Raw genomic sequence first — 72,089 nt, 5'->3', positions numbered from 1 at the left:
TTTATTGTCTTAGTGCAAAGTAACCAAATTTGTTTGAAAGGATTCATCACTGCATGCCTCACTGTTAATGTTTCTAGTTGTCTGTTGCAGATTTTTTCTTAACTAGTGCCAGTGCATAGCGTTACTGACACCCCCACTCCCTTCTCTCTCTCTCTCTCTCTCTCAAAATTATCTACTACACCCACCATTATGGTATCTGAGAGCAGTATGTATCCCAACTGCTTACACATTCCTGGCTTTTTCTGGTCTCTGTTCTGACAGTTCAGATGATGTCCAGCTCCTCATAGTCTCCAGACAATGCTGGTTTGAAGGGAAAAACTGAGGGCCCCCCATCTTTTTCACAATTCTCAAATGTCTTGAAAGGGCTGTCTCCCTCATCTCATCCATTCAGCATGGTTTGTACAAGTTGGGAGCAAAATAACTAAAGCTGGGATTTTCAAAGGTGCTCAACTCCCATTGGAATTTGATGGTAGCTAGGTGCCCAGCTCCCTTAAATAGCTATGAAAATCCCAGCCTAAAGGAATGAAAACAGGGTCTTGTCTTGCATGCCCCTGAAAAGACTTCTGGGTTGGTGCCTCTGCTCTGACAAGGTCAAGACTTAGGTTAAGACCCTTAATTTAATATAGTTTTCTGTTTGTAATATCAATAAAAAGTATTCTAGCATGGATGCCCCACCCTCCAGCAAAGAGAACCACACTGTTCTTTTTGTGATGACTCTAAAACTCACCATGTGGATTATACACATTTTTTTTTCTTAGCTCTATAAAGGGCAGCGATTCTTTTGTTTTTCAGAAGACATGCGTCACCACTGGGATGGTCAGACTAAACTTCTTAGCTGCGATACTTGGGAATGGAGGGAAGGAGAGGATGACAAAAACCTAGCAACCCCCGCAAAACTCCCACAGTTGTACTTCCAGTACAAACAAACATACCTTGCTCCTTTTCAGCAGATAGAGATTGCATCAGAAAGATGTATGTTTATTCAGACTATTTCTGATGACATTTTGTTTTTTATTCCAATTGGTAGGAAACGAACACTGGTGTGTTTTTACTTCCTGAGTTAATTTAGGGCTTGTTGTTACAAACTGCCAATTATTTATATTTAATTACCTAGGAATTTCCTCCGCCAAGAACACAGGAAATATTCAGTCCAGGATTAGTGACCTGTATCTCAGAACCCACCGGGACCACTATGTACATGGTATATACAGAATACCCTGATGGTGTGGCATAAAAATTTGAGTGGCTTAGATAAAGGCTGGTCACATTACCTGAGTGGCAAAGCCAAGAATGAATTATTCAGGTAATCCCAAATGAGCGTATTCTGCTATGCAAACATATTTTACAGAAAAAGCATTTTTTTAAAATGTTAACGAGAGCTTTAGAAATTTTTATTGATAGTATTTATTTTACCGTATTGCCTCTAAAATCAGGCAACCCTATTACCATGAGATCAGCTGTACAGACCGATGAAGGAGAAATTCCAACTCACTCTATGTACTAAGTATTTAATGCAATATTTCTGACATGAGTGCACACAAGAAGTAACTTTGCTCTATTTACACGGCCCTACAGCCTTTATTTTCTAACTCAGGTAGGAACTTATGACTGTCAAACCAGCACAGAATTCACAAATGGTAATTGATCTTAAAAAGGGCTATCATGAATGGATAACTCTTTAAAGAACGGGGTTTTTTGTTTGTTTTTGTTACAGTATTTTGTGCTTTTGAAGACTTACGGATTGGTGACATATTGTAGTAACAAGCTAAATACACTTCTTAAAGCAATATTATTATATACTTTGTCACCTGCCATATCACTGGCCTCATTTCCTGACTACATATTCCAGTCATGAGGTAAACTTAATTTTTGATGCAAATTCAGTCCAGCCTTAGGGCAGGTCTGCACTTAAAATGCTGCATTGGTGCAGCTGCACCAGTGTAGCTGCACCACTGTAGCATTTTAATGAAGATGCTCTACTCTGACAGGGGAGAGCTCTCCCGTCTGGGTAGTTAATCCACCTCCACGAGCAACAGCAGGTATGTTAGTGGGAGAAGCTCTCCCGCTGACATAGCACTGTCTCCACTGGCTCTTAGGTCGGCATAATTATGTTGCTATGGGGTATGGATTATTCATACCCCTGAGCAACGTAGTTATAGTGAAGTAATTTTGTAGTGTAGACCGGGGCTTGGTTGTTTCAGGAAATGATGATGTGAATTATCCTTCACTGGCAAATTATTTAAATTAAATTTCTCTTTTAAAATAGGATGAAAAGCCCAGATAAAGTAAGACATCCATGTATTGTAAAGCACATTTATCTTATTTTTTGCATACTATTAATAATTCTAAATGGATTAATTGTGCTTTTTGTTTTTCTTTTAATAATGAATCTATTCAATTTATAGTCCTCCATGAATGTAATTGCTCACCCCACCCATGTTTGTATGTCTGCCAACTACTACCTCCAGAACATTGTGAGAGTTCAATATCTTGATCTTGCCTCCACTTACATTTCAATTCATGCATTAGTCACTGCCCATCTTGAATATTTCAGTTGTCTCTTTTAAGGGTCTTCCTGAAGTTGTAATTGCGCTCATGCAGACTCTCACTGAACCCAACCATCTCTCTGAACCACTAAGAGTCAGATTTACAATGGTATTTAGGCACCTTAAGTTGCAGATAGGCACCCTATGAGATTCACAAGTGCCTAAGATTACTGGCAACAGTATGTGATCAGACAGGTAAAGCATATTCAAGTATTGGACAGGTGAGGCATGTTGAGCAGGATATTATTTTCAGTGTCCTAACACATGAACCCAATTGGTACTGGTAATACATCAGAAAAGATTCAATCTCTTCTTTCCTTTGGCTGCCACCTTTCTGACATGTGGTCTGTGGTGAGACAGTGTCCTCCCTCCAAACCTGATGGGGAGGGATGGCCCCATGCCCCCTAGTTGGTGGAGCCAGGCCAGTCCTGCCCCCCACGCTGGAAGAGAGGTGCAGGATAGGAAATAGGGATGGGCCCTCGAGGTCAATTGGACTGGAAACAGGGAAGGAGGCAGACATCTCTCCCTTACTGCAGAACTCCGGACCAGGCACAGAGCTGTGCATCACCCTACCCCGAGAGGAGACCAACTGCGGTAAGGAGTTGCTGGGACTGCAGTCCGCTGTTTACCCTGAGGAGATAGAGGACCCATAGATTATGTAGCCATGCCAAGGAAGGGTGGTAGGAAGTAGCCCAGGGGAACCAGGCATTAGTCTGGTTATAGTGGATCCCTGGTGACCCAGTGGTGGGACTACCTGCCACTGTTAGGGCCCTGGGCAGGACCCAATGTAGTAGGATGGGCCTGGGCCCCCCATCTCCTGCTGTGAACCCCACCCTGGGGTGGCATCCTACTCATCCTAGGCCAGAAGGCCTGTGCCTTATCCGTGGCTTGCCCCAGCCAGAAGTCTGTGAGCCCCAGACTCTCTTGTTTGCTGTCCGCAGTAGACAGGAGGCTTAGGCTATAGACTGCTCCCTGCTCTGCTCCACCCCAAGGGGCAGAGCTCCAGACTGTAGTCCCTAACTGCCCTAGACAGACAAGAGACTAGACTAAAGATGACTTGTTACTCTGCCCTGCCCCAAAGGGCCCAGGTGGTAGACTGTTAATTGTTGTCTGCCTAGCCAAGAGTCTAGGTCAAAGACTGATAATCTCCTGTAAATTCACTGTTTGATGGAGTGAGGCAGAGTGGCCTCCCTCTGAGCCTGATGCTGGCCATGGAACACTGCACAGTCCAAAGCTTAGTCCTGTGTTCAAGGTCACCCCCAGGATATTTCAAGTTCCTCTCAATCATATGGCAATACCTTCTCCATCCAACGTCAGTTTTAGACTGTAGTTGAATGTCCTGTGATTAGTGGTAAAATAGGTGGAATTTATTTTTGCTGGATTCAGCTGGAATTTATGTTCCTTTGCCCATCTAATTACAATTTCCAAGTCCACATTCAATCATTTTCCAATACCTCTATTTCATAACCAGTGATGAAGCACAATAACACCTGCATACATGTACACAGTTTATTTCAAGCCACCTGACAGTCCAGAGGAGTATAGTAGGAAAAGAAGAAAACTTCAAACTGAGTCCTGAGGAACTCCCACCCTGAGTGGCCTAGTCTCCGAAAACGTACCATTTAATCTTTTTTATTTTCCTATATGGTAGGAAATCTCTTATCTAAAGGTACGTTTTTACCACAGATCCCCATCTCACTGAGTTTCACTAAGAGCTTATCATGTCAAACCTATCAAATGCCATACTGAGATCCAAAAAGACTCCTATTGATGACTGGTGGCTTTTGTTGGAATCCATCAATAATAGTCTGACAGAAGGCCAACTATAAGTCCATAGTTGAATGCAAGAGCCTGTATGCCTTTGGGTAGATTCTATTTTCTTTTCTTTTAAAAGCCACCACAGAAGCTTTGTTTGAATCATTCTTTCCATTGTCTTTCAAAGGTGACTTGAAGATTCAGGCTGATAGCTGCCCGGAGAAGTGGCATCCTTGCCAGTCTTAAGAAGTGGGACAATAACTGCTAACTTTCACCATTTAGGTATCTTCCCTTTTAGCCATGATTTGTTTATGATGTTGTGATGGAAGGCACCCCTGTATTCACACCCTACACACTACTGTAATAATCTTTGTACAAGGCATGCCTTGAGACGTATCATTTGAAAATTCATAACTTGCTGATCAGTAATATCGTGGTAAAATGCATGTAGGAACATTATATGTAAAGTTATGATCATGGGCTTAAATCATGACTGGCGTGTGTTTCCCAGATAAGTCTGGGGAATGGCTCAGTTTCTCCAAGACAAAGGGCAAACTGATGCCTCAACCAGGTGTCAACAAAGCTGATGAGCCATTACCTATCAAGTGGCCATTCTTTGGCAAGAAAGGAGGGCAGGGACAAAGAGATCTGCCTCTTAGTAAAGAAACAGCAAGAGATCTCCTTCCTTCGCCAGACCCTGTCTCTTGGTTCTCAGCTGGAAATGCTTTTCAAAGTGGGACTGAAACTATAAAAAGGAGGGGCAAACACCCCAAGGAACTTCTTTCTTTCCCGTTCATCTTATTCTCCGCACCTGAGAAGACAAAGGAAACAGCTGCCAGACACAGAGGGAGGGGTCCTGACCTGAAAGTTTGGTCAGTAATGCTGTTGGAAGCACGTGGTGAGAAACTTTGCTTTGAATCTAATATAGTTTGTTAAGCAAGGCACTAGAAAGCATTTTTAATCTTTATTTTCTTGTAACTATTTCTAACTTTTATGCCGTATTGCTTGCACTCACTTAAAATCTGTCTTAGTAATTAATAAACTTGTTTTATTGTTTTATCTAATCTATTGTGTTTAAATTAAAATGTCTAGGTAACTCCATTTAAGATGGTGTATATTATTCCTTTAAGGAATGACAGATTTAATATATTTGGACTGTCCAGGAGAGGATTGGGCAATATAAAAAATATATTTCTGGGGGGAAATCCAGGACTGGGAGTGTGTTGGGGTCACCCTGCAATATAGCCAACATTAGTGAGAGCTGGAGTGTAATCCAAGTGTGGCTAGCAGACTGAAGTTACGCACAGATACTCAGGGTGTGACTTGCATAGTGGAAGGCTGTTTGTGAGCGGCCCAAGCTGGGAGCTACTACCAGCAAGTAAGGCACCCAAGGTTGTAGGGCAAAGGTGACACAGTTCCTCACTGATCTGGATTGCACCCTGGTATTTCACAGATGTCCAACTACCTGGCTTCAACCTTCCTCCTAAAGTGGAACTATATGGCCAAACTGAAAGCTATTCTCACTGAATAATAAATAAATAGAGCAGAAATGGAGGCAGATGTGATTTTTTTTTGACTTGTCAGTTTCTTTAGAAGAAACCAGAATGCTATCAACAATGCAACTCATAAGGAGGCTTGGAGGATTGAAAACTGAAGCAATAAATTGATTTTTCAATGGATTACATCACACCATGGTAAATACAGTAGTGAATAGCTGATGACCTGGCTAAAAGTAGAAGATCAGAAATTCAGGTTAGAATGAGAACAGTTGAGGATATTGATGCCCTATGAAGGGAAATAAATGGTTCAAAGATGAAAGATCCACTGATTTGATATCAAAGTATCTTGGACAATAACATCCACTGTCATGAGATTGCAGACAGAGCACACTGCAGGAATGAAAATCAAGAGATGTGACCAAGATATAGCCACTCTTCAAGATGTGTTGGGCGTGGACTTTAACATATGCTTTTGAAAGTAGTGTAGTTTTAGCTGTGTTGGTCCCAGGATAGTGGAGATACAAGGTGGGTGAGGTAGTATCTTTTATTGGACCAACTTCTCTTGGTCCAGTAAAAGATATTATCTTGCCCACATTGTCGCTCATGCTTTTGAATGCAATATTGTAAGGAAAGTGAAACTTTTTGGATTGGACACCTTGCAGCAAACCCTTAAAAAGGACCCTGTGCCAGTTGCCAAATTCATTCTTGAACTGCATAGTGTAGGCCAGCTTACCTCTATTATATTCACTGCTTTGCATTATTTTCTGTTTTATTATATTCAGCAGTAATGCAAGGAACATACAGGCGTGTATCCTGTAAGACATTGGCTTCAGCAGTTAGCATGAGTCTTGAGGCCTATGAACTTTGGCATAGATAAACTTAGGTAACTCATAAGTTTTGAGGAACTGGAAGCAGAGTGTAGGGGGGAATTTTGTCCATAATGACATCAGCCAACCACAGAACATGAACGGACATTAGCTTCTGGAAAGTTTTGAACAGAACATCCGACTGCAAAAGTGTCATGGCAACAAATTGACGTATATGGTAATGGGGTGAAATGATAAATAGACTAACCTATAGAAGAAGAACACCTTAACATTGGTAAGGGGAGGAAATGCAAATAAGGAAGAGGGGAGAAACCCCTATTGAATATGTATTAGACATAGTAACATCAGCATAAAGATTATGGAAGTGGCATCCCAGAGCAGTAGGAGAGAGAGATGTAGCCCTTGGGAGGGGCCAGAATGATGGCCACTGGTGAAGATGAGGAAGGGGATGGTGACGAGGAAGATAATGGTTAACATTTCAGGTTGTTCTGCAAGGGATGGTGTGAGTATGGATGTTCAGATGTAATTTCTGTATTATCTCTATCTACCTTATTGAGTTAGAGAGCGTGTGACTTTGCTAAATGAATTAATAAATTATTTATTTGTAAATATAAAGGAGTTCCTATAGTGTGAGTATTGCACCTGTGCACATCGGGGTTCCCAACTATATAATAATTTTAATAATACTGGGCCTGATCTTGGGACAAGAACCTGTCAACCCTCAAAGTGATAACTGGGAATTTTTATTCATAATCTATAGATCAGGCTACAATAGTCTGCTATGATTATTACAGGACACACACCAACCACCACAAGGCTAGGTGCCTTACTCCCATTTTGTTTCAACTTCCTTTATTTTCTCACATAAATACCTTGCTTTTTCACATGAATTTATGATTTACACTGTAAAAGATGATCCTTTATATAAATGACTCTACCTGGGTAACACTAGTTCTCAGGGTATGGGAGAGCCTGGAGAAAGCACTACTATAGAAAAGTTTGGTGACCCGTCATGAAAACAGATACAGTCAGATTCATTCATGGTCTAGGAGACCTCAAGTCTTTTCTGTCTCAAATGTTTACAGGCCAAATTATGTGGTTCTCAATCAAAGAAATTTCAATGAGAGTTTGGTTCAGTTAAGGACTACAATATCTGACCACTGTTAATGTAACCCACACACCACCTGGGTGTGCCGTTCTGTCTCCGTTAGTGGTACTGAGACCAGTTAGAGAGAGGGTAAGCAACTAATGAGTCTGCTCTCCAGCCTTAACTAAGGCCTTGGCTACACTTGCAGATGTATAGCGCTGTGAGTTAAACCTGACTTCCGTGCAGCTGAGTAGGGAAAGCGCTGCAGTCTGTCCACACTGACAGCTGCCCAGCGCACTGTCGTGGCCACATATGCGGCAATTGCAGTGCTACTGGGAGCGGTGCATTATGGGCAGCTATCCCACAGAGCACCTCTTTCCATTCTGGCGCTGTGGGTTGTGGGAAGGGGGCGTAGGTGCGGGGCATTCTGGTTCCTGTCCCAACGCCCTGTGATGCATCGCTTCGCATCCCAGAAATCCCTTTGTTTCCGTCCACCTTTGGCGCCATCTTTCAACGGTTTCTGTGCCATGCGATCTGTCTGCAGGAAATGGAGCCCAGCACGTCACGTTTGGCTGTCGAACTATTCCTTAAGATCCAAAGTGACAGAGTGAGGAGTCCGATGATGCTATCGAGCTGCGTAATGCTTACAACACGAAATTGCTTGTGGCATTCACGGACATGCTCAGCACTGTGGAACGCCGCTTTTGGGCTCGGGAAACAAGCACTGGGTGGTGGGATCACATCGTCATGGAAGTCTGGGATGACGAGCAGTGGCTGCAGAACTTTCGGATGAGAAAAGCCACTTTCATGGGACTGTGTGAGGAGCTCGCCCCCACCCTGCGGCGCAAGGACACGAGATTGAGAGCTACCCTGCCAGTGGAGAAGCAGGTGGCTATTGCAATCTGGAAGCTGGCAACTCCAGACAGCTACCGGTCGGTCGCAAACCAGTTTGGAGTGGGAAAGTCGACCGTTGGATTCGTGTTGATGCAAGTTTGCAAGGCCATTAATCGCATCCTACTCAGAAGAACCGTGACTCTGGGTAACGTGCAGGAAATAGTGGATGGCTTTGCACAAATGGGGTTCCCTAACTGTGGAGGGGTGATAGATGGGACGCACATTCCTATTCTGGCACCACCCCACCTAGGATCAGAGTACGTTAATCGGAAGGGGTATTTCTCCATGGTTCTCCAGGTGCTTGTGGATCACCGTGGGCGTTTCATTGACATTAACACAGGCTGGCCCGGAAACGTGCATGACGCACGCATCTTTCAGAACACTTGGCTGTTCAGGAAGATGCAGGCTGGGACTTTTTTCCCAGAGCGGAAGATCACGGTAGGGGAAGTTGAAATGCCCATTGTGATCCTTGGAGATCCCGCTTACCCGTTAATGCTGTGGCTCATGAAACCCTACACAGGGAGCCTTGACAGCAGCAAGGAATGGTTCAACTACAGGCTGAGCCGGTGCCGAATGACTGTGGAGTGTGCCTTTGGCTGTTTAAAGGGCCGCTGGTGATCTCTGTATGGGAAGCTGGACTTGGCCGAAAACAGCATCCCCGTGGTTATATCCGTGTGCTGTGCCCTCCATAATATTTGTGAAGGGAAGGGTGAAAGCTTCACTCAGGCATGAACCTCTGAGGTTCAACACCTGGAGGATGAATTTGCACAGCCAGAGAGCAGGGCTATTACAGGGGCCCAGTGCAGGGCTGCAAGGATTAGGGATGCCTTGAGGGAGCAATTTGAGGCTGAAAACCAGCAGTGATATCTGGTGCCCTGCATGGGAGTGAAGTGCAGTAGTTCCAATCTTTGGGAATTAGTGTTTGCTAAGCAGACAAGCAGACTTGCAGTGCCTGTTTATTTCCTGGGCTAAGGAGTCTTTTACTTTATGCAATAATAAAGAATGTTTTCAAAGCCAAAAAATCCATTTATTGAAAAGAAAGAAAAATTATTTATTGAAAAGAAACAAGGGGGTGGAGTGGGGAATGGTACAATCACAGATTCGCGTATGTCCTGTCTGGTGTGCTGTGCAGTGAGTGCTGCACTTCCGGATAGCTATACTGCATGGTGATGGGGGTTGAGTGCAGAGGGTAAGGGTTGTGGTTTTCAGGGCTGGGTGGTGAAGATACTGGTGTTGGAGGCAGCAGGTGGCGTGAAGAACACAAGTTGAGGAAAGTGGGTTGGAGGTGACAGTGGGGCACAACGGAAAGAGTTTTGGGATAAGGGCTGTAGGGGGGGTGGCGTTTGCGGTACTGCTCCTCTTTCTGCATGGCTACGAGCTCCTGGATAGTGTCTACTTGGTGCTCCAGGATGCTTATGAGCCGATCTGTGCTTTGCTGCCGGTGCGCTGCATTTTCCTGGCGGATCCTGCTTTCTCTCTCCCACCAGTTCAGTGCTTTCTCATTCTCTTTAATAGACTGCCGCATCACTTCTTGCAGCATGTCTTCTTTGCTTTTTCGCGGTCTCTTCCTGAGTCTTTGCAGGCGATAAGAGGGATGGCTGCGGTCTCAAGGTTGATGCAGCTGTATAGACAAAATGCAACATTTAACAGAGACAGCATTGTTTATACCAGACAGAGTAATGATTCCCCCCGCACTTAAGGAGTAGAAAACACACAGGGTCTACACAATAGCATAATTTTCCCGTCTGAAACAGAGCACACATATCCCACGGGAGCCTCAAAATGGTGAGTAAGGGGGACTGATTGTTTCAGGGCTGCACTGTCCTCTGGGTTTCTGTGCCTTGGGGAGAGCCAACAGCTTCAGGGGACACCTATACTGAATACTGTCCCAACATTTTTCACAGGAGTTCATCCTGGACGATATCTCGCTGCTGAGGGTGACCTGGGAAGCAAGGGAGGGTCTTCTACTGCAATGCGGCTTCCACCCTGGCTCATATGCAGCTTGCCGGTGTGCAGCAATGGTCCCTCCGCCCCCCGCGGCACAGTGGCACGGACACATTATCCTGGCTGGGACAAGGACCACGGTGGCTCTCCCGATAAACCTGCGCAAGCGCATTGCACACGTTCTGGATGAGACATTTGAGGAGATTACCGAGGCCGATTACTGCGATGTGATAAACCACATCAATACACTATTCTGCATCTAGGCATGCATGCCTAACCCTCCTCTCCCAAAGAGCCCGCACCAAAAAAATTCCTTCCCCCCCCCCCCCCCCAAAAAAAAAAACGCTTACCGGGAACCTGCTCTTCTGTTTGTCCTCCACCAAGTACCGGCCGCTGCGACTGGCTACCTTCCTCCTGGCTCGAGAAGAGCTCCTGGTTGCATGGCTCCAGGGATTCTGGGTTGTCTCCATCTGGCCCACCACCATCACTCCCGTTTTCCTCCTCTCCCCCACACCGGCTCTGAAGTGTCCATGGTGGTGCTCGGAGTGGAGGTGGGGTTAACCCCAAGTATCGCATCCAGCTCTTTGTAGAATCGGCAGGTCGCGGGGGAAGCACCCGAGCGGCTGTTTGCGTTGCAGGCTTTGCGGTAGGCACTCCGCAGCTCCTTCACTTTAATCCTGCACTGCAGGGCGTCCCGGTCATGACCCCTTTCCATCATGTCCTTTGATACCTTCCCGAAGGTATCGTAATTCCTACGGCTGGAGCGCAGCTGGGACTGTACAGCTTCCTCCCCGCAAACACTGATGAGGTCCAGCAACTCGCCATTGTTCCATGCTGGGGCTCGCTTGGCGCGTGGAGGCATGGTCACCTGGAAAGATTCGCTGATAGCACTCCATGCCACGCCGGGCTGAGCAAACAGGAAGGGGATTTTTTAAATTCCCGGGGAATGTAAAGGGTCGGTCACATGGTTGGTTACCTGAGGCCAGGGCAGTAGAGTTTGAACTGATGACCAGAGTGGCTAGAACAGGCATTGTGGGTTACTGCCGAATAATTCTGGAGGCCATTCACAGTGCATTGGGCGGCCACACTGGCGCCGCAGCGCTGCAGTGGCAGCGCAATACTTGCTATTCCTCTCGGAGAGGTGGAGTACATGCAGCGCTGCAACCACGGAGATACAGCGCTGCAAATGCCTTGCCAGTGTGGACAGGGAGTGAGTTACAGCACTGGGGGCGGCTTTACAGCGCTGTATCTCGCAAGTGTAGCCAAGGCCTAACAGGCAGTTGGCTTTTAGCTCATGCAGTAGAGGCTCAGGCACTAAGCTCTCAGAGGCCCCAGGTTCGATCCCGCTGCTGACCGGGATCTGTTGGCGTTACATTAAAGAACAACTACATTCAGCTTGACTGTTACATCAGTCTCTTAGAAATAATGAGCAGGCTCAGATTAAAGAAGTATGGGGTCCTGGGCATTATGGACATTGCCCCCCTGCCTTCCTTAAACTAAACCGAGCATCTGATATACAAGGCAATTTCCACCTTAGGCAAACTTCAATGTGCTGCCCTCTTTCTATCCCCTAGAACAGAGGTTCTCAACGGGGGGGGGGGGGGGGGCACAGCAAGTCTTCTGATGGCTTGGTGGTTATTGTAGAAGTTGGCGGGGCTTGCCAAATGCCAGGTCACAGTGCCACTTACTCAGGTTTGGCCCAATTACCCCACCAGCATGATGGGGGGAGGTGGCAGTTGGGCCAAATTTGAGTGAATGGTGTTGCAGCTTGATATGGGGGGTTGCAGTGCTGCTCAGATTTGGCCCAGACAATCCTCTAACATGATGTAGGGGCAGCTGGGCCAAATTTGAGTGGGTTTGTGACCTGGCGCACAAGGATGCAGCACTACTCAGTTTTGGGGGGGGTTGTTTTATTTTTTTTTCTGGTGGTCCAGGCTCCTCCTGATATATTCTAGTATCATCCCATGCAAAAAACAAAAGAGGTGCTTGGAATCTTGCAGAGAGTAAGGTTAAACATGGGAGACAACAAAAATATAATAGTAAACTAACAGACCACACCAGAAATTTAACAGAAGCATTGAAGGTAATTAATATACAAGAAAACATACATCTCGGTCCAGAAACAATCTCTTGTCCTGTCCTTTCACTATCTGGATTTTGGATGCTTTGCTTGGTATTTGGTTAGTTGACTGAAATTATCTGAGTAAGTGGAGATGCAGGCTGTCATTTTATCACTACATATTTCTTATACCAACACCTCTCTATTTTTGTCTTGCCTCCAAGTATTCAAAGACGTTATATCATGCATGAAGCAGGGAACATTTAGCCAAGGTTTCCAGCCTGGACCAGAAACCAGACAACTGCTGTGCACCTTCATCATTCTTGCACTGGCTCACAGCTTCAGGAGGTCAGGGATCTAAAATAAACAAATACAAAACAAACAACTAAGAAACAAACAAAAACAGTCTTTTGGGGCAAATTTTGCTCTCCAATTCACACAGAAATGCTGAAGTCAAGAGGAGTTAATGCATCCAAGGGCAGAATGTAGCATTTCTTTTTCTGGCTTTTACGCAAACCAGAGCATACTGGGACCCCATTAAGCCTCTCCACACAGCTCTTGCACCAAAGGCTTTTCTTTCAGTCCTATATCTGTGACTCTCTTTCAAATACAGGTATATGATGGCTGTTTGTCAAACTGCTTGCTGATAGAATGGAGAGCCATCATCTGGTCCTTGGTGAATAAGAGGTTAATCTTGCCTCATTTTGCCTCTCTTCTTACACAGGTGACCATGGGAGCCTCATTAGATGCAGGGGCGGCTCCAGGCACCAGCGCACCAAGTGCGTGCTTGGGGCGGCAAGCCACGGGGGGCGGCCTGCTGGTCGCTCTGGGGGCGGCAGTTAGGGAGCCTTCGGCGGCAATTTGGCTTCGGCAGCAATTTGGCGGCAGGTACGCTGAAGCCACGGGACCAACTGACCTCCTACAGGCATGCCGCCGAATCTGCATTACCAGCTGGACCTCCCGCAGGCATGCCCCGAAAGCCGCCTGACTGCCGTGCTTGGGGTGGCAAAATACATAGAGCCGCCCCTGATTAGATGATTGCTTGGAAGATTGCCTCTTGGAAGACAAGGCTATAGGTTTACAGTTAAACTGAGAGTGTGAACATGTGCTGTTTCTCCTTGTTTTGTTGTTGAGTGTTTTGATTTCTGGTTGTAAACATAAAATGCCAGCTCCTCCCTCCGTTAGTGTAAATCAATGTAGTTTTGTTGACCTCAATGCCAATTAACACCAGCTGAGGATCTGGCCAACTACATCAGTTTATATGCTCCCTCTCACCCCAAACAATACCACCTTATTTCTTGGACTCTACCACTTCAGTTTTTCCCTAATCTAGCATGATACATCACTTGCAATAGCCTATAAAGGAGGGCTGGGATGTAACTATGTCTTCCCCATTCACCTGTATGTCTCTTTACAAAGCCTACCTATCAGCAGTCCTGAACCATACAAAGCTGCAATGTTGTGGTTTCTGTGGCTCAAGCCCTCAGAGGTACAGCACTTTCTCCAGCTGCTGTCTCCAGGGGATTGCTTCTAGTTGACGTTATTTTGCTTGCTTGCCTTCACTGATCCCATTTCTGTAAGAATTGAAATTTCACCCTTTCTGCCTTTGACTGAACATTGCCCTTTTCTGGATGAGCTCTATAAGCCTATACTTTTTTCCACCCTTGACTGTATTTTTGCAAGCAGTAAATGTCTCTCTCTTAGGGTTTTTCTTCTCCTCTCTTGAGGACTATGAGGGTATGTCTGCACTTCAATCTGGGGGTGCATGTAATTCCCACTTCGAGGAGACATGCTGGTGTCAGCTGTCATGGAGCTGGTGTGCTAAAAGTAGAGTGTAGAGGCAGCAGTGCAAGCAGCGGGAGGAGCTAGCTGCCCCGAATATGTTCCTAGGGTGTTGGACGGGCATACACTCTGGTTGGCGAGCGTCTGGCACTGCCACAGCTACATTCTATTTTCAGTGTGCTACCTGGGAATCACATCCCTAACTCGAAGTGTAGACATATCCTCAAGGGGTTTATCCTCCTTAATAGAAGCCAGATCCTGAGAAATGTTGACTTCACTGGGAACTCTCAGTGCTCAGCACCTAAATTACGATTCTTTACGGCTTATACACTTTAGAAGTATATTATATCCTGCAGTTGGTTGTGAATAAAAAACATGTATCCATGACAGAGGCAAATCAGCAATATATAAAGCCTGTCTTTTGCAATAGCAGCCTTACTACCTGCAGCTACCTTTCTTTTGAATTGTCTTTTCCTTCTTAAACTAGTTCTTTTTACTGGTGTCTTTGTTTTTGTGGGGAACAAGGCTTTAGATTTTAAAAGTGTTGGCAAAATTTGGTCCTGAACTAAATGAGAATGATTTTTTAAAATTTTTCTTTCACAAAGAATGGGGCTATGCAGTGTCATCAACTTTTTTTCTTTTAAAGAGAACTTCCCACTCATTTCAAGGGGCGAGTTTTGCTTAAAAACTAATGACATGATACAGCTAACGGTTTGTAATTTCAGGTCTTCATCTCAGTTTATGACTTTGGAAAATGTTGAATCAACACTTTTTTTCTAAAGTTAATGGATAAAATTGAATATTTTATTATACTTTTAAAAAGAATTTCCAAGAATGTATTGGTCCCAATCAGATCAGAATCAAAATGAAATTATTTCTGTTGTGGTTGCAGTTTAGGTCACTTTAGCCCATCAGGGAGAAAGATGCCAAAATCTGAAAGATATTATAAGGATGAAAAAAACAGACATAGTGCTTTTAACTCTCTATGTATGTGACCAGAGATACAAATGGATTCAGCTGGCTTGCATGACATGGCTGGTGGATCGGGCCACATGGCAAATTTCTTTGCTAGCAGTGAGACTAAAAGCTTGATATTAGGGAAAAATTGCAATGGCTTTGTGAATTAATTTTTAAATAACTTTCTTCCTCTGTCAGGAGCACATATTGAGGTTGTTCCTCCATAAAAATACACAAACAAAAATATTACTGTATTGCCATAAACTGTAGAATTTTAAATTGTGATATTTTGGACCATTTCTGTAGCGAGGGGAAGCTAGACCTCCAAGGTACCCTTCATCCTGTGTTTATACTCCCCTGACATAGTATATGCAAAGTCAAAAGTGATCTAAGGCACCAGTGTCTAGTGGTCAGAGCATGTGATTGGAAGTAAGAAACTCTTGATTCCCAATTCTAGCTCTGTCATCCCATCAACTCATGGTCTGGTTGTGTTCAAGAAACTTATGTTTCAGCTTCACCACCTGTAAAAAAGCATTTATATGGGGGCACTGTGAGGATTACTTATAGTATTTGTTGGCAGGCTCAGATTAACCAATAGGCCTGTGTCTAGTTCGACATGGAGGTTAGCTCCAATAACACATGACAACATCATTGGAAGCTGCTCCTTCCTCTGGGCAGCTGTGGGAGGAGTGGGGACTCCAGTACACTGCCACTACCTCTTCTAGGTGGCTGAGGAAGGAGAAGGTTGATCTAACTGCCACTGCTACCTGTCCTCTGAGCTACCAGATGATGGGGACCTCCATCTGCTGTTGCCACATTTCACTGGGTCACCCCTCATCTTGCCTGGACCAAGCTGCACTTATGAGGGAGACTGTGCTGCGTGGGCCTCTGGATGTGTAGACACCATCCTGCCCAGTGGAGGGCTCTGTGTTGCCACCCCACGCACCTTAGAGACTATGCTGCAGTTTTAAGAGGTGCATCCATTGACAGGACCCTCTTATGAGGTGGCAGGAGGGCAGCCTTTGCCCCTCAGACTCCTCTGTTTGGAGGGGGAGGGCTGAGGCCTCCCTGCTCCTGCAGGAATCCTACCCCCCTCCCCCCAAGCCAAGGAGCACTGGGCTCAGGAAGAGAGGCCCCAGTTCTCCAATAAGAAGTCCCAGCGGTGGGCCAGAGCATCCCCCTGCCTGAAGCCGGCTCTTGGCAGACCCAGCTGAGGGCTCCTGACAGACTCAGCCCGCGCGGATGGGCGACTGAGCGGGGTGGGTGCCCTGGGCGGCTGCAGTCCTGCCCTGTCTATCCGGGGCTGTGAAGATGTCAAGTGCTACATATTGGTCTGTGATCTCATTAAATCAGCTGCCAGCAGAAATAAACAAGCAACATCTTGCTCATTATTAGTGCCAAGCTCCATGGAAACGGACCAGATGTAGCCATGAGACACCCCCCGTCCTTCCCACTATCTCTGCGGGAAAAGGCGGGCGGGGGCTTTTATTTCACACTTCGCCAGGTGCGTGGCCGGCTCCGCCCGCGGAGACGCAACACAGAAGCGGCCCTAAGACCCCCCCCGCGCGAAGGACTGTTTGGGGGGTGCAGACAGCGTGACGTTAGCGCCTGCCCCGAGGGAGGGACCGCGCGCGAGGCTCGGGGTCGGCGGGACAGGCGCCTCCACACCCCGTGCGGTGCGAGAGAGCAGCATGCGGCCAGCGGGGCGGGCTGGGCGCGCCGCGGAGCAACGGGCTGCCGCAGCCCCCACCGCCATGCAGCGGGAGATTGGAGCTGGGGTGGGTGACCGGCGCCGCGTGCCACTGGAGACACTAAAGGTAAATATGCGGCCCGGCTTCGCTTTCCCCACAGCGCCGCTGTTCCGCGTGGCAAACTTTCCCCGGCTAGCGCCGGAGCTTCCCGCCGCCGCTCAGCCCGGGGCGCGAGCGGCTCCGCTGGGAGGGTCGCTGGGAAGCCTGGCCCGCCGCTGACAAGTTGGCGACTTCTCCTTCCGTTCCAGACCAGGCGCTACTGGGCTGCCAGGAATCCCCCAGCAGAACAGCGCTGGGGTGGGAGGGGTAGGAAATGAAACAGAAGCTGCTGCCAGGCAGCTGCACAACCAGGCTCCGCTCCCCGCCAGCAGCGGGAGACGCACGTGTCTGCCGGGCTGTTCTGAAAGCCCTGCATGTAAATCCGACCTCTTTAAACGAGCAGTTGTTGCAACTTCTCTGTCTGCTGAATGCAGCTTCTGCCAGGCTCTCTCCCCAGAGAAGCCCGTCTCCGCCTGCTGCTTGAGCAATGCTCATGGAAAGTTCAGAAAGTTGGAGGGCAGCGCTGTGTGTTGCAAGGAATGCGGGGGAAAGCGTCGAGCACCTGGGCTGAGCAGGAAGAGACGACTAGTCTTGCCCTAAGTGATTTTTCACTCTGGGATAGTCGCTCTCCCCTTGCGAAGGTGGCTGGCCAGGCAAAGGCTGGACTCCCACCATGGGAGTTACATGCCATGGGGATCCCTGTGACTAGGCTTGCCAACCCTCCAGGATTCTCCTGGAGGCTACAGCAATTAAAGCTTAATTTTTAATTAAAGATGATGTCCTAAAGCTCCAGGAATTCGTCCAAACAAAGTTGGCAACCCTACGGTGTGACTCACTCCAGCATGTCCCGCAGTACCGTAAACATCAGTTTAAATATAGATGAAACGAAGCGATAGCTCGACGTGGCGGCGTGTACCCAACCTGAGATGCAGGCTGTTTTTCAGGCGCTGGATGCGGGGCAGTCACTCGTGCACACTTCTGAATAGGAACAACTTTAACAAACTCGAGGGAGCAAAAGGCTGGGCTGGTTACCCGGGAGGCACTCTTTAAAAATGATACTTTGCATTCGCTTTTCCCCTTGGTGTTTTCAAACATTCGGATTCACCGGGATTTAGAACTTATTTCTGCCGCACGTAGCGCTTCATGGACAGAGGGCAGCAGACTCCTGCTCCCGTTGGTTTCTACTGCCTCATCTAGCCCATCTTTAGCTATCGGTGTAGTGTACGGGAGACTTCACAGGGTCGTTGTATTATGTCCAGTTGCTGGCCTGAGCCTGCCTTGCGTGAGTAGTTCCTGCTCACCTGACTTCAACAGGGCTCTTCAGCGTGGGAGGTCAAGTAAGCGCTCAAGGGTTGGCAGGACTGGCCCTGCCTGGCGATAATGCAGAGAGGCGGCGAAGGCTGCAGGGTCTTGCGGCTGAAGGGATCCAGGGCAGAGCGACGCTCCCGCACTTCGGAAGTCAGGCAAAGAGGCGTGAGGACTTGCGGGGTGGGTTGTGCGTGACTCTCCGCCTGGACTGACGGGCGGGCGGGGATGAAGAGGGGGGCGGGCGGTCTCAGTGCGGGGAAGAGGAGGATACCCAGTGGGCTCTGCTCTCGGTAGGCTGCGCTGTGATCAGAGCTGCGGGTGGGCTCGCCCTCTCCCCTGGGGAAGGGCACAGCGGCGGCTGACTCCCCTGTTCATGGGTACCCGACACCGAAGGCAGAGTGGGAAGCCCTGGAGCTGATCCAGCTGGAGTGAGGGTGGCGAGGAGGAGTGGGATGTTGGTCGATCTCTTTGCGGAGCCGGCTGCAGGGAGGAAGGGTCTGGGGAGCGCGTAGAAACTTTCCACCTTTTGCAAACTTGCCGGTATGCGCACAGCCCGAGCTGCTGTTCGCGTGAGAGGCAGAGGAAGGCGCCCAGCCGCTCTATCAGTGCACGATCCCGGGCACTCAGCGCAGGTAGGAGTTGACAAGGTCCCAAACTCATTTAATATCAGGGTCTGTTTCTGTAATGCAACTCCCCCCCCCCCCACTTTAACAAAAGGCAGCGTTTAGGCAAATGTAAATTGCTGCCCCGTCTCTCTCGGTTTGTTTGATCTTTAGCTGTATTTAAATGGCTTTGCGAGACTCGCATTTGCAACGAGGAGAGGGACGTAGACCCCTCAGTTTGCACTGAAAGGCGCACTGAACTCCTGCCGCTGCCAGCGTGTTCTGTCGTGCTTTGCACGGGGTTGCATCGCAATCGGAGCGCGGAGCTCTTCGGAGCGCGGCTGCTGCTGTCGAGCTGCAGTTGATGGATAGTGGCCAGGCCCATCGCGGACGGTGCCTGGCGGAGGCTTGCTGCCTCTTGTAGCGGGACGTTGCAAGCAGGGAAGGGGGTGCGAATTTGCAGGGGGATTTGCTTTACCCAGTCCCGCCTTCTCGCAGGAAGATTACTGTGCTGCGGTTTGCATGGGTCTGCCTGTGGCTAGGGCGCAGAGGGGTTTCCCCTAGAGATGTGAGTTAGCTGCTGCCCCAGCTGGAGTGAGAGAATGGCTCGACTCCTTCCCTGGGTGCTGGCATCGTGGACTCTGCCCACTGCAGGTAGCAAAGGGTGGGAATAGAGAATGCTGCTGGTGGTGGTTGTGAGATAAAGTTGCCTGGTACAATGTTAGGTTTTGAATATGGGTGCCTGATCTTATGGTGGACTTCCACACAAAATAGATTTGGGAGACTGTCTCAGGTGTGACAGAATTTACTAATTTGAGATAATTTCTGCAGGGCTCCAGCACTATTAAACTTAGCACTTATACCTGATGTAAATGCTCAAAGATGTTATGCCACATGATAGGTCAGGGAAATTAGATTTCCATCACAAACTACCTAGAGTATCTGTTTCAAATATCAAATGCGTGATGTGCCTTTTATAATGTTTTTCTTTTAAATTTTACAGTTGCCTTTTGATTGTACAACTGCTGAAATGTATTGAGTGCTCCAGCTACTTTTCCAACAATGAACAGTTCAAAATCACCAGTGCTGGACGGATTAGGAAACACAACCTGCAACGCACACAATAAGATTTCGGTATTCTTTTCAATAATATTCATGACGGTGGGAATTTTATCCAACAGTCTTGCAATAGCAATTCTCATGAAGGCATATCAGAGATTTAGACAGAAATCAAAAGCATCCTTTTTGCTTTTTGCTAGTGGTTTGGTTGTCACAGATCTTTTTGGCCATCTCATCAATGGAACTATTGCCGTGTTTGTGTATGCCTCTGACAAAGACTGGATTCGATTTAATCAATCAAACATTCTCTGCAGTGTTTTTGGCATATGTATGGTATTCTTTGGTCTGTGCCCTCTCTTTCTGGGCAGTGTGATGGCTGTTGAACGTTGCATTGGAGTCACTAAACCAATATTTCATTCTACAAAAATGACTTCTAAACATGTAAAAATGATTTTGACTACGGTATGTCTCTTTGCTGTTTTTATAGCTTTGCTGCCTATTCTTAGCTTTAGAGCATATCAAATTCAAGCATCGAGGACCTGGTGCTTCTATAAAACAGAACATATTGAGGACTGGGAAGACAGATTTTATCTATTACTTTTTTCTTGCCTTGGGTTACTAGCCCTTGCTGTTTCGTTCTTGTGCAATGCTGTCACAGGAATTACTCTCTTAAGAGTCAAATTTAAAAGTCAACAAAGACAAGGCCGATCTCATCATTTTGAAATGATCATTCAGCTATTGGCTATAATGTGTGTCTCTTGCATTTGCTGGAGTCCATTTCTGGTAAGAGCCTAATATGTTTGCCAATTTTTAATGCACATCTGTGTCTGAAGCTTGTCTTTTTTATCTGCAGGTTTTTGACAGTGGCTAGCCGTGGTGAACACCACAGTTCACATTTTTAACATCCATGTGTTATGCTTACAAGCATCTTATTATTTTAATTTCATATTGCATGTGGCAGTCTGACCTATGCATCTGTAACAAAGATGGTATTTGTTTTCATTTCTGACTAGAACTGAAATAGATTTAGCAGTAAGCAGAATATGATGATCATAAAAGCCTGTTTGCAGTATCATGATGCAGTGCTAAAGCACTGGTCTCCAGTCTAAACTAAGGTTAACATGGGTGTTAGTGCAACAATAGGAGATTCCCAAAAATTGTCCATGTAGACCTGTCTGAAAATACTGTGTTATAACACTGTTAGGTCCCAAACTGTGTTTCACAACTCTTTATGTGTAGTTATGTTTGTAGTGAGGATGGTGTGAGTCTTGCATGGGGTACCCAGAATTATGAGCCCCTGTGATATCCATCTCAGCTTCAGCAAGTGAGAGTTGGCTGCTGCTAAGATGTGTGTGAGCTCCCTGACACAGCAGCTTGTCTGCCTTGCCAGCAAACTCTTGAGGACACTACCAATTTAAACTTTGCTGCAGGTAACAATCGATGAACCCGAGTTCCCCAGAGACATCTCTCTGCAGTGTCCAGTCTCTCCCACTGGACACGCCCAGAAATTAAGTTCACTGCCTTCAAAGAGACAGAGCACACACCAATCTGTTGGCTAGTTGCGAATTCACTCTCTATTTTAATACATAGCACTGAGATGGTTTTATAATAAAACAAGAATAAGTTTATTAACAAAGAACAGAGATTTCAGTGATACTAAGTGAGTACAAAAAATAGGTCTGGTTACAAACAAAACAAAACATGCTTCTAAGGCTACCTCTACACTACACAACTTTTATCAACACAGCTGTGTTTGTTGCCACAGCCGTGCTACTAAAAGTCATACCACGTAGCCGCTGTTTGTCGTCTCTCCTGCCGACAAAAAACTTCCACCCCCCAATGAGCGGCGTTTGCGTTGTCAGCAGGAGGGTGCTCCTGCCGACAAAGCACTGTTCACGCTGGCGCTTGTCATCTGCAAAACTTTTCTTTCGGGGAGGGAGGGGAATTAACACCTCTGAAAGACAAAAGTTTTGCTGTTCAATTGCCAGGGTAGACATAGCCCTAGTGATTAAAACTCAATTTCAGCAAGTTGCAATCTTTGTCTAAGCAGGTTTCTCACTTACATTAAGTCTCCAGCAACTCTTGCCTTTCAGTTCAAGAGGATCCAGCTTTCCTAGGCTCAAAGGCAGCTGTATGCTCTCATCCCCTAAGTGAAGGATAATTAAAATGTCTCCTAAGCGCCCTCCCACCTTATATTATCCAAGGTCTATTGTCTCTGTTTCAAGAGCCAGGAAAACTTTTTAGGGATGTGGAGTCTTGTCCCCCTCCCCCAATGTGATTAAGTGTCTTCTCCTCTGTTCATTTAGCTTGATGGCTTTATTTACCTTATATGTAAATATGCTTTCAAGGGGTCAAGCTTTGTAAGCCAGAGGACAAATAGGTGAATCCATAGTCCTTTGTCCAAGCCAAACTTATCAACTTATCAAGTTTGCCCTCAAAATATATTTTAGGAACACGTTTTCAGCACACAGGCACAATTCTTTACACCCCAGCTGTGTGTACATCATGCAATGATACTCATGACCAGCATGTCACCAGTTTACATAAAATACCTTATGTGACACCTTTGAGTTATATCTTATGACAACAATGAGTGTGCCAGGCTTGATGTGAGTTATGTTATGTGGGGGGCGGGGGGCTCTGCCAGTTGTTAGTGGTGGGCACCATGGTCACAGATGGGGCCTATAAAGCCCACTTCATACTCCAAGTTATAAACCATCTTAAGGAAGGTAAAGTTTAGAAATAGTTAATGATGTCATGTCACTTTTATAGAGCAACTTTCCTCATTAGATCTCAAAGCACTTTACAAAGGGAAGTTTTATTATCCCCATTTTACAGATGGGGAAACACGCATAGAGGTGAAGTGATTTGTCCAAGGTATTCCAGGAGATCAATGGTAGAGCTGGAATAGAGTTCAAGTCAGTACTTTGCCCACTTGGCCACACTGCCTAATATGGTGGGGCAACCCATAGGTTTTAAAATCCATTTCAGAAATGTGTTAAAGAACAGTGGTTGAGCTGTACTTGATGTTTTTGGTAATGGCTTAATTTCAAGTGCGGTTTAAATATAAGTAACCTGGTTTAGTTGTAGTCTAAACAGAGCTTTAGCAAAGTTTGTTGCAGATCAGCATTAGGAGTTGGTGCTCCCAGGCAATCCCTCAAAACACAGCACAGAACCTAGTGCCTGCATGTTACTGGCTGCAGTGGTTCTTCCAAACTGTTTAATGCAGGTCAGGTCAGTATAAACCAGTGGTGGGCAACCTGCGGCCCATCAGGGTAATCTGATTGTGGGCCGTGAGACATTTTGCTGATGTTGACCATCAGGCACAGCCCCTCACAGCTGCGGTTCGCCACTCCTGGCCAGTGGGAGTTGTGGGAAGCGGTGGGCTGTAGGGATGTGCTGGCCGCCACTTCCTGCAGCTCCCATTGGCTGCGAATGGCGAACCGTGGCCACTGGGAGCTGCAGGAGGCCGTGCCTGCGGACAGTCAACGTCTGCGGGCCGGGAGACATTTTGCTATCAGATTATCCTGATGGGCTGCATGGTATAAACTGTAAACCACTGGTATAAACTGTGCCAGAAATCAGAGTTGGAATACACTTGATTATCATATAGAAAAGAATCCTAAAGTTTCTTACTCTGTCCTATGATGGCATTATAAAGCACATCTGAACTGGGTCCCAGAGGATAGTGTTCATGTTCACACACTTATGAAAATGGTTTAACATAATCATGTAAACTGTTTTGAAAGAGTTTAACTTTGTACTAGTGTGAGGGAGGTTAAGACATGAGCAACACTGAATCTTAATTCTTCTTTTAGAAAGAGGGCTCTATACCATAGGTGCTGACCCCGTGGATGCTCCAGGGCTGGAGCACCCACAGAGAAAAATTAGTGGGTGCTGAGCACCCACCGCAACCAAGCTCTCACTGCCCCCCAGTGCCTCTCCCCCGCTGATCACTCCCTTCCCCTTCCTCCCAGCGCCTCCCACCTGCCACGAACAGCTGTTTTGCAGCATGCAGGTCGGCTCTGGTGGGGATGGGGCATGGTCAGGAGAGGGGGTGGGAAGAGGTGGGGCAGGGACTTGGGGGAAAGGGTGGAGTGGGGGCGGAGCAGTGGCGGGAAGAGGCAGGGCAGGGTGGGGGCGAGGGCTTGGGGGAAGGGGTGGAGTGGGGTCTGGGCCTGGATGGGGTGGGGGGGTCGAGGGGAAGTCGGCGCCTATGCTCCTCTTACACTGGTGGAAAACGGGTGTGTGTCAGAACAAGAGTATCTGCTATAATAGAGACAGTGAAGACATGGGGTGAAATCCTGGCCCTATTGAAATCAAAGGGAGTTTTGCCATTGACTTCAAAAGGGTCAAAAGAATTTCACCTCTGCTTTTTTATTGATTTCTCTCGACTTGCACTACAATACCGTTTTAACTAAGCTTAGCTTTTTGTAACATTATTGTCAGTCTCATGTCTCTCATACGTACTTTGTGGACGAAGTCTTCAGGATAATAATGTAGGCTTTTTTTAGTGAACTATTACTTCCAGTGACGTCCTGAAATAAACTTGAGGCAAGCACAGATTGACTATCCAGAAAAGTAATTGAAGTGATCAGTTTACTTGTCAAAAAACCCCAATATATTACCCAGTTCCAATATTTATTTTCAGATAAAATATTTGTCCTTAAAGATTGCAGTTGATTTAATTCCAGAAGGACTTTGAATGTCAAAAGAACTATTAACCTGCCTTTTCATTCAAAAGAGATGTTCTGTTTATGCAATATATGATGAAACACTGAATTACAACTACTCTAATTGTTTTTCATTATCACTCATTCTTTTCCTTACTGTGCCCTTTCTGCTGCCTCCTTTCTAGAGGAAAAAATGCTGAACTTTCAATCTCCTAAGTACATACACATATTTTTTCTAAAGCTTGTAGATGGATGAGTGCTCCCATAAATATTTTGAAATCATTGCACTCTTGATAAAATATTTTGCATCATATAGATTGTAGTTAAATATGATTGACTGTTATCTTGATAAGCTTTACTCCGAATCCTGCTGTTTAGATCTCTCTTCTGTTTGTGATTTATACTGACAAATGACTTAATGCTTAATTTTTGTAATTGAAAATTTATATAAATATGTTCCTGTTACAGCTCTGGTCAGAGTTGGGTAGTGCTGGCAGGTACTATTGAAATCTTTCTCACAGCTCTGCCAGTGTACTGCATTGTGCATGTTCAGCACTCCTGAAATTCTAGCTCTGGATGTCTCAAGTCCGGGCTTGCCAGATTGTCATCAAATATTGTGCTGGCTTTTGCAGGGTGGACAGATGTTCTTTGGGGATGAGAATAAAATCACAAACTCACTTTCACATTTGATTTAGAAACCCAAGTGTTGAGGTGAAAGACTAGTCCTTTAACCCAAAGATTGTTGCAATTCCCAAATTGCTAGTAAAATGAGTACTTAAGGGTGTATTAAATTGCCATTTTTGGCTAAACTTCAGCATAAACATTTTTTTAACAACCTGATGTCTTCTATTGTGGGATTAAGCCATGTTCTTGCAGAGGAATGGACTTGATGGTCTAGGCCCTGGCCCTAGAGTGACTTCTATGTGGCTATTCGTAAAGTTAAGCATATTTGTAAGTCTTTGCAGGATTGGGGATTTACTGCCTTTAACTATTTTGATTCTACTGAGGATATAAAAGTTAATTTCCTGAACTGTCAGCACTTATGCATTTTTGTTTTATTTTAAAAATTATTCAGTTCAGAGAAGATAAACACATCATTATAAGGTATATACAGTACTATTGCATTTTATTAGAGCGTAGTGGAGCATACATAGGTAGTGAAAATAAAATATCGTCAAGAACATGTTGTTATAAACTGGAGACATCTGCAACATGAGACTGGAGCATATCCAGAATTCAGCAGTAAGTATTATTTCTCATGGTAGTACTGAGCTGAAGGGGCATTTTAGGGATGATTCCAAAGACTATTAAGTCGGGCAAAGAAAATTGTCTGGGATAAATGAGAATATGAATTCGAAAGACACTTTCAGCATTGAACTGAATAATATAATAGAGTGAACGTTCTCTTAGCCTTATTCAAGCATAAACAGATAAACTAATTTCGAACTGAATATATAGTTACTTTTTTCTGGTCAAAACAGGCATAATTTTAGTTAACTTCAGCAGGAGTTGAGGGCACTCAGCACTTGGTAGGATTGGGTTCTTAATTCTATGTTTTCCATCTAAGCTCAAATTTTGGCTTCAGTTATGTGCATGCGTATGTGTTGGGCTAGTCTGGGCTGTTCTGCTACCCACCGGTTCTTTGAATGGAATTGAATAGCTATGATGGAGCACATATCATTTTATTAGTCCATTGGTGGAGTTTTGCTTTCATAAATCAGAACACAAGCATCATGCATATATGTATATACAGTAGATAATAAAATCCATTTATCTAGACTCCATCCCTTCTAAATTTGTGTTGCCTGGTGCACATCACTTTCTCAGTTCCTTGTCCTGTATTTGAAAGCCAAATAGTCAAATATTTTTGACCTTCTCCTAAACACTTTTGACAAATGGGGTTTGTAAATAGATCAGACAGATTTTTGCCATCTACAAATTCCCATTTGACAGCCCCAAAAGATTTTGGATAAATGATTTGTTTTAGATTATATAATATAATATGCACCTGAATGAATAAGATAAGGCATCAAATCAGACATATTATTTACCAAAATATTAAATTAATATTTGTATCACGCTTATCCACCAGTATAGGGGATTCTTACTGATATTTCAAGTAAAAATACCTTTTAAATAAGCAAGTGTCTAAAATATAGTCCTAGCTTTCCAAATGGGCTTTCCATCCATTTATCATTAATTATTATTTGCTGTTCATTCCTTGAGTAGCCAAAAGTATGCTACACTTCATATTAAAGAAAAGGTAATGGTAGTCTTTCTCATTGAAGTCAATGGACTGGGGTTCTACTCTCTATCTTGAAGAACTAGTACACTAGAGAGCTTAATGTGAGTGGGAGTTGTGCTGACATGAGTTAGGTAGAGGTGTGACAAAGTCTGGGAAGGCAAAATGATGGAGGTAAAGGTGGTGGGGGATAAGGATTACAAATACAAGGGCATGAGTTACCTCCGTAGAACTGCACATCTTGTTTTTAGTTTCTAATCGAGTTTGTTATTGTTAACTGCTATGTGCACACTGCTATGTGTAACTTTCTCCTCTGGTTCAGTAATATCTGTAATACTGAATGGCACCTACTTTCTAAATGAAGATACTCAGTTTTCATTATAAAATCAATGTTCCCAAATATTGCACATCTATCCATTGATTTATACCCACTGTTAAATATTTAAATGCAATATAACTTTTTTTCTCTTTGTAGTTAATACTTTTACAGATATGATTTAAATACTAAGTCTTTCTTCTGTGCCAAAGTATTCTGTTTAGATGGCAAGCTCTTTGGGCAGGGACTGTCTGTTTCCGTGTGTAAGTACAACATCTGGGACAATAGATCTCAATCTTTGTTGGAGCCTCTAGGGGCTCGTGAAGTACAAATATGTGCATAATAATAAAAATATCCATGACTCTTACCTAACATACATTGAGACAGTGATTTTCTTATGCTTCCCAGCCAGAAATGAGCAGGTCACTGATGAGCAGGGCTGTGAGGATGTGCTTTCTGCCCTCCTGCGGGAGCCTTGCTGCAAGGGAGCAGGAGAGAGTGCAGACGCAGTATAGAGCACAGTTTCCATGGTCTCCCTTAGAGTAATGCAGCTCTTGGGGGATCTGCCAGTTTGGGGGAACTGAACACCCTGCTTATTCCATTCCTCTTTCATCATGATGGGAGAATTCATAGGAAACTCCAGAAGAGGAAACTCACATATTTTACTGTTCCCTGTATGGGCATGACCCACGTGTGGGATGAATGGTCCCAATGACTCTATGCTTGTTGTGGATTGCCTGATAATCTGAAAGACTGTTTCATGATAATATTTTCCAAAAATGTTAACACACAACTTCGGTGCTGAACCAGATTGTGTCAAGTCATGTTTTGTGTTGCCAAAGGGCAATTCCTGCTCATCCTTATTCATCAAAGAAAATGGGGAATTTTTTTAAGAGTAAGGTCAGCATGATTTGGCCCCAAGAGGTTGGATTCCCAAAGAAAGCAGAAGGGGTTGCAGCATTTTGTGGCATGCATGTCAATGACAATATATGCTGTTACACAGAGCTGCTCTTTTGACAGTGACATGCTGCCTAGCCTATTTCTTAAACTGCTTGTTTTTGGAGCTACATTCATCTGAAGAGATTCTGACTTTATCACATAAATTCTCTGTGGCTGAAGAGGTAATTACATTTCTCAATATTTTGCTATTTGGAGTAGTAAAATGTACTTCCTGTAATTCCACATGGGATGGGTCTGAGAGTAAAATTTTGTACAGGATCACATTCCAGCTATGGAGAAACATCTTTTCCATGTATTTTAATTGCAGTTCTCTGAACTTACTCTAACTCTTCATTGTCTTTTTATTATCTTTATTGAAATGCAAGAGTGGTACAATAGTTACAATAGGGAGCTGGGTTTCAGTCCGGTGTCCCAATTCCAGTTAGCTCCTTTCCCCTCTTCCCCTCCACAGTTTAGCTAGTTTAAAGGGACCCTAAGCTGCCTGGAACTGGCCACCTTTGGAATAACACATGTAGGGAAAGTTCCTTGGGTAGAGTACAGCTGGCAAAATGGCTCTTCTGCATGCCCTTGTGCCTCTTGTTATGAGGTGAGAAGGGAAGGGCATGTTAGTGAAGGAGGCTGTATGGTTGGAGTACAATTTGCTGCCTCTGTTCTGGGCTGCTGCATGTAGAATTCCATCACTGGGGCCAGATTCTCAGCTGATGTAAATCGGCAAAGGTTCTTGGAGGTCAGTGGTGCTCACTGATTATCATCAGCTGAGGATCTGGCCCTTAATTATTACTAGTATAGAGGAAAGCATTCTTACCGCCTTTGTTTTACAAGAACTTCTATACATATCACTTTAGTACGTGTGTGAACATACGTGTTTTAATACACTGGTATTACCCTGCAAGTTTATATCCAATGTATTTCTCATGCTAACCCTGAAGTCTGTCTGTGCATTACTGCTTTCTATATCACACTTTTGTGTCTTGGCTGATTAAATCTCCATATTACCTTACTCTGATGTGTATGAAATCTCATCATATTTATATCTGCTCATTGCTTTCTTTCTGCAGTTTATCTCAAAAAAAAAAAATGCTGAATCTCCTTTTATTTCCTGACAAAATAAAATAGCTTTAAAGTACAGTAGATTCTCTCTTATGGTCTCTGGCAGTTGATTTTTTGGTAGCTGAATCATACATTTGAGAGGACAAGTATTTCCGAATGGAAAATTTCATAAAGAAGGGATATCAGTGTTTATTTCATGAGCTTCAGGCTAACTTTCTGGAGGATGCTGCATCCCAATGAAAAAGAATTAACTTTTTATTTGAACAAGGATAAATTAGTCTTTGAATTAGTACAAATATGTTTCTGAAGATCGTTGGTGGTAATGTTAAATCTCTTCACTCATCTGGCCAAGCAGCTATTTAAAAGTTGTAACTACATAAAAAAACAGTGCCATAAATGGCACCCTTAGTATTTCTGTTCAGCAAATTCGAGAGTTTAAAATAGAACTGGTTGAAACTATTCCACTTTTTTTTATCCTTACTTTTGTTAGTTTGAGATGTTTGAAAACTAGTAGGTTGATATACATGGTTCTTTTTTCTGCTGCAAAGGGAAAGAAAAAGACAAAATGTCTCGATAGGAAAAAGATGATAAATTTAGTGCCAGACCTTGCTAACACTACAACCTGGCTCTGCAGCAGGCTGACCCATCCGAGGAAAATGCTGACCTGGTGCACAAGCTTAAAAAGAAATAGCCATTCCTCTCGCAAATCCAGCACATGGTCCCAATTCAAGCCCATTTCAAGAGCTTACTTCTTTCACCTCATCTGAAAGAAGTGAACTAATTTTATAGGGGAAAGAAAAGAGAGGTTTTTGCCTGGAAAAGGTCTGCAGGATCTGGCTCTTTATCTTTACTCATAGAATCAATATTATAAAGATTACTATCCTCTAGAGATTATTTCTTCTTCAGACCTGCTATTTAGCCCAAGTAGGAGGATCTGAGACTGAAAACAGTCTTTTCTGAGTCCTTATGGAAAAATAAATCTTCTGTTGTGTGTTGATCAGGCTTGCAAGCTTCATTGGGAGAAACAGCCTCATTCTTCCTGATCTGGTGGGCTCTGGATGGTCAGACAGCTTTTGAGTATGTCCTTTAACATAGGGAGAATTCAGTTATCATTCCTGTTTGATTTCCTCTGAATGAACTGCTAATGTACTAAATGGTTTTATTATTGGAACATTGCTATGAACCTTTTTATTAGCCCGTGTTTTTAGGTGTTTATAAATTTCTGGGGGGGAAATTGGCTGTTTTGGCTGAAATTTCAGCTGCTTATTGTCAGTACAAAGGAATTGTTGTATAGAAAGAATTTTTGTTTTGGGTTTGTTTGGAGGAATCTCTGGTAAATTTATATCAAGTTTGCTTGTTTCAATTTACAAACTAACATCAGGAAATTCGAAGCTCTGATTTCTGCAGCAGCCACAATTAAACCATGGTACTACATATACTTACACACAAACCTCATATAGTACCATACTTAAATAATTATTGTTGCTGTGGGAATCAGAGCTTTGAATTTCCTGATGCTTGCACACAAGTATAAAACGAATTTACAATGCTTTATTTAGAGAGAGGTAGCTACGTGAACCATTGGGCAGATCCTAAGTTCATGTAAATCTGCATAACTCCATTGATTTTACTGGAGTTACACTAGTTTATGCCACGTTCGGGACTGATACAGCCTTTAATTTAATGATTTCCCACCCTACCCTCAGAAATATAGTTTCTTTGAATAAAATAAAATATATCTGTGGTGGAACCATAACTATACCATATCTTTCTCAGTCATAGCAACACATTACATAGAATTGACTATAAATAGCTGTATATTTTTTGCACTGTATAGAATTAAATCATGGGTTTATGCTCTATTATATATATATACCTAGGGTAATGCTGGATTTTCACAAATGTTGTCTGTCTTCATAAGTGATCTGTTTTTTCTCAAGTTTGGTAAAATTCCAGTTGGCCTCAGCCTTTCAGAGCAATAATTTGCTGTATGGGACTAATCTGGATTGCAGAGATTAGACTAGCTATGGTATACAGAGGAGGAGAAATATTTTCAACTTATTTATGTGAGTTTATGTAGAGTTCATGTCAGTTTTCAAACGAGGTATCTTTGAATGCTTTCTAAAAGTAGTCATGGTATAGTTTACTCACAGACTATTTAGAAATTGTTCTTCTCCAGATTTGGCAGTACAACACTCAGGAGATTGGGAGGAGAAGAAAGCCAGATGAAGACCGTCATCACAGTAGTAAAAAGGGTCTAGTAGAAGAGTAGAACAGTAGAGAATCTCTTCTCTTGCAGCAGCCACGAGCTCTGGAAGGGGAGAGGAGCTTTTGGTTTTGTCAGATATAGTACTTACCAGACTGAGACTAATATTTAAGACAGAGCCCTAAAATAGTGACATCACCCTCACTTACCAGCAGCTGACATGGGAATGGGTTTTGCCAGAGCATTACTTCTGGGTCTCACCCTCATTGTTCATATTTACTAGAACTAGTTGAAAAAACTTCAGTGGAACTGTTTTCATTTGGAAAATGCAGTTCCATCAAAATGGAAATGCTTTGCAAAATAACGATGATTTTAACAAAATTTTATTTTGGGAAAGGCAGGGTAGGAGAAAGAAAAGAATTCTTTCCTATGTTAAAACAGACCATTTTTGCCATTTTTGGAACAAAATGTGTTGATTTTTTTTCCCTTTCAAAATGATGTTTTGGTTTGATTTTTAAATTTGGTGGTATTATAAAATAAAAATTAACTGAAATTGAAGTGTTTTTCATTTTTGTCAAAACAAAATGTTTCAAAACATTTTTTTTCAGAAATTCTTTCCTGGAGAGTTTGGGTTTTATTCTGAATCAGAATGAAAGCAAACTACAAAATCTTGAAATCCTCCACAAAAGAGTATTTCTGTTCTCCATCCAGATTTAATATCTATCTCTGACTTGCATGCCTGCAGTTAGTAAACTTTTCAAGACCTGCTCATTTCATTAAAGACTTTTAATTTGCTACTTGATCCAAAATAGGAAGCATTCCAATTTGGGCTCAGTTACTGTAGAATTGATTATGTTCTTTGGCTAAGATAGTTGTGTACTCAGGTCTTTTTTGCTTGAAAAATCATATACCGAATAATCAATTTTGGATAGCTGCCTAGACTGAGATTGGATCTTTGTCCTGTGGGTTGATAAATTCTTTAAATGGTAAATATGTGACCTAAACCTTCTTTGCCAAAATAAGTTCACATGGAACATTTCCAGCAATTCTTCCATATTGGCCAGTTTTAATCTGATAAATTCATGCCTTATACCATTTCTGTAATATCGATACTCCAAGCTGTCCAAAGTATCATTATGGATATTTAATTTTGGTATTAATGTGAAATCCTGATTCTCCCTCTCCCCCACAGGTGATTATAGATTAGTTATTTCCTTCTTTAAACAGCCATTAAAGCTATGTCAAACAGTACTGCAGGATCAGCTCATATTTGGAAGAGATCGTCATTTAAATCCTCTTCTTGGCTTCTCACTTTGCTCTAGCTAACTTCTCTTATCTACCTCTGTGTTTCTGCTTGCTGAATATCATAGTGATAGGAGACCAAGTGCTAGCTATGAAACTTACTTATTGCAGATTCTTCTCCAGCTTTTAAACACTCTTTTAAACTACTTTAATAATGACATCATATATTTACATAACAGTATTCACTCACTGTTGAAGTGCAGCCAGTTACTTATCTTGTAAGCTCTCTGGGGCAGAGACTGTCTTTGCTCTCTGGCTATGTCTACACAGCCTGAGGAAGTGAGCCTCCCAGCATTGGTCAACAGACTCAGACTAACAGGGCTCCCATTTGTGCTCTAAAAATAGCTGTGCAGATAGTGCTTTGAAGTTTTGATTTGGGCTGGAGCTCAAGCTCTGAAGCCTGGGGAGGGGGGAGAAAAATAAATCATCCTTAAATGAAGATTAGATCTTTTTTCCTCTTCTCTCTTTAATAATAAAAGATAAAACAGTTTCATGACCATCCTTATTAGGATTTATAGTGTGATTAATTTGTTTGTCAACAGTTAAAAAATAAAACGTATTTAGTTGTAATTTATTTCTTCCAACTAAGTAAATATAATAGCGATTCACTCTCCCTGCTTTTTCAGTGCACAGCCTTTAACAAACACTTCTGTAAAGCTATTTGTGTAAAAGTGAGCCAGTTTTTTTTATAGAGCTTTGAGAATATTTTACAACACTAAAAAAAGTCACATTCACTTTTGCTTAGGCCCAGATCTGTAGATGTTCTAAATCGCCATCGATCCACTGGCTTAAATGAATATACATGAGGATTTGGCCCCTAGTGTTTAAAATATATTTTTGTTTTCTCAACCCTACAAGACATAAACAAATAACTATGAATAAATGTCCATTTCTGTCTTTCTAATGACCACCGCTATGGGTTACAACCAGAGATCAAACCCATGATTGTCAGAGCTAAAAGCAGTAGCCTGCCTTTTGAGCTAAGGGAATAATTCTTCTAGCAGGCAGCCAACACATTAACTCTGTGGACTAGTCATTAGATGGGGATGTACAACACAGTGAACAGTGGGTTTCACTGGTTCACAAATCAGTTGACTGCTTGAAGTCCTTGTGAGACCTGTGCATCAAGGGCTTGCAAGATTGGGCCCCACATCAATGCATACAGTGTTTTTGCACTCTAGAGGACAGGGAGGGGAAAAGGCCTTCATTATGTAATTATGATCTTTTTTCTCCCTCTTTGTATGCTCCTTCTGAGCATAGGTCTGATTTTTGTGGCATCCTTTAAGTCAGTAGGAGCAAGGAACATTTACGGAATTCAGCCCTATATTGAATTCTTACCTAATATAGACACAAATAATGGACTTGAAACCTAAGGACCATATGATATTTATAAAAAATACTACACATAACCTCATTCTTCATACCTTACAAACAGCCTTACAAGGGCAGTTTCTTTAGCTGGCATCCTTTTAGGCACTATGTGCCTTTGCATTGTATGTGGAGCCATCTACTATTTTCAGCTCCAAAATTTCTTAGCTTTCCACTCAAATAACCCAAGAACATTGAGACTGTAACTGATTCTGGGCTTGTCTACACAAACATATAGTTTGTGGCAAGGCATGGTGTAAATCTACCCTGCACTAGCTTGCCGTGCACTAAGGCTACATCTACACTTGTAACTAGGGGTGTGAGTCCCAGCTTGCATGAACCTACTCTTGCTAGTTCTCATTGAGTAGTGTAGCCATGGAAGCACTGGCAGCAGCAAGTGGTGGCACAGGCTAGCTGCCTCGAGTACGTACCCACAGGGTCAAGGTGGGTTTGTACTCAAGTGGCTAGCCACTGCCCTGTGCTTACTAGCCATTAGTTTGCTAGCTAGCCATTTCCGGGGTGTATGAGGGGATAACATGCAGAAGACATATTTGTGCCCCATTATGGAATGCTCCAGGAGTGGCCCATCATTGGTTTTCAAAAGAGCCAAGATTGGGGTGGACAGCTTCCTTCTTGTGGTCTCTTGCTGGGCATAGTTTGGTACCCATGTATAGGTCCTAGACCAGGGATTGGCAACCTTTGGCATGCGGCCTGTCAGGGAAATCCGCTGGTGGGCCAGGATGGTTTGTTTACTTGCAGCGTCCGCAGGTGCGTCGGCAGGTTCAGCCGATTGCAGCTCCCACTGGCTGTTCCAGGCCATCGGGGGCTGTGGGAAGCAGTGTGGGCCGAGGGTTGTGCTGGCCAACTCAACAACTGCACCAAGAACTGCTTACACCTCTAGGTCGGAAGTAGCTGGATTGTCAGCAAATTACCATGGAGCCTTATTTTAATCAAAATTATGGTGATGTAAAGCTGGAATAATTTCTTTGACATTACAACAGTATAACATTTGTGTGAGATCAGAATCTGTCCTGTCCCATGAACTTTACAGGATGATCAGTGACACCACCTCTAATTCTCTGATCTGAGCTGAGAAACTATACAAATGTGATACTTGAACAGTGGTATGTGCATACAGCAGTATTCTCTGTCCTAAGACTTTTGAATGTGTCAACTGACTCACTAATAATAAAAGTGACCTTTTATTATTTGATTGGAAATCTATTAATATAGCTGTAGGCTTTTCCTCTGGCTTTTCTCACCACACTGCTGTATCTGAGCACCTCACAAACATTAATGATTTTAGCTTAACAATACTCCTGTGAGTTATGTTGAACTCTGTTTTACAGATGGGGAAAACTGAGGCTCAGAGATTAAATGAATTATCCAAAGTGACACAGGAAGGCCATGGCAGGGCCAGGAATGGAACCCAGATCTCCAGCCAAGTTGCGTTAACCATAAGACCTCCGTAGTTTGGGTATCCTCAGCCAAACCTGGACACCAGAATCTTTTCTGAACTTTGGATATTTGATTTTCGTAATTGATAGCACTAGCTATCTAGGACTTTGCACTTCCCTTCACCATATATTTTCCCAGGATAGCGTCCTTCACATCTACATAGTGCATGACTGCTCTCTCAAGGTAACTGTGTTCAGAAGGATAATCAGTGAATTGATGTATGTAGGTGAGTACATATTAGCAGCAAACAGACATGGACTTGAATGTACACATATTGGGCCAGACTCCTACCTGGAGTAGATTTGGTATACCATCAGACAGATTTATGCTAGTTTATACCAGCTGAGAATCTGCCCCCTTGCATCTCATTTGCCTCTAATACAGTGGTTCCCAAACTTTAACAACCTGTGAACCCCTTTCACTAAATTGTGAAATCTCATGAACCTCCTTCTAAAAATGAATATTTCCAGGGATTTAAGTTTAAATTTCCTCAGTGTGCTGGATGCACTTGCTTTGCTCTGCATAGCTCTTGGAAGTCCAGAACCACTGGAGAAAGATAAAGTCTCAGACCTGGTTTGGCATCAAGTGTGTTTCTGTATTTGGTTTTCAGATGTGCATATGAGGAAAACGCTTTCTTGCACAAGTATGTTGTTGAAAATGATGATAAAACTGTAGTAGCTTTTTCTGCCAGAAGGGGGTACTCGTTTCTTAAACTCAGCCAAAAGTTGATCAGTGACAGATTTCTGAAACTCCTTTTCAGTTTGTAATCACAGGAGATCTCAATCAATTTCTTTTTTTCCTCGGTGTTCAATATCTGCATTGAGAAAGTGGTATCATCCAAAAGGTTGTGAATCCAGTCGTCATTGCCTGACATAGCTGGAAAGTATTCCCTGAAAGTTGTGCAAAGTCCTTTTTAGGTGTGCAGGTATATTGGTTTTAGTGCACTGATCCAACTGAAGTTTGTTCTGCCAGGAAGTCATGAAGATTACTGAAACACTCAGTTTGATTGTTTTCCAAACAACTTTCCCAGAACTGCAACTTTTTTATCATGGATTCAACTCGCTCTTGCACATTGAAAACTGTTACATTGAGGCCTGAAGAGATAAATTTAGGTCATTAATTCTTGAGAAAACATCTGCTAAATAAGCTAGGCTCTGGAGCCAGACATTATTTTCCATACAGCTGGCAAGATGGAAAGGGTGGCTGTTGAGGGGAAAAAAAAAAAAAACCCTAGGATTTCCGTTCTAAGCTCAAACAAGTACACAAGGATTTTGCCCCGTGAGAGCCATCTAACTTCGGTATGGGTCAACAGATAATTGTGTATACTACCCATTTCTTCACAAAGTATGTGAAATATTCTGGAATTTGTTGGCCATGATTTTTTTAAATTCACCATTTTCGCAGCATGGTCCAGCACTTCCTTCAGTCCCTCAGGCATGCATTTTGTTGAGAGGGCTTGTCTATGGATACTGCAGTGAGTCAGAGAGACTTTTGATACAACCTTTTTTTGTTCGAGCTACAAATCCAGTATACTTCTCCTCATTGATGTGGCCCCATCAGTGCAAACGCCTAGGCAACGAGACCAATCTATTTCCTTTTCTTGAAAATATGCATTAGTCAGATTGAAGATATCTTCTCCACTTATATGTTCTTCCAGTGGTCTGCAAAACAACAAGCCTTCTTCAACCATATCTTCATTCACATAATGTATAAGCAGTAGCAAAATAGCTAGATTAGCTACATCAGTTAATTCATCCAACTGTATAGCATAATATGAACTATTTTTCACTCTATATAGTTTCTACATTATTTGACAACGGTACCATGTTAGTCCTTTTTGCAGCCTTTTCTCCGAGCATGCAATGAACTACGTCTTTTATACATGGACCAATCGAGCTCTCTGCTATGGTATGGGCTCCTGATGCTTTTGCTACTCGGTAGTTCACGCGGTATGACGCTTCAAGTGCATTTTCATTATCAGAACTTGCTTTGGATATAAAACTGGGTAATGTCACTTTTCCTCTCAGCTAATTTTCTTGAAAAAAATCAACAGGCTTGTTGAGTTGTGTAGGATGCCTAGTTTCTAAATGGCGCTGAAGTAGAGAAGGTTTGAGGCTGCAGTTTTCTAGAACATCACCACAAATTACATACAGTGGTTTTGGACGTTCTTGATGACCAATGCGTGTAAAGCCATATTTTATATAATCGTCATATTTTCTTTTCTTTGTAATTGACTCTCCAGGGCCATCATGATCATTAGACTTAGATTTTCCATAGTGTGGACTTGAGGAAACACTAGCTGATTCTTGCATCACCTTTTCTTCTGCCACCAGGGCTGTCCCTAGGGGGGTGCCCCGTGAGGGACAAATTAGCCTCGACCACCCCCCATGTATAGCCCGGCCCCTGCTCACGCCGCCCTTCATGCCGCCCAACTTCCCCTGTCTGCCAAGGACAGGGGTCCGAGCTGCCACCTGTGCACCTGGGGTCCCAGCTGCTGCCCTGCCCACAATGGGGCTCAGACTGCTGGCCCCGTGCTGGGGTTTGGGCTGCCGGCTCCGCACTCTGTGGGCTCGGGCTGCTGGACCCTGTTGACCGGGGCTCAGGCTGCCCGCTCAGCACTCCACTGAGCTCGGGCTGCCGGTCCCCGCTGACCGCCAGGGCTTGGGCTGCCTGGCCCCAACTGTCCAGCCCCATGCTCCATGGGGCTTGGGCTGCCGACCCCCCGCTGATTGCTGGGGCTCGGGCTGCTGACACCAACTGCCACAAGCTTGGGCTCCATTGCCTGCTCAGCGCCCCATGGGGCTCGGGCTGTCTGCCCTGCAGCCGGGTCCTATCTGCCGCCTTCCATGCCCAGGGTCCTTTGGCCGCCATTAGGAAATTTTTCTGGCGAACCCCCTGTAATGTGCGAACCCCCAGGGGTTCACGAACCCCAGTTTGGGAAGCACTGCTCTAGTACAAGTGTTATATGGTTAACTTTATGACATTATTCCTGATTTACCTCCATGGAAAAGAAAGGAGAATCAGGCCATTTATTTTTCACTTGTTAAGATTTGTTCTTGCAGCCCTTACTCCTGTGAGTAATCTTTACTCATACAAATAGTTCTACTGACTTCACTTTCACTTTTTAAAAACAAACAAACAATAAAACAGGTGCAACATTTTCTTTTCTCCTGTTAGTTTTCTTATCCACAGCTCTATAGAAAAGCCACACACTTGGCTTTAATTTAACTACAAGGGCCACATCCACAGTTAGTGTAAAAAAGCACATCCCATCTACACTATACGAGGATATGGCCCATAGTTTTTAAAATAGAGAGGAAGAGATCATTAGGGAAAAACAGAAACTTTAGACCAAATATTGTTGTAAATAGTGCAGTGTAAAACTAAGTGTGTGTATTGGAGTGGCAGCAGAAGTACATGCACCATGTGATGTTATTCTGGGAACTCCTTGCTTTTTAATTGACTAATATAAAATAAGAAATCAAATAAAAATGTAATTATTGCATGGACTCTGTTTTGGCTCAACAGTAACTTACATTCTCCATTTACAAGCTGTGACACTTTTATAGCAGTGCTATAGGTAAGTTGGTGTCAGCACTTCTTTGATAACTCCTAGGTTTCAGAGAATATAAAATTGTAGATAAAAGATGTATATGACTTCTTTAAAATTCCATTGTTGATAAAATGCTACAAAATTGAATCTTCTAGTCAGCTTGTACTGACTGTTGCAGCTTTATGTACAGTACATGGCCTCTTATAAATGTCAGTTGTTGAGACTTCGGAAGAGCAAAATTTTTAAATAACTTTTTGCAGGAATAAAATGCAGACTGATTATTTTTCCACAAGTTTTTGGGGAGATATGCATCACTACATTGTCACCGCCGTGTGTGATTTAATGATAATATGTAATTCGGCCACAACTCTCTTAGCTATATTAAAGCTTGTCAGACCATGCATTTCTACAGATAGGATCTTATACCGGTCTGTGGTGAAACTTATGGGAGGGGGAAGAGAATTCTGCAAACTCTGTAAGGTATATGAAGACTCCCCTCAAGGGGACTGAGGGGCACATATAAAACTCGTGGAGCCTAACAATCTGTTTGGGGGGGAAAGGTTGCTCCAACCCATAAGATTCTTATATTTCCATATAGAAAGTGGGATCCTAAGTCAGTGCTGGTGCTAGCCCAGTGGGGGCCCTAAGCAGGAATATTTTTGTGTGCCCCCCCCAACATATGCTAATAATTAATAGGGGGGCTTTCTTGACCTGCTTGGGCCCTAAGCAATTGCTTAGTCTGCTTATGCCTAGTGCCAGCTCTGCTTTCTAGACCCATCCTCTTGGTGGCCTGCTTTTATGCAGTTTCTTGCAGCACAGGAGGGAGCAGTGTGGGAGAGATGGGTTTGGAGTGTTTAGGCTTAATGTACAAAAGCCAGTAACACAGTATGTCCTGTTTCGTAACTAGCTGTGAAATGTGCTTTTTGTTTTGACTTGTTGGTTTGTAGGTCTCTAAATAGGAACAGGAAAGCGACTAGCTGCTGTGCCATTTAGCCTATTAGTTCTCATGCCATCGAGATCCCACTGGAAGTGAAACACAAGTTATGTGATATTTATATTTGGAGCGTGATGTGGAATCTTGGCACCTTCTAATTTAGTTGCATTGGGGGAGGCCTCTATGGGGGTACTAACCTTCTGCAGAGCTCTGAAGGATGTCAAGTTGAAATGAGGGGGGATTTATAGCTGTTGAGGGAAATGTTTTAAACTTTTTTCACCAAGCATGTTGGGTGTTGAAAAATGAGGCTGCGTTTTGTGAAACCTAACATAGGAAGAAGAGGTGGAACTGCTACTCACTATAGATTATCCCCTTGCTCTGCAGTATTAAGTTCCTTAGTTCCACATATTCTTAGTTTCATGGGCAGGGAATTCTCAGGTTGTTCATCTGTGCCAACCTCCTCCAACAGAACCTGGGCTCTCCCTTCTCACCTTTGTTTTCTGAGGTTGGGGATCGGGGATGAGTATGCAAGTGGCCTCCCCCAGTTATCTGGCTCTTCCTGCACCTTTTCTCTGAGGATCTAACAAAGGGGCCCCCTGCCTCTCACCATAACGGAGGCTGTTCTGGGGCAGGAAGCAACAACATGACGGAGACACACTTCTCCCAGGCTTGCTGCTCTGGCTGTTTAAATACTATGGGGCTGAAATACTTACGGTAATGCCACCTATGATAGGATTTGTGGATGGTTTGTTTCAGTTAGCCCAGTGCAAGATGGCTGCCTCATAGTGCTTAAGAGGCTGGAATAGCAGGTATAGAAGGAGTGTTTTCCTGGGCCCACTTAGCTCAGACTGTGGATGGGCTAGCCACCAGAAGGGCCTTACTTGGATTTGGAAGGTGGCATTGGCTTTCACTGCTGGCTTCCTGATAAAAGAAGATGGGAGAAAACAACTTGCTTCTCAAAGAGCAGTGGAAGTTAGTAGGCAATTGTGCCTCTTCAGAGATAACCATAGTTAAGTATGGGGATAGCCTGCACAATTGGAAGTGGTCTAATGGAGAAAGAGGCTGGGAAGATTTCCCCTCCTCCCCATCCTCAAGCTTCAATCGGGGTACGTGGCCGAGGATCTTGGACTTGTCAAAAAAGAAAGAAAAGGTCTCTATTGGGTTTGGTTGCTGGTTGGAGGAGGTGAGACAACCAAGTCTGAAGCAGTGAATTATTGGAATATTATGTTTATCTTTAGGGAATCTGTTTCTGCTTATGATAATCCCACAAATCATCATGAACTCTTCATGTAATAAATGTACATGATGCTTACTGATTAGCAAATCAAGTTCTCTTCCTAATACTGAAATGATAAAGTTCTAGTGGGTTTGGAAATGCATTTGTGCATGTCTAGTGCAAATACTAGTAAGGAGGGGAAGGGATTATTTAACATGATCAAGGAGTAATGGGCATAGCTGTGGTATTTAACAATGTTATGTCTGTCAACTGTATAGTACAAATTATTTGCAAATACAAATTTCCACTATCTAGTAATGAGATAAAGTAAGAGGCACTATGGTAATACAAATAAAAAATAAATATTTTGAAAGAGAAGAAAAATTTAGGCTAAGTATCAAAGATCCTTTCCTTTTGGTGAGATCTATGAAATTGAAATAATCTTCCAAGGAAAGTAATGGGAGCTCTGTTACCGGGCACATTTAAAACGAGACTTAGGGTGACCAGATGTCCCGATTTTTATAGGGACAGTCCTGATATTTGGGGCTTTTTTTTATATGGGCTCCTATTACCCCCCACCCCGTCCCAATTTTTCACACTTGCTATCTGGTCACCCTAACTAGACTGGACAAAGCACCAAAAGCATATCTAATTTATCATGTACTTATCATAATAGTGTCTAGGCACCCAGTTGAGTTAATAAAATGAATCCTGAATTATTGTGTCTGAACAGACTATTAACTCTTATCCTCCCATACAGGGGAGGGTATCTTATAGAACATTATATGTAGGTGTTTAGAGGTCAGAACAGAGTCTTTTTCTTCTTCTTCCCCAAACAGATTGTAGAATAATTTGGTATTGGTAAGAGAATAGACTTAATTACCTGCTAGGCATTTTCCATCACTGGTTTCTGTGAACCTGATTTCCAGAATCTTTGGTAGTCTTGCATTTGGCAGTAGCAATTTGCATGCTTGCATGGTTAGATTCTGATCTGACTGGTTTTATGTCAGTGTTACTCCAATGATTTCAATGGAGTTATTCCTTTCTTATACTACTTTTAAGTGGGATCAGAGTCCAAACGTATGACTAAGGGTATGTCTACACTACGAAATTAGGTCGAATTTATAGAAGCCGGTTTTATAGATATCGGTTTTATACAGTCGATTGTGTGTGTCCCCACATAAAATGTTCTAAGTGCATTAAGTCGGCGGACCGCGTCCACAGTACCGAGGCTAGTGTCGACTTCCGGAGCGTTGCACTGTGGGTAGCTATCCCGCAGTCTCCGCCGCCCATTGGAATTCTGGGTTGAGATCCCAGTGCCTGATGATGCAAAAACAGTGTCACGGGGGGTTCTGGGTACATGTCGTCAAGCCCCTCCCCTGGCGTCAGAGCAACGGCAGACAATCGATTCGCGCCTTTTTACCTGGGTTACCTGTGCAGACAACATACCACGGCAAGCATGGAGCCTGCTCAGCTCAGCTCAGCTCACAGTCACCGTATGTCATCTGGGTGCTGGCAGATGTGGTACTGCATTGCTACACACAGCAGCTCCTTGCCTTTTGGCAGTGGATGGTGTATTACGATTAGTATCCGTCGTCGTCGTACTCCTCAGTGAGTTGAATCAGAGGCACCCGGGAAAGTTCTTTAGCAGATTCCTCTAAGAAATATTGCACCAAACTTTCCGCTCTGGGCATCTGATTCTTGATGATGATGGCTATCAATCGTAGTACATCATTTTCTGCCAAGCACCCAGAAGATGCCGATGGCTATCAGTCGTGCTGCACCGTCTGCTGCCAGCTTAAGATGTAAAAAATAGATGGACCAGATTTGTTCTGTATTCATTTGCTTCCCCCCTCCCTCCGTGAAATCAACGGCTTGCTAAACCCAGGGTTTTGAGTTCAATCTTTGGGGGGGCCATTCTGTGTGACAGTTGTTTGTGTTTCTCCCTGATGCACAGCCACCTTTGTTGCTTTTAATTCCCTGTACCTGTACGCCATGTCGTCAGTCGCCCCTCCCTCGCTCAGTCAGTTTCGCGCCTTTTTTCAGACCAGATGCCATAGCACTGGGATCATGGAGCCCACTCAGATGACCGTGGCAATTATGAGCACTATGAACACCACGCGCATTGTCCTGGAGTATATGCAGAGCCAGGACATGCCAAAGCAAAACCAGGACCAGCCGAGGAGGCAATTGCAGCGCGGCGACGAGAGTGATGAGGAAATTGACATGGACATAGACCGCTCACAAAGTACGGGCCCCAGCAATGTGCAAATCATGGTGTTACTGGGGCAGGTTCATGGCGTGGAACGCCGATTCTGGGCCCGGGAAACAAGCACAGACTGGTGGGACTGCATCATGTTGCAGGTGTGGGACGATTCTCAGTGGCTGCGAAACTTTCGCATGCGTAAGGGCACGTTCATAGAACTTTGTGACTTGCTTTCCCCTGCCCTGAAGCGCCAGAATACCAGGATGAGAGCAGCCCTCACAGTTGAGAAGCGAGTGGCGATAGCCCTGTGGAAGCTTGCAACACCAGACAGCTACCGGTCAGTCGGGAATCAATTTGGAGTGGGCAAATCTACTGTGGGGGCTGCTGTGATCCAAGTTGCCAGGGCAATCAAAGACCTGGTGATATCAAGGGTAGTGACTCTGGGAAACGTGCAGGCCATAGTGGGTGGCTTTGCTGCAATGGGATTCCCAAACTGTGGTGGGGTGATAGACGGAACCCATATCCCTATTTTGGCACCGGAGTACCAAGCCACCGAGTACATAAACCGCAAGTGGTACTTGTCAGTGCTGCTGCAAGCCCTGGTGGATCACAAGGGACGTTTCACCAACATCAACCTGGGATGGCCGGGAAAGGTACATGATGCTCGCATCTTCAGGCACTCTGGTCTTTTTCGAAAGCTGGAGGAAGGGACTTTCTTCCCGGACCAGAAAATAACCGTTGGGGGTGTTGAAATGCCTATCGTGATCCTTGGGGACCCAGCCTACCCCTTAATGCCATGGCTCATGAAGCCGTACACAGGCAGCCTGGACAGTAGTCAGGACCTGTTCAACTACAGGCTGAGCAAGTGCCGAATGGTGGTGGAATGTGCATTTGGATGTTTAAAAGTGCGCTGGCGCAGCTTACTGACTCGCTCAGACCTCAGCGAAAAGAATATCCCCATTGTTATTGCTGCTTGCTGTGTGCTCTACAATATCTATGAGAGTAAGGGGGAGACATTTATGGCGGGTTGAGGCAAATCGCCTGGCTGCTGATTACGCGCAGCCAGACGCCAGGGCGGTTAGAAGAGTACAGCAGGGCGCGGTGCGCATCAGAGAAACTTTGAAAACCAGTTTTGTGACTGGCCAGGCTACAGTGTGAAACTTGTGTTTGTTTCTCCTTGATGAACCCTCTGCCCCCCCTCCACCCCGGTTTACTCTACTTCCCTGTAAACCAACCACCCTCCCCTTCCCCCTTCGAGCACCGCTTGCAGAGGCAATAAAGTCATTGTTACTTCTCATTCATGCATTCTTTATTAATTCCTTACACAACTAAGGGGATAATTGCCAAGGTAGCCCGGGATGGGTGTGGGAGGAAGGAAGGAAAAGGACACACTGCAGTTTAAAACTTTAAAAATTTAACACTTATTGAAAGCCAACCTTCCGATGCTCGGGCAATCATCTGGGGTTGGAGTGACTGGGTGGCCGGAGGCCCCCCCACCATGTTCTTGGGTGTCTGGGTGAGGAGGCAATGGGACTTGGGGAGGAGGGCTGTTGGTTACACAGGGGCTGTAGCGGCAGCAGGAGCAGAGACCGTGATCTCTCACACCAAACCGTCAGGCCCTCAATATAAGAGGAAAAATGCGACCTTGTAATGAAAGCACATGTGCTGTGTAATGTGAACAGCAAAATTTAACGTGAAAAAGCTCAACCATACGCTGGAGCATATCAGTTTGATGCTCCAGCAGCCGAAGCATCGACTCTTGCCTTCTGTTTGCAAGCTGACGCCACCTATCATCTTCAGCCCGCCACTTTCTCTGTTCAGCCCGTGATTCATCCCACCATCTCTCCTCTCGTTCATATTGTGCTTTTTTGCACTCTGACATTGACTGCCTGCACGCATTCTGCTGTGCTCTTTCAACGTGGGAGGACATCTAGAGCTCCATGAACATATCCCGAGTCTGCCGTTTTCTCCTTCTAATCTTCGCTAGCCTCTGCGAAGGAGAAACATTTGTAGCTGGTGAAGGAGAAGGGAGAGGTGGTTAAAAAAGACACATTTTAGAGAACAATGGGTACACTTTTTCCACGTTAAATTTTGCTGTTCACATTACAACCCCAGATGATTGCCCGAGCATCGGAAGGCTGGCTTTCAATAAGTGCTAAATTTTTAAAGTTTTAAACTGCAGTGTGTCCTTTTCCTTCCCTCCTCCCACACCCATTACGGGGGAGGGGTGAAGTGATCATCCCAGAGAATTGGGTGTGTGTGTGGGCGGTGGGTAGTTGGGTTTGTGCCGCATGTTAACCCGGAAACCCCAGCCCCTCCTTTTACATTGCAAACCCATTTTAAATGGCCAACCCAACGGGTCCTTGGTATGGGAAATGAGGGCGCCCTGATGTCTGGCTGCGCGTAATCAGCGGCCAGGCGATTTGCCTCAACCTCCCACCCCGCCATAAATGTCTCCCCCTTACTCTCATAGATATTGTGGAGCGCACAGCAAGCGGCAATAACAATGGGGATATTCTTTTCGCTGAGGTCTGAGCGAGTCAGTAAGCTGCGCCAGCGCACTTTTAAACGTCCAAGGTGATAAACATATCCTGGCTGTTGGGGAAACCGGTTTCTCCGCTTCCTTGCTGTGAGCTCTCTTCATTGTCTTCATCATCATCTTCCTCGTACCCCGAACCAGCTTCCTTGTTGTGTGTTTCTCCATTGACGGAGTCAAAGCACACGGTTGGGGTATGGTGGCTACACCCCCTAGCATGGCATGCAGCTCCGCGTAGAAGCAGCATGTTTGTGGCTCTGCCCCGGACCTTCCGTTTGCCTCTCTGGCTTTGTGGTAGGCTTGCCTTAGCTCCTTAATTTTCATGCGGCACTGCTGTGCGTCCCTGTTATGGCCTCTATCCTTCATGGCCTTTGAGACCTTTTCTAATATTTTACTATTTTGTTTACTGCTACGGAGTTCAGCTAGCACTGATTCGTCTCCCCATATGGCGAGCAGATCCCGTACCTCCCGTTCTGTCCAGGCTGGAGCTCTTTTGCGATCCTCGGACTCTATCATGGTTACCTGTGCTGATGAGTTCTGCGTGGTCACCTGTGCTCTCCACACTGGACAAACAGGAAATGAAATTCAAAAGTTTGCCGGGCTTTTCCTGTCTACCTGGTCAGTGCATCTGAGTTGAGAGTGCTGTCCAGAGCGGTCACAATGAAGCACTGTGGGATAGCTCCCGGAGGCCAATAACGTCGAATTCCGTCCACACTACCCCAAATCCGACCCTCAAAGGCCGATTTTAGCGCTAATCCCCTCGGAGGTGGAGTAAAAAAACCGGTTTAAAGGGCCCTTCAAGTCGAAAAAAAAGGGCTTCGTTGTGTGGACATGTCCAGGCTTAATTCGATTTAACGCTGCTAAAGTCGACCTAAACTCGTAATGTAGACCAATCAGAAAATGTTATTTTCTCTTTCATTCACTGAACATAAGCTGGAACGCTATGTAGAAAATATTTTAAATAACATGGTTGTGAAGCAAAGTTTTATAGTTATGAAAATTTTTGGATATCTCTTTATCTCGACATGTTCTATGTAAGGATTCCAAAGCTTTCAGCACTTTGTGGAGTATATACATAACAATTTTTATTTGAGAGTTTGCATATGTCCATTTTTTGCACAGCCCAAACTTGTAGATTAACTGTCCTAGCAGTTACACCTTACCAAATAATGTAAACCATAAAAATTATGTATCCAATTTAGATATCTTTTTCTGATCTTAAAATGATACAAAGGAATAAATCCACTATTAAAGTAAATATTATTTCCCTATTTCAGCACTATAAATAATGGAAAATTGATCCTCCTTAAAAGTGATTAACACTAGAATGGAAAAGAATCATAGAAGTTTTATAGAGTAATATTCTAAAATTCACTATGTGCTTGGAAGAAAAAAATAATACACAGCTTTAATAAAAATCAAAATAGAGAAATTCTGTTTCTTGGAAAGCTATGCAATCCCTTTCCCCAAAATGTACAGAATTCCAATTTGGATTGCCTAAAATTGCAGAATCCAAATTTGAACAATAACAGATGGATTTTTAGAAAGTACATGTAAATAAGAGACCTCGAAGTATGTTTGAAAACTATAAATCTGTATTTAAAAATCATATAGTGAATAAAATAGACACACTTATATGATTTCTGCTTTTTCAATTATTTATACCATTGTTTTAGCTCTAATTCTGCTACTTTTTCTTGTGCTTCCTTTTGCTGTAGACTAGTTTTATGGAATGAGTAAGTGGTGTGTGTGTCAAGTATCAGAGGGGTAGCCGTGTTAGTCTGAATCTGTAAAAAGGAAGAGAGGGTCCTGTGGCACCTTTAAGATTAACAGAAGTATTGGGAGCATAAGCTTTTCGTGGTGTGTGTGTGTGTGTGTGGTTTCCAGAATTATGCTTCTAATAAATAAAATGAAAAGCTTTCATGAGAATAGATCCCATGCAGAAGCCATAAGAGTCCTCCAAGTTTCAATTGACTGTTGATGTCAGAGAGGAATGTGCCCAATGACTGTAGAGTGGAAAGCAGGTTCAGAGAAGCTGTCTTAAAGCTGTTTATACTGGCATGGCACTCAGACATTCCTCACTTTCATACCAATTCCCAGCCATCTTCCTGCCAAGCTTACCAGCTTTTTTTCAGACAGTCTCTATGGGTCCTCCAGGTCTCTCTTTCACATGCTCATACAGAAACATTCATACAAATAGATGCAGTCACAGTTCAAGTTCTTCTCTGTTGCACCCTTCAACTTGTAGTCAGATGCAGTGCTCTACCTCTTCGCAGCAAACCAGGTTCAGGAGTCGGGAATACAACAGGTTATTTTAAAAAGGTCAAATAAACAATTTGGCTTCTTCAACAGTAGTTTTCTTTCCTCGCTCACTCTTCTTTTTTTCCTTTTCTTTTTTTATATTCCCTGTTTGTACAAATGCCAGACTAGCACTTGAACAGACTGACCTATCCTTACAACACCTAATAGATCAATGTAGTTGCAGTGTCAGTTATAAAGTATCTTGTTTCCTAATTACTTCTCTAACTCACTTTATGGGCTTTGGAACTGGTACCCAATAGTGCTGCATCCTTTTTGAGTCTGATAGAATTTGGACCTTGTACTCCTACTAAAAATGTCTGATGCTTTTAATGTTATTAATCTAAAGAGACAATTTAACATTCCCCAGCAGACTCACTCAGCCAGAGGAACCCAGGTTGCAAGTCCCTGGTGGCAGAGAGCCTACATGGAGAGACAGATGTCTCAGTGGCACAAGACTCTGTCAGCCTTTGCTTATTGAGTGGTGTGTCAAAGCTACCCACAGCAGCCCAGAAAGTGGGTGAGGCCAGCCATGAAGAGGGCCTGGTCATGGTGCCTTTCAGATGCATTGAATCTGTGTCTCTCCCAGGCTTCCCCTGTCAGAAATGTTCCTGTTGAATGGCATCTGGAAATGAAAGCTGCCTTCCTGTGAGGGAACTACAAGGGCAGGCAGTAGCAGTAACGCTGGAATACAGGTGTAATTTACTCCCAGTGCTTCTGAGAATGAATGAAATCCTCTGAGTGTTCGTTAGCAAGAGGGGATGGATTATTGGCCTAAGCATCAGGTTTGCAATATATATAGGCTCTTAGGATCCGCTGGTTTGAATCTTGGCAGAGGCAGCTCAACCCTTTGTCTTTGAGTTAGTTTAGTTGCATTCCATTGCAGTTTAATGTTTAGAAAACAAAGGTCTTGTGCTCTCTAGACAGATTTATATTTTCAAAATGTGAGAGGCTAGGTCTATGTGTAAAAATTTCCCAAGTGAAAATGGCCAATATCCGTATAAATGAAAATCTACATCTAGAGAACCCATGGCATATTTTGTATGACCAAAGATTTACCTCGGTATCATTGGCCACTATATCTACTCCTCCCTATTTTGTAGCAGGGGTGGTTGCATTTTAGTAGCTAACCATTAGAACTGTGCAGAGAAAGGTAATTCTATTTTATAGAGGATTTTGGTTGTTTGAAATCTAGTTCCATTCCAATTGGGAATGAAAACCAGAAATTCTCTGCAAAAGGGAATGGCGTTCCAGGGCAGTTCTCGGGGAGGTGGGGGGGGGGGGGGGGCGGGAGGGAGAGGAGGCGGGGTTTGCCAAGAAGCCAGGTGGCCTCACTGGCAGAAAGCTAGCCAAGGTACTGAACCTTGCCTGGGTTCTGTTGGAACTTCAGCAAAATTGGGCTGTCTTTGCAAAACGATCTGATTTTTGCCAAATTAGCAAATTTTATTGAAACAGTGCTCTGCTGGAAATTTTCTGATTACCTCCATTAAACATAGATATTGTTTATAAGATCATTTTGGGATTTTTCTGGATTGAAATGTGCTATATTCATACAAAGCATTATTTTGTTATTCAGCATTAGTCTGTGGGAGGATTATCAGATAATGCTTAGAGAGAGTAATTTGAAATAATAACTTCAGTCACTTGCATGCTGTTTTAAAATGGTTTTCTAATATTTAATTAAAAATATTCAATTTTCCAGGTGACAATGGCCAATATTGGAATAAATGCAGATCGTTCAATGGAAACCTGTGAAACAATACTTGTTGTTCTCCGAATGGCAACGTGGAATCAAATATTAGATCCCTGGGTATACATTCTTCTAAGGAAAGCTGTCCTGAAAACCCTCTACAAGATTGCTAGGAGATGCTGTGGAATGCACATCATGAACTTGCATATGTGGGAACTTAGCTCCATCAAGAATTCTTTAAAGGTTGCAGCAATTTCTGAGTCACCAGTTAGTTCCAAACAAATAAATCAACAGCCATTCAGCTCGACAGGGCAATAAAATCAAACACGGCGTATGAAGAAATAATGGGAGTGTAATGATCATACCCTGGGAACACCTTCAAATTTGTTAGTCTTTGTGGTAATATGAGGGTAAGTGGTTTGGTATTTGTTTCAGATTGTGAGTGGTTTGGTCTTATTGTTTACCAGTTTGATATTGCTATTCCAAGATGTGCACTTGAGTAACTGTGATCACGTTCAAAACACTTTTGGGTGAAAGAAGTGTCCTTCAGAAATGGGGTTTAATCAGACAAGACAGATTTCAGAGTGGAGTTAGCGCCACATCACCGTGCCTGCAGCAGCAAAAACACAATCATCTGCTGACTACAGAGCACAATGGCAGAAACTGTTAAGCTGGGTGTCGTGAGTACAGATGGTCACCAACACTAGGCTCAAGGAATACGTGAGGAGAGGAAAGAACTTTTTGGTTGGTAATAGAGAAAGTAATCTTTTGTTATATAGTGGCACCTCGGTAGTTAAGTGTCTTCATAGCTTTTTAAGGTCAGAAGCAGGGCCGTCTCTAGGCACCAGCAAGCAGTTGCTTGGGGCGGCAAATTTGCAGGGGCACAAGAATCCAGCATGGGAGCTGAGAACCAACAGGGGGCCCTGGGAGCTGTAGTTCCGTGATTAGCTCCCTGCCTATAGAGCCAGCCCTGGAGCAGGGAAAGAACTACATTTCCCAGCATTTCCTCGGCCGCAATTAACAGGAAAGGGTGGGGGAAGGAGTGTGGAACTGAAACCTCATGCTGCAGCTTGCTGTGAATGGTAGGGACAAAGCCAGCTCTAGGTTTTTTGCCGCCCCCATCCCAGCCCTAGGCTCTCCCCGCACCCCGTGTTGCCCCAGCCCTGGACTCTCCCCTGCCCACACCCCCGCTGCCCCAGCTCTGGCCCCCACCTGCACCCCACTGCTACCCCAGCCCTGGGCTCTCCCCCCACCCGAATCTCCTGCCGCCCCAGCCCTGGGCTCTCCCCCAAAGAAAGAATTGGGTGGACTAAATGGACAGTGCACCTCTCTATCTGAAGCCTAGCAAGGGAGGTACGTGGATCCCACTAGAATTTAAAATGAAAAGTAAGGGAGGGGAGGCTCTACTAGGACCTGGGCAGCTTTAGATACAGTACCAGGCACGTAGGAGGATTTACACTTCTGAGCCATGGAAGCAGAAATTGACTTTTCTTTTCCAGATTTAGCTAATATTCAGAAAGGGAATCTAGCACCTGCCTTCCAGATTTGAACACCCTCAAAATTCAGGAGTACTCAAGCTCAATTTGGGCAGTTGTTACTTCATTTCTCCCAAATCAAATATACTGATCCACTGTAACTTGCTGTAGAAAAAGTAGAATAAATTGAGCAAGAAATGCTTCCCAGTGGTTATTAGGACTGGAATTGCTATTTTCAACAGCCATTGCTTTTTTTTTTTTTTTTTTAGTTTTATTTGTTTAAAAGGAAGACAATGACATTGCATTGGCAAATTCCCCATAGAGAGAAAGAGTGGAACAAAAGAATAATAAAGGCACCTCAACTTTTCCTCATTTATGTAGGACAGTCTTATAATATGCATCCAGATATCCTTCAATCACACAAGCTGAAAATTGTTTCACTTTACTGCAGTTCTGTAACCATATGGGAGCCAATCCTGTCAGTGTTCTGTGCACATCCAAAATTCCTGCTGAATGACTCGCCCTGGGAGTGAGTTACCAGTGACCCAGGGCTGGGGCGGCAGGAGGGTGCAGTTGGGGGGGGGGGGGGGAGAGAGCCCAGGGCTGGCGGGGGTGGGCAGCCAAAATTTTTTTTGCTTGGGGCAGCAAAAAACCTAGAGCCGGCCCTGGTCGGAAGGGATAACTATGATCATCTAGTCTGACCTCATACATAACATAGGACTTCTCTGAATTAATTCCTGCTTCAAATCCAATAGCTATGGTTAAACAAGAACATATCTTTAAAAAAAAACATACAATCTTGATTTAAAAATGTGCAGTAATAGAGAATCCACCACAACTCTTGGTAAGTTATTCTGATAGCTAATTACCATTAGTATATAATTTCTAGTCTAAATTTGTTCTAGTTTCAACTTTCAGACATTGGATCTTCTTATACTTTTGTATGACAGATTGAAGAGCCCTCTGTATCATCCTGTCCCTTCTCTTTGATTAGCTCCTACAGTCATTTTCTATAAGACATGTTTTCCAATCCGTTAATCATCCTCATGGCTTTTCTTTGAATCCTCTCCAATATTTCAACAGCCTTCTTGAAATGTGGACACCAAACTGGATACAGTATTCCAGTAGCGACTGCACCAGTGCCAAATACAGAGGTAATATAACCTCTCTACTTGATGTTCCTCTGCTTATACTTTTAAGGATCTCATTAGCACTTGTGGCAACAGTGTTGCCCTGGGAGTTTGTGTTCAGCTGATTATCTGCTATGACCCCTCGGTCCTTTTCAGATTCACTGCTTCCCCAGATAGTCCCCCATCTTATAAGTATGGCCTATGTTCTTTGTTCTGAGATGTACTGTATGACTTTACACTTTGCCATGTTAAAATGCCTGTTTGCTTGCACCGGTTTATCAAGTGATCCAGATCACTCTGTATCAGTGACCTGTCCTCTTCGTTATTTACCACGCTCCCAATCTTTATGTCGTCTGCAAATTTGATCAGTAATGATTTTGTTTTCTTCCAGGTCATTGATAAAAATGTTAAGTAGCATAGGGTCAAGAATGGATCCCTCAATGACTGTTTCTGTTTACAATTACATTATCAGACCTATCAGGCAGTTTTAAACTCATGTAGGTTTATAATTCGTTTGTTTATACCACACTCAAACTTGGCATGTAGTTTCTCAGGACAGTTGAAAAGTATGGGCCCAATCCTGTAACTCTTACTCATATGAGTACTCCCATTGAGGTCAGTAGCAAACAAATTTAGACCTAAACCCATGTGAGCCTATGTAAAGAATAGAGTTGATCAAAAAACAGTAACACATTTCTGGAAAGGTGCCACAGATGCATCTGCAAAAATACATATACAGTATGCCTGTTTTATCTGCAGAGGCCTATGCTTTTGCATGCAAACAAGAATTTGCATGAACAAAATGAGCACCTATGTGAGCAAATGTAGGTGTGGTTTGTGGGAGCAAGGAGTACTCTCAATTTTTGCAGGTGTATCTGTGCCTTTCTTTGCAAACTTAGGATCCAAGGCTGAAGTGCTGAATGCCTACAGTGGAAGTTGAGTACCCCAGCACCTTGCAAAAGGGCCCTTCACAATTAATTTTACCATCCCATTTTTATATATAGCCTGTATGTTTATTGTTGATCACTCATTTGATATCAAAGTACAATGTAAATTTCAGTTCCAACTGTCTGAATGTCATTTGTTCAATATTATGAAAATAAAAAGTACAGTAATCTACATTCCTATGTCATTTAAGTAATGCTACTAGTTGCAGATTATTACGTGCCAAGTATCAGTTGAGTATTTTAGAAGTCATTGTACTAACACTAGTTAGACATTCAGTTTATACTCTTAAGGGTATCATCCTCCCCCCCATTGAAGTCAGTGGCAAAATTCCCCTTGACTTCAATGAGAATAGGATCAGGCCTGTGGAGACTGTGGGAATTCACACAGGATTGTGCAGTCAACCTGTGACATTATTATGTAATAGGCAGGCTTTCTTGACGAGATTGACATGAATGGTAGCATTGCTATGCAGTATCTACTGAATATGATCCATAGGAGAAGAATCTACAACTGCAGTCCCCAGTGTTATCCTAGGCTGGATGAAATACGTTGTAAGAAGTGGTTGAGTGTAGTGCAAAAATAATAAACTCTGTCAGGTGATTGAAAGGTGTATCCTTTCTCACATTTTTCAGCAAAAGACATGTGACTGTCATGGATACAGAGAGGATTACTAACCAATGCACATAATCCATCAAAGACAAAAAAGCACTTAATAAGCACTTATTAGTCTATCATTGTAACATAACTGATCATGCTTATTCATTTCCTTCTACAAACAAGAGAAGAGTAAGGGAGAAGAAGCTTTGATTTTGTGACTGTACTGTGTTAATACCAAAATGGTGGTAGAGTTTCTAAGCAGGAAAGAGTTGCTTCTGGGTGGAAAACAATAGTGTTAACTTCATCTACTTCACTTCATATAACTGTTCTACTTTGGCAAATTGTTGGTCCAGAATCAGTGCTGACCCTCCCCATGTGGTTGCATTGAAATGAATGTAAGTATGATTTAGTGTTGAATGTGGCCTCCTTACTGTACACAACCTGTTGTAAATGTGTCTAGTAACATAAATAAGTTGTTAATCCTTTTGGGGTGGGAATTTTGCTTCATTGGCTGCAGAATAATGTTAGACTGAGATACTTGACAAGTGAATGAAGCATAGTTGCAGTCCATGTGTTGTGAATAAATATATCTTGTGTACTTTCATACTGGCTGAATTGTAAAAAAGTTTAACTTTATATGTATATGTGTTTTCATATATTCTGTGTATTGCTATCTATTGAATGTAAATTGTAGAGCCTCATTAAACTTATTAAAACAATGTCTTGAGAGTAATGATATTTTACAATGATAATAAAAAACCTAAAATACTGACAAATAATTGATTACAGCTTTTAATCATACCCCTTCATCACGAGAGGCATATTGGGTTCTTGACAGTCAGTAAATTTCAGTTTTGGTAGCAGTGTGCTTTGAATAATTAAAGCTGAATCCTTGTTCACGTTAATTTCACAACTAGCCCCATAGAAGTAAGTGGGGGAACTGCTGTAAGTAAGGCAGGCAGGATCTGGCTCTGATGTCCTAGTCTTGCAAGATGCAATTCCCCCTGGAGTTGATAGGGTTCAGCATATTTCCGGAAGCACCCAGCTATCGCCCCACAGAATTGGGCCTTCTACGGGGCAGAGCTTGGACCTTCAAGGAAATTCATCTTCAGAGGAGACAGGCAGAATAAGTGGGATTTTTATTCAAGCACCTGTAATTAAACGTCTGCAGACTGTATAGCCTAAAATATAGCCCTGCCTCTGCAAGCTCCACTAACTGAGGTTTTTGACTTAAATACATCTTTTACTGTTACTGTTTTGTTTTGTCCAGGATGGAATAGGGTGGGAGGACATGGTAAGACCCATTTTATTTAAACTCCATCAATCTAACAACAACAACAGCAAAAAAAAGAACAAAGCTCTCTGTTCTCACTTTGGTAAGATCTTCCAACTCCCAGTTGTGCGACTGTGGCTGGGAGGAACAGTCCTTTCGTTTGGAACAGAACGGTGTTACTGCCCAAGAATGGAATATTTGAAACTTGGCCAATCTTAAATACTGGCAGTGCAAAGTTCTGAAGTGGTATGCATGAAGATTCCTTATTCTACAGGGATGGAAATAAGGGACTGGTGCAAATAAATGTTAGCAGCAGCATTTCATATTTTTGAGAGAGTCCTTAACTATTACTCCTGTGGAGGATAATAAAGTGATAAAATTGCAATACACACTTGCAATAAGAATTTGAATGTATACTTCAGATGCCAGAATTGCACAGTAGTAATACATTGATATGTCAGTTAAAAAACAAAATGCAGTTAATCCTACCTTTGTGTAAACAATTTTCAGTGGTAGCTGAGTTATCAGAACACACCGTGTGTGCTGGAGTTAAGCATGCATATGGACAGCCCATTAGCAGTGATCAAGGTTATGCAGGTGCCTCAAATGAGAGACTATATTGTATCTACCGAAGCATGGATAGATAGCGCTAGCCAGCTTTCTATATGAGGAGGAAAGGGTACATATTTCTAGTTTGCAGGAGTCATAATACAGATGGGGAGGAAAGCTATGTTGCAAAAAAAAAAAAAAAAAAGTGGAAAGGGGTATTGGTGGTTACTTGAAGGGTAAAGGTAAATATGCTGTAACATCCTTTCATTGCATACCTGCCTCTGGAGCTCAAGTCTGTGCAATTTAGTGGCCAGGCCCAGAGTGTTGGAGGGGGAAGGAAGCTGGGAGAGAGCTGCTAAGCATAAAATATTCCCCTCTCAAGGAGTTTACAAGACACTGCTTCATAGGTTATTGCATGCCCACCAATGCCATAAATGTCTGCTCCATCTAAGTCTTCCCCCCTCTCCTGCAATCTTTTTGATTACCAGAACACCTTTTGGAGGGGGGAGGGTGTTAGTCCTTTAAATCTGTCAGAGGCAAACAGCTGGAGCCCTACGGTGGTCATTTAGCAACTGGCTGCTGTTTGCTGCATCTTCCTGTCAGTTGAGTATTTTTAATTCCTGTTATATTTTCCTCCTACTTTTTCATTTTATGCCTGAGATTCCACATTCTCACTTCATTAAAAGGCTTTATTTTCTTTTTCATAATTAATAGATCACTCAGGTCCTACCTAAGTCTGCTATATTTGGGATAAATGAGTTACATTCTAAATTGCAATTACTTTTAAATAAAAGGGAATGTTGTAAAATCTAATAGCACAGCTGTATTTCTTGAAGTACCACACTCCAAAATACTCTCATTTGATATTTTCATCCAAAAGTAATTTATTTTAGAACAACCGCAGTTTATAAACTTCCCTTTTCTAGGTCTGAGGCTTAGGGTACATCTACACTACAGGGGGGAGTCGATTTAAGATACGCAAATTCAGCTACGTGAATAGCGTAGCTGAATTCGACGTATCGCAGCCGACTTACCCCGCTGTGAGAACGGCGGCAAAATCGACTTCTGCGGCTTTCTGTCGGCGGCGCTTACTCCCACCTCCGCTGGTGGAGTAAGAGCGCCGATTCGGGGATCGATTTTCGCGTCCCGACGGGACGCGATAAATCGATCCCCGAGAGGTCGATTTCTACCCGCCGATTCAGGCGGGTAGTGTAGACCTAGCCTTAGACTCCTGAGATTAACTCAAAACAGGATTTAGGAGCTTGAATCTTTTAGCCGCTTTTGGAAATTTTTACCCCCAGGCACATCCTCGGCAGGGTCTGGGTATGTCTCACTTAATCAATTCCCTGCTTTTGCAGGGGCCTGGGGCACTGATGCACCTCCATCCCGCCTATTTTCTGACTGTGGGACATAATATTCTGGTCTCCTGTGGGTTACATACTTTAGTCTAATTTCAGTTGTTGAGTTTAGTGTGCAGGTGCTGGCTGGTGCTGATGGCCTGTACGATACAGAGGTCAGACTAGATGATTTGGTGGTCCCTTCTGACCTTAAACTTCATGACTCTAAATCAGTCTTGACTTATCAATATTAACTCAAACTTAAATATTTGGGTCAGTTGCCAACACTAGTAAATAATTAGAGCTGGATGAATAATGAGAAAAGTGTTAAATCTGACTCTAAGTTCGATACCACCGTTGCAATTCATTTTCCCATTATTGTTCAAGCAGCTTGGATTTGTTTACACAAATGTTTGGGGAGGTACCTTTTATTCTTGTGAATACAGCAGGTATTCAGGTGCAAATGAATATTTAAGTTAGCATATTAATAAGTGAATGGGCATATTTGCACCAGAGCGCTTGCCTGGTCACCTACACACATGTATGCTCAGTTATTTGATGGCAATATGGTAGGAGACAAGTGAATGTAAATTGGGCTAAACAGCCTTATCTTTCTCACTCCCACAGACAGAAAGGAACGTGAATATTTTAAAATCTGGGGTTTGTGTTAAATCACGTAGCTAAATGTAATAATTATAAATTATTTATATTATACTAGGGCCTAGAGATCCCAACCAGGATTGTGGCCCAAACCCTATTGTGCTAGGTACTGTACATACCTATATACAAACAACATAAATACAGGTCCTTATCCAAAGGGACTAACTCCTAAGGCCCCAATCCTGCAAACACTTTACATACTCTAAATCAGGGGTTGGCAACCTTTCAGAAGTGTTGTGCCAAGTCTTCATTTATTCATTCTAATTTAAGTTTTCACGTGCCATTAATACATTTTAATGTTTTTAGAAGGTCTCTTTCTCTAAGTCTATAATATATAACAAAACTATTGTTTGTAAAGTAAATAAAGTTTTTTAAATGTTTAAGAAGCTTCATTTAAAAATTAAATTAAAATGCAGAGCCCCCCGGACCGGTGGCCAGGACCCGGGGAGCGTGAGTGCCACTGAAAAAATCAGCTCGTGTGCTGCCTTCGGCATACATGCCATAGGTTGCCTACCCCTGCTCTAAGTAGTCCCACTGAAATCTAAGGCAGTACTTGCAGTGCGTAAAGTTAAGCATGTGCAAGCATAAGCAAGCTTGCCAAAAAAGGACTGGAAAAGATTGTGTTTTAAATTTCCCAGGCCAGCTTTTCCTGCAGTGTTTTTTCCTCCTTGAAGTTTTCCCTCTTTGCTTCTAGAGATCCAATGCCTCAACATTTCCTGTTTATAAAGGTCAGGTTGTCCAATCAGGGAAGAGAAACCATATCATGTGACTTAGGTAACCAGTCACACAGTTTGAATACTGAGTCCTAAATTTCAAACATTCTAAGAAGTACTCACAGCTTGTTAACACATTTAAAAAAATCTGACCAAAAAGTGCTTGTTATTAATAGTTTAAGCAGCTCTATTTGGTGCTGCTTTAAGAACAAATCAACAGTACCTCCTCCTTTCCTTCATTTTCCCCACTTAGGATGACCAATTTTGTAGGTCCCATATAAAACATGTAATCAGAACAACAGTTAAAATGTTAAAGTTAAAAATGTCATTCCCAATGTAATTTAAAAAAAAAATCTAATTGTTAACACAAATCAGTTCTATGGTGCTGTGAATGTACTTAGTGCTTTGTTTCTTCATCACACAGTTATGGAGACTTTTTAAAAATAAATATTTATTGCCTGCAGTCACAAGGACTATAAACAGGTATCAGTGTTTAATTTCAGCACCATGGTTGCAAAACAAATATTCGCTATCGAAATGGGCTTTACAAAAATAAAAGCACAAAGGGAAATGAAATGACTTACTGCCTGTATTAGAGTAACACTTGAGCTATTTGAGGATAAGTTGTAAAAATATTATTGCTATAACTTACAATAAGTGTACATATATTGTATAATAACCATAACTTACAATAAAAGAACAGGAGTACTTGTGGCACCTTAGAGACTAACAAATTTATTAGAGCATAAGCTTTCGTGGACTACAGCCCACTTCATAATTTACAATGCCTCAGCTCTGCTGTAATCCCCTCCATTGTGTATATGTTATGTTTTAATGGTCTTGACTGGCATATGATCTTTTAATGCCAATGTAACAATAAATAACTCACATTGTCAACACTTCTGTTTGTCTTTAGTTAAAAATAGTTACTAAAATAGATATTTACAACCTACAAGAAATTCCTCATCAGATTATTTCAGTTTTTAAGGTAATGTTTAAAGCAAAAACATTAAAAGGGACACCTTCAATGAATAGTCCTGGTTTTAGATTTGAAGTCTGGATCTCTTTTGAGGCTGGACAGTGTGCCATACTCACTGCAGGCCAAAAGCAGTCAGAAGTCCTAGCCAAATTCAGACGTGGTGGTACAGAGGTAAGGTACATATGCTGAAGGGCAAGAGACACTAGTGTGGCAGGAAAGCAACTAATGCTGTAAAAACTAGTCAGTTAAATTAGCTCCTTACATTGATTTAGCACTACGTCTAGTTCCTCTGTGTGCCTGAATCAAAGGACATCACGGGGGCTGAGGAGACAGAATACTGACCTGCAGGCAGGGGACTAACATCACAAATCCAATTCATGAGCTGTCATAACTTCTTGGCTGCTCCATGCCCCTTGCATCCAGGAGGGCTGGAGCGGTCAGCCACTAGATCTGCATAATCTCATATCTACTTGTTAAAACCTCTCCTCCTTGACCCCCAAGTCCTCTCTGCCCTCAGAGCCTCTGTATGCACTCGACAACCTTCCCTTACCATCTGGCCCATGAAGTGAAAATGCACAACTTGCACAGTCTTTTGGCCTTTATACACCTATGGCTGGTAGTCAAAATTTAGATTAATATGATGAAATGACCAATGTTCCTAGATTTATGGTTTTGTATCCTGTACCATTAAGAACCTTCTGAGGTTCTCAAAGAGCAGGGGAACATTCTTGAACAATACCAATTCCTGAACATGCCAGTTTCTGGAAGCATTCTGCATCTACAGAATCATGCCTTATGACAGAATCCCTGTTTACCGTCATAAAATCACGGACTTTGGCAGATCCTCCTTCTGCTCTTCTGGCCTGTATGCATCCGAAGCCCTTGCCACCAGCTACTAAGAGCATCACTGAAAAGGGTGAGGGGACTGCAGTAGTGATTCATTGTTAAAGCTAAAAAACAAAACAAAAACCACCCTTCAAGTCAAAACTCTGAAAATACAGCATGTCACATTAAAATCTTATTCATTGCAGAAAAACCAAAGTGATTTTTAAGATGTATTACATATTAAAATAACTCATTCACTGCTGGAAATTTATCTCCCCACAGTGTGACCCCCATGTCTTATACCTCCCTGCAAATATTTCTAACAGGCAATCACTTCTACTCTTGCACTAGGATGTCAGTAGAATCAAAGAAGGGTAAGAGAATGGCACTTGGAGCAGTAGCCACTGAGGGGAAAAAAATGAGGCCATCATTAAGAGCCAATACCCCCAAAATATGCATTTTTTTCCTTTTGTGTACTGTACATGAGTCACTGAGAGCTTTGTCACATCATTGTAGTGACACTTCCTGAGCTACTCAATGCTGATATATAGTGACAATATTCCTCTTCTGCCTTGGTGGATCCTGCACTTATTGGCGGATTTGCTTGCCTCAGAGATTCACGGCAGCCCTCAGTTTGGCCACTTTCGTGGCTCAAATCTGCCATTCACTCAGCTAACCTCATCACTGGCCAGCATGGGGAAAAGGAAGAAGAACAATCCCCGCAGTCTCTGCTGATCCACCAAGTGGGTCAGGGAACAGACCCTCCCTCTGGTGGAACCCACAGTCCAGGTCAACTCCTCCTATGTCTGATCAGGAGTTGGGAGGTTTGGGGGGAACCTGGGCCTGCCCTCTACTCCGGGTTCCAACCCAGGGCCCTGTGGATTGCAGCTGTCTAGATTGTCTCCTGTGACAGCTACAACTCTCTGGGCTACTTCCCCATGGCCTCCTCCCAACACCTTCTTTATCCTCACCACAGGACCGCCCTCCTGGTGTCTGATAACACTTGTACTCCTCAGTCCTCCAGCAGTACACCTTCCCACTCTCAACTCCTAGTGCCACTGACTGAGGTGAGGTCTTTTTTAAACCCAGGTGCCCTGATTAGCCAGCCTGTCCTAATTGATTCTAGGAGCTTCTTAACTGGCTCCAGGTGTCCTAATTAGCCTGCCTGCCTTAATTGGTTCCTGCTTGTTCTGGAACTGCCCCTGTTACCTTACCCAGGGAAAAGAGACCTGCTTAATCTGGGACTAATATATCTGCCTTCTATCACTCTTCTGTAATACATGCTCATGCTCCACACCCTTCACTTCCTCACCTTCGCGTCCCGCCCCGACACAAAGTGGCGGGACCTCCTGCCACCTCTAGAGGGTGAGGAGCCCCTGTGGGCCTTGGGACCAGGGTGGAGTAGAGACTGGCCCACCGGGGATGTCAGTTGGCGGCTCCTTCATGGGGCCGTGAGCACAGGCGTGTACTTGGAGCGGTTTATCCCCGTCCCGGACACCTGCCCCTTCCGCAGTGTGAGGGAGACCCTGGTGCACGTTTACTTGGAGTGCGCGAGGCTGCAGCCCCTATTCCGGCTCCTCTTAGACATCTTGTTGAGCTTTTGATTGCACTTTTCCCCTCACCTTTTTATTTATGCACTCTCTATCCGTGGCCCCACAAAGTCACGGGACTTCCTGGTCAACCTCCTCCTGGCCCTGGCTAAACTGGCCATCTATAAAACCAGGATGAGGAGGTTGGCCGATGGAGTCTCCTGTGACTGTGGGGCCTATTTCCGATCCTCTGTCCGTTCACGTATCTGGGCAGAGTTCCTCTGGGTGACGTCCACTGACTCCCTTGACGCCTTCAAGGAGCAGTGGGCGATGTTCGGGGTTCTCTGCTCAGTGTCCCCATCTGGTTCCCTTCGTTTGACCCTTTGACCGCACTCCTGCCCCTATTATTTCATTAGTTGTCCCCCATAATCATTTGGTTACCAGGTCCTATGGGTCCCCGCCTTAGGCTGGAGGGGAGGGGTTCCTTTAGCAGTGGGTGGGCTTTGCCCGCCCACTTCCTGGATATCAATAGGATCACTCTTCTGTAGCCATCTGGCCTGACCCTGTCACAATATATATATATAAAGCTAGAAAGTCTGAAAGGCTTGAATGTGACCAGAAATGATTACTGCTTACTTTTAGTTTTTCATTTCACAAAACTTTTGTTGCCACACACACAACTACTGGGCAGCTTTTCATTGCATTTGCACAAAGCGCAGGCATTGCAATGGGAAGTTTAAAAACCTCATCAGGAAAAATGCAATAATTCTAAAAGAAACCACTTCTCAAACAGGGAGTATCTTCTGAAGAAAACATCCAGGATAATGATACAGATTCCCTGTTGCATTCCAACCTATTTGGCCCAGTTGGTCTTTGTGTAGAGAATATATCATGGCTGGGAAGAGCTGTTTACCAAAGGCAAAAAGACGGGGTTAGCTCTGTTTTAGCATTTAGTGCGGAGTGAATGTATTTTCTACCCTATTATCAGATGTGTCTTTAGTGCAAAGAGTAGTTAAATTTTATATAAATATGTCAATCACTGATACACACTTCTTTCCAGTAATCCATCTTTTCTTTCAAAAATGCATTGAAGCAAGACAGGACCATTCTTCTGCCATGGTGTCTGTATTATTTCAGTTCAAACTTCAAAATCATTCCATAATAATATATGGAGATATCCTATCTCCTAGAACTGGAAGGGACCCTAAAAGGTCATTGAGTCCAGCCCCTTGCCTTCACTAGCAGACCAAGTACTGATTTTGCCCTAGATCCCTAAGTGGCTCCCTCAAGGATTAAATTTACAACCCTGGGTTTAGCAGGCCAATGCACAAACCACTGAGCTATCCCCTCCCTACAGTGCCTTAGAACAAGAATAAATAAAAATGTTTTTTTCCAAGACTGTAATGTGCAATATTTTATTCTGTATTCTTACTGTGAATTTGATACTGCTCTGATTGATACTATGGCAGAACTCCCACTGCCAGCATCAAAACCTAGGTGAATATTGGAACACTATGAAAGAGCTATAGTAGAACAATTTCAAATTTGCAAAGTACAGATACATATTTTTAAATGACTCTCCACCCCAAATATGAATATGTCAAGCAGCCGCTTACGAAGCAGAAACAATACTATATAACCATGAACGACAATAGCCAGATTGCACCATTCATGAACATGCAATAGGCTGAAAATTATTTGTCTAAGTGATGCAGCAACTAATAACAAATACACTCCCAGAAATTAGGATCTGTTTGCAAATGATTTGCAAATGATTTGCACACAGAAATAAGGATTATCTAAATAGAATATTATTTGCAATGAATAACTTTATCAGTACTAATTGCATATACTTATCCAGGATATTTCATACTTCTTCAATGAGTGTCCCTGTGGGTGCTCCACTTTAGGTGTTTGTGTGCCCCTGTGCTTCTGGTCGGAGATTTGCAGTGCCCCGGTTGGCTGCGCACGTGCGGCAGCCGTCTCGTGCCACTCCAAGCGGCTACCCAGTGTGCACAGCCAACCGCCCCCCAATTCCTTCTCTACTGCCATTGGCTTTGGTCGGAACAACAGCAGCGCCCCAAAAACCTTGCTATTCCTTTAGTTCAACCTTACACACTCTCAAGTATTCCCATGCCACATTGAAAACCCTAGGAATATATGCCCCTGGGAACAAAAAGAAACAGGGCAGATTTTATTCCGCACTGCCCCGTAAGCCCAACCTCAAAGCCATTATGACCAGCACCACAAACAACGTCAGACGAGACGCCTACAAGCCCCAGAGCAGTTAGTGACGTCTCAACCATCCACTTCCAGACAAGCATTTTGAAGTTTTGATTGAGGACATAAGAGCCCCACATACTCCACTGCCGAAGTCACTCATAACCTTCAGCCCATCTTTCTACCTGGTCTGGGCAACCATTACATCAGACAAGTGGGTTCTGGAAATTATACGCCAGGGCTATTCTATTCCTTTTGCCTGTATCCCACCTACCCATCCCCCTTCCGCGTCCCTCTTCAGGGACCCATCTCATGAGCACCTGTTACAGCAGGAAGTAAGCCACCTCCTGCAACTAGGTGCTGTAGAACTCGTACCTGCCAAGCACAGGGGGAGCAGGTTTTATTCACACTACTTTCTCACCCAGAAGAAAACAGGTGGATGGAGGCCCATCTTGGACTTGTGCAAGCTAAACAAGTTTGTCAGAACACAGTGCTTCAAGATGATAATCCTAGCAAGGAGAAAGGAGATTGGCTCTCGGCCCTCGACCTACAAGGTGCCTATTTTCATGTCACTATTCATCTAGCGCACAGAAGCTTCCTCTGATTTACACTCGGGAACCTCCACTACCAGTACAGAGTGCTCCCATTCAGATTATCCACAGCCCCATGGGTATTCTCCAAGGTCCTCTCCATCATCGCAGCACACCTTCGTAGACAGGGTGTGATAGTATTTCCCTACCTAGATGACTGCCTCCTAAAAGCTTCAACATACCAGGCTGCAGTTGATGCCCTTCACATCACTACAACCCTCTTTACAAAATTAGGGTTACAATTCAACTTTCAGAAATCCACCCTAATTCCAACCCAACAGTTGGCCTTTATAGGGGCACACCTCAACTGCACCACAGCATCAGCACGACTGCCTCAACAACACTTTGTTGCCCTAACGAACCTTATTACAATGGTAAAAAACAGCCCACAAACGTCCACCAGAATGTGCCTACAACTCCTAGGGCACATGTCGGCCATCACGTTTGTTGTGCATGCCAGGCTTCGTATGAGGTGTCTACAAACCTGGTTTTGTACTGTCTATACTCCTCACAAGCACTCCATCCACAGACAACTGACAATGTCCAGCAGGGTAAAAGACTTACTCACATGGTGGACAAAACAAATGAATGTTTGCACAGGTGTACCGTTCCAAAGACACATCCCATCAGTAACAATCACTGTGGACACCTCCCTCGTGGGATGGTGAGCACACTTGTCCAAGAATACCATCCAGGGCTGGTGGTCCCTTACAGAATCCACCCTCCACATAAATCTGTTGGAACTCAGGGCAGTTTGAAATACATGCCACCACTGATATGCAAGAAGACTGTCCAGATCCTCATGGACAACTTGGCCACTATGTTTTACATAAATCACCAAGGAGGGGCCCAATCTTACCTGCTCTGCACAGAAGCAGTTCACCTTTGGGGATGGTGCATCTCCAACAACATAGATCTCATCGCAGCCTACTTACCAGGAAGCCAGAATGTCACAGCAGACAACCTAAGCAGAAACTTCTCACAAATGCACAAATGGGAGCTGGACCCAGGAATCCTGAAAACTGTATTCCAACAATGGGATAGACCTTTCTGCAACGTTCCACAATGCCAAATGCCCACAATACTGCTCCCCGGCAGGACTTGGACAAAATTCCCTGGGGGACACCTACCTCATGAAATGGGATGCCCCCTTGATGTATGCCTTCCCCCCACTGCACTATTGAGCCGCGTACTTCTCAAGATCAAGCAGGACAAATCCAGAGTAATCCTAATTGCACCAACATGGCCCAGATAAATGTGGTTCCCATACCTGAATCAGATGGCCACAAGACCGCCACAGACCCTTCCCCTTGTGCCTCATCTGCTGATACAGGACGCAGGACGCCTCCGCCACCCCAACATTCCGATTCTCCATCTCAAGGTGTGGCTAATCCATGAGTGATGAACCTAGAGGCATGCTGTTCCAGGGAAGTACAGGATATCTTACTGAACAGCCGATGACTAACTATGCGAAAAACATACGCGCACAAGTGGAAACACTTTTCCATATGGTGCAGAGACATACAAGTTACCCCACAATCGTCACCACTACCCACAATACTCAGATACATGCTGATGCTCAAAAAAATTGGACCTTTCCATTAGGTAGAGTGCACTTATCTGCCAGTACCATTTACCACTCTAAGGTAGATAGACTCACTGTCTTTGCCCACCCTCTAACTAAACGCTTTCTCAAAGGCATACAGAATACTTATCCCACACTGAGAGATCCAACCCCTATGTTCTCCATACTCTCATGGGCAAACTCTTCGAGCCACAAGCTACCTGCTCACTGTTACACTTATCCATGAAGGTCGCCTTCCTAGTGGCAATCACATTGGTAAGGAGGGTGGGAGAGCTGGGTGCCCTAATAGTAAACCCACCCTATACCATATTCCTCAAGGACAAGGTAATCCTACATCCACATCCCAAATTTATACCCAAGGTTGCCTCCTCCTTTCATCTCAAACAACCCATCTGCTTCCCTGTATTCTTCCCTAAGCTGCATGCCGACAGCAGGGAAACATCCCTTCACATGCTGGATGTTCGTAGAGCGCTTGCGTTCTATATAGAAAGAACAAAGACATTCAGAAAATCATCCCAATTATTCGTATCCACAACAGAACGTTCCGAAGGGAAAACCATTTCCAAACAGTGACTCTCGAAATGGATCTCTACCTGTATCAGATTATCCTATCAAAAACATGATCTGGAACCTCCTTCCGGACTTCGCACATACTCTACCAGAGGTATAGCAACATCAATTGCTTTTCTCAAAGACGTACCTATCATCAGGGCCTGCTCCAGGCACCAGTGAAGGAAGCAGGTACCTGGGGCGGCCAATAGAAAGGGACGGCAGTCTGTCTGTTGTTGGGGCATCACGTCGGTAGTGGCGTCACATCAGCGGCAGCTCAATCAGTCTGCTTCAGTCTTCAGCGGCAATTCGGCGGCAAGACCTTCACTCCCCGTCTTCCTCTTCGGCGTCACTTTGGTGGTAACTCAATCGGCTTTTTCTTCTTCTTTTTTTTTTTCACCGCTTGGGGCGGCAAAAAAGCTGGAGCCAGCCCTGCCTATCATTGACATTTGTAAAGCAGCTACCTGGGCATCAGTCCATATCTTTAACAAACATTACACCTTAAAGCCACATTCAGCTGCTGATGCTCACTTCGGACAATCGGTGCTATCCACCGTGCATTAAGTAACTCCGAAGCCCCTCTCCTCCAAAGAGAGGCACTGCTCTATAGTCACCTAAAGTGGAGCACCCACAGGGACAACCTTCTCAAAGAACCTCAGTTACTGCACAAGGTAAGTAACCTTCTCTTGTTCTTTATTAGAAATTCTTTCAATAATTGCAAATAATTTGAAACAATAATTGTAAAAAACCAGAAATGGTACATCCTGATTTTACATCCTGATGATAAAATACACATGCTGATTCAGGAAATTGTATATTGAGCCTTGGCTAGCAGTTCTTTATTTAAGTAACAATGCTTGTACTAAAGAACTTGGTAGTTCAGGAGTATGGATTGCATTTTCTTAAAGTCTCAGCTTGGGGGAAAATATTTTTCTGGGCCAAAGCCTTCCTAAAGGTGTACATGAATTAATGTAAGTGTTTTCTTTCTGCTGTGAAGTCTACACATAGTACTCCTGAGATACATAAAAAGTAGCTGAACTGTGCTCAAAGAGCTAGTGGTTTCTGACAGTGTAGTAATTAGTGTATTAAAACAATATCCACATCCCACTTTCTTTGCTATAAAAATTAGAAATTTACAACTACATGAAGTTATATCACTGCAATAAGTAATAGGAAACTTAGATTAGTGCCTACATGTGGTATTAACTTTTTATATACTTTCTATACCGGGGTCAGCAACGTTCGGCACGTGGCTCGCCAGGGTAAGCACCCTAGAGGGCTGGGCCAGCTTATTTACCTGCTGACGTGGCAGGTTCAGCCGATTGCAGCCCCACTCGCCGCGGTTTGCCATCCTGGGCCAATGGGGGAGGCGGGAAGCCGCGGCCAGCACATCCCTCCGCCCGCGCCGCTTCCCACTGCTCCCATTGGCCCGGGACAGCGAACCGCGGCGAGTGGGGGCTGCGATCGGCCGAACCTGCCACGTCAGCAGGTAAATAAACTGTCCCGGCCCGCTAGGGTGCTTACCCTGGCGAGCCGCGTGCCAAACGTTGCCAACCCCTGTTCTATACAAATAGAGAATTCTAATCCTCGCACCACGGTAAGTCTTGAGTAGCAAAAACTAATAGGTAGAAAAAAATGCACTCAAGAAGGCAGATGGAACTGGCAGAGGATGTCACAGGTTTGTATGCACACTTTTTATTTTCTCCCTGGAGTAAGATTGGAGAGAAGCAAATACATACTCAGTCTGTAAAAAAGGGCCTAGAATGGTATTAGACAATTATAAAGGGTGTCTAAGCCTGACCTTGATGCTAGGCTAGGATCTTAAAGATGTTAATGAGGGATGAGATCACAAAACATCTGGAAAAATGTGAATTGGCAAAAACGTGCCAGCATAGCTTCTTAAAGGGTGAAACCTTGTTCCTGGTCTGTCTGGGAAACTTATTTTTGAGGAGCTAATGCAAAGAACAGATGGGAAAAAGCTGTGGACACAGTCTGCTTGGATTTCCAAAAGACGTTTGACACAGTCCAGAGCAGAAGACTGAATACATAAACTAAGCCCAGATTGGCCTTGAGGAAAAAAAGCAAACTATTAAATAAATTAAATGAGAACTATTTACTGGGTCAGGGTGAAACAGGTTAATGAGCAGATTGCATACAACAGTAATCAGCACGGGGGGGGGGGGGGGGGGGGGGGCGATACCTTAAACTCTAAAACAGAGCAAAGGGTCTGGGATCATGGAAATCCTGGTGTTTTCCTGGAACTGGCATGCAACCTTTCCCAACAGCATCAGGCCGTGAAAGTCATGACATTATTGGTGATTTCTTCCCCAGACCCTGCTACATTTTATCACACACCTGAGCAGTAGAAGAAACCCACAGCATGGTTACTCAGTGTAACCTTGTCTTGGTGACAATGTGATAGAGCAATGCTTCTCCATCTTTTTCATTCTGCAGATCACTTCATAAGAGAGAGAGACCCACAGAGGGACTGCTTGGCCTCCCATCATCCCAGTCCTCACTGCTCAATTCCATGGTGAGCCATGGACTCCTGTTTGTTATATATCACTGGAAAAATACCCTCCGCCACAAGTCCCAGTCATCAGTTTACAGTAGTGTTATTGACAGGGGAGTCTGTCAATCCTAATGGTGACAGAGTCATATATCAAGATGCTATGCATAATGTGCAATGATGTTAAAGGGAAGCACTGGCCCAATAAGCATTGGATGAAAGTCCTATGAGACTAAAGTATTAAAAGCTCCTCAATCACTTCCTAAAGGAAAGGAAACTACTTCTTTGTGCTCTGGCTAGAGTAGGGCAGGCTGAGGCAGGGCCCATGATCTGATGCTTGGAGGCCTATCAGCACCGGAAATGAAGGAAAAATCTGAGTCAAGCAGTATACTACATTTCTGATGAACACGCAGGTTGAAGGAAAGACAGGTTGGACAGCCACACTGGAGTAGGCCTCTCAGACCCCCATCTTCCCAAGTGAGAATGTGTGGTCTGCTGAGAGTGCAAGCTGGTGTAAATAAGTAGGGCCTTGGTTCAGGTTTGTGCACATGCATTACTTGGAGTGTGCAGAGCGACCAGCCAGATTTCCCAGACTGCTGGCTTCTCTGTAGAAAACTGGGGAGTGGCTGATAGAGACAAACCAGGAGCGCTCCCTTTAGGCCAGATGCCAGGATTTCCTGCCCTTCTTTGCTTTAACGACCCTGTTGCCTTGCCAGCCATTTTGTACATGCAGTCAGTCAGTCTCATCATTCAATCTCCTCTCAAGGCACAGTAAATAATAAGATGCAAGCCAAGCAGGTTTTGAAGGATATGAAGCCCAGGTGATTTAGCCAGTAGATTGTAAATGCAGTTCCATGTTAGCAAATATAAAATAATAAGTCTGGGAGAAGGAGGCCAAACTAGGGAATGTCTACTTAAAGAAAGACTCAACAAGCATAATGCTCAGGAATAGGCACTGAGGTTTATTTTGCAAACAATAATTGAAGGGATCAGCTCAATTCACAGCAGTAACAAGGCAAACAAACATATTAGGGCCTAATAGAGGAAAGACAAAATACTAAACAAACGAGGCTGTGCAATTGCTACATACAGCACTTGTTAAAATGGGAATACTGTGTACTGTCTTGCTTAGTGCTAGAAGCAAATTATTGCCTCAGAGGGAGTTCAGCAACAAAGGCAACAAAGGTGATACCCAGTCTAATAATACAAGTTGTGAAGAAAAGTTAAGGAAGTTTGTTTTATTTAATTTAAGAAGAGTCCTCAAGGTGACCTGTTCACAGGTTTTAATGGGATGAATAAATATGATCAAGATACGTGGGCCGAGTTGGCATGGGGTTCAGAAAGTGAATAAACAAAACCGCCACCCGCGCCGCCCAAAACCCAACCAACCAACCAACGCTAAATGTACAAAGCTGGGGGTAACCAGGTAACTCAGCAGTGCTATTTTACAGAGTAGTAGCATAAGAAATGAACAAGAGAATTGAAGCAAAGTATGTAAATAAATTGAAGAAGCACTTGAACTTCTTTCTAGAGGAGAAGGTGTGGTTAACACGTATCAAAGCAAGGCTAGATGATTTCTAACCCACACCTGACATTTCTGATGGGCTTTTGCAATCTGGGAAATCTTCAGCACTTATTGACTCTGGTATAAATCTGGATTTACTCCATACAGGGGTAACTGACATGGGAATCTGACCTTCAGTTTTAAAGTTGTATAAATGCAATAACGAGCCATAAGCCAATAAAACAAGAGTTTCTTTTCAAATGTACACTTTAGTTACCACGCGGGACCAGATTCAGATGCTCTTACTGAAACTGAGTAGTATCTTAGGATATATCTACACTACGAAATTAGGTTGATTTTATAGAAGTCAATTTTTAGAAATCAAGTTTATACAGTCGATTGTGTATGTCCCCATTAAGTGCATTAAGTTGGCGGAGTGTGTCCTCACTACTGTGGCTAGCATCGACACACAAAGCTATCCCACAGTTCCCGCAATCTCCATTGCCCATTGAAATTCTGGGTTAAGCTCCCAATGCCTGATGGGGCAAAAACATTGTCGTGGGTGGTTTTGGTTACATGTCATCAGTCTCCCTTTCCTCCCTCCCTCCGTGAAAGCAGCTGCAGACAATCATTTCGTGCCTTTTTTCTTGAGTTACCCAGGCAGACGCCATACCACGGCAAGCATGGAGCCCGCTCAGCTCACCGCTGCTGTTGCGAGCATTGTAAACACCTCGCGCATTATACTGCAGTATGTGCAGAACCTGGCTAAGAGACGGCAGCACGAAACTATTGTGATGAGGACATGGACACAGACATTCCTGAAAACATGGGATGTGGCAATTGGGACATCATGGCAGCAGTGGGGCTGGTTGATACAGTGGATCGCTGATTCTGGGCCCGGCAAACAAGCACAGACTGGTGGGACCACGTAGTGTTGCAGGTAGATGATTCCCAGTGGCTGCGAAACTTTCGCATGCGTAAGGCCACTTTCCTGGAACTC

The 72,089-nt window shown here is 43.8% G+C and overlaps 1 protein-coding gene across 3 annotated transcripts; it reads left to right on the top strand.

Annotated features, from left to right (window-relative positions):
* The first annotated feature begins 18,604 nt into the window (after window positions 1-18,604).
* PTGFR (prostaglandin F receptor) lies at window positions 18,605-54,962 on the top strand. 3 transcript variants are annotated; one of them, XM_054036447.1, is made up of 3 exons: window positions 18,605-18,628; window positions 20,054-20,892; window positions 50,130-54,962. In XM_054036447.1, the coding sequence occupies exons 2-3, from the start codon at window positions 20,113-20,115 to the stop codon at window positions 50,433-50,435; spliced, it is 1,086 nt and encodes a 361-aa protein (XP_053892422.1). In that variant the 5' UTR covers window positions 18,605-18,628; window positions 20,054-20,112; the 3' UTR covers window positions 50,436-54,962. The 3 variants fall into 3 exon arrangements, with proteins under 3 accessions (XP_053892422.1, XP_053892421.1, XP_053892423.1); XM_054036446.1 differs by lacking the exon at window positions 18,605-18,628 and adding an exon at window positions 18,937-19,080; XM_054036448.1 differs by lacking the exon at window positions 18,605-18,628 and adding an exon at window positions 19,635-19,704.
* The last annotated feature ends 17,127 nt before the right edge of the window (window positions 54,963-72,089 follow it).

This window comes from Malaclemys terrapin, chromosome 8 (genome assembly GCF_027887155.1).
Source record: "Malaclemys terrapin pileata isolate rMalTer1 chromosome 8, rMalTer1.hap1, whole genome shotgun sequence".
Lineage (NCBI taxonomy): Eukaryota > Metazoa > Chordata > Testudines > Emydidae > Malaclemys > Malaclemys terrapin.
This window is presented reverse-complemented; position numbering and strand designations above follow the sequence as displayed.

What these genes read in the sequence shown, in the direction of transcription:
- PTGFR (XM_054036447.1), top strand. Translation starts at nt 20,113, where the DNA reads ATGAACAGTTCAAAATCACCAGTGCTGGACGGATTAGGAAACACAACC. An exon ending in TTTGCTGGAGTCCATTTCTG is followed by an intron (nt 20,893 to 50,129) that starts GTAAGAGCCTAA and finishes TCAATTTTCCAG; the next exon opens with GTGACAATGGCCAATATTGG.